General features: G+C 47.5%; 2 protein-coding genes and 2 long non-coding RNA genes across 4 annotated transcripts; 2 read left to right on the top strand and 2 right to left on the bottom strand.

Annotated features, from left to right (window-relative positions):
* Positions 1 to 532: 532 nt before the first annotated feature.
* LOC122367896 lies at positions 533 to 6,325 on the bottom strand. Its single transcript, XR_006254136.1, has 2 exons — positions 6,106 to 6,325; positions 533 to 1,317 (listed from the first exon to the last, which is right to left on the bottom strand). It is a non-coding gene; the product is annotated as an uncharacterized LOC122367896 (long non-coding RNA).
* A 21,535-nt stretch (positions 6,326 to 27,860) lies between these two features.
* Positions 27,861 to 32,853, top strand: LOC122367900 (glycine-rich RNA-binding protein 3, mitochondrial-like). Its single transcript, XM_043341425.1, has 3 exons — positions 27,861 to 27,935; positions 31,220 to 31,439; positions 32,577 to 32,853. The coding sequence occupies exons 2-3, from the start codon at positions 31,230 to 31,232 to the stop codon at positions 32,703 to 32,705; spliced, it is 339 nt and encodes a 112-aa protein (XP_043197360.1). The 5' UTR covers positions 27,861 to 27,935; positions 31,220 to 31,229; the 3' UTR covers positions 32,706 to 32,853.
* Positions 32,854 to 50,174: 17,321 nt separating this feature from the next.
* Positions 50,175 to 51,953, bottom strand: LOC122367884. The gene has a single exon (XM_043341411.1). The coding sequence runs from the start codon at positions 51,951 to 51,953 to the stop codon at positions 50,175 to 50,177; it is 1,779 nt and encodes a 592-aa protein (XP_043197346.1).
* Positions 51,954 to 55,979: 4,026 nt separating this feature from the next.
* LOC122367894 lies at positions 55,980 to 59,781 on the top strand. The gene is made up of 3 exons (XR_006254134.1): positions 55,980 to 56,082; positions 58,940 to 59,119; positions 59,391 to 59,781. It is a non-coding gene; the product is annotated as an uncharacterized LOC122367894 (long non-coding RNA).
* Positions 59,782 to 72,089: the final 12,308 nt, after the last annotated feature.

Here is a 72,089-nt window from a genome sequence, read left to right as displayed (position 1 = left end):
CCTCGTCTCAGGTAGAGTTCTAATACTCGTTCTAATACTACCAACACATCTAGTCAAGGAGCTGAGTTGAAATCGAGGGGATGGGGGGCTGTTCAGCCCCTTCACTGGGAGGTTCACGGTTCAGCCCCTCCCCCACCAGGCGCGAAAATCTAGGATCCCCAGCGTGGAGTGAGATATAACCTTTTCGACGGCACGTGATCGGGCATTGCATCGTATGACACTGGGCGATTGAAAGATGTTTCAGCTCGCTTGTCAAGGCAAACATTTATTCACAACGAAAACAGACATAGGCACATGTGGATTGCTAATGGATAATGGATAATGGCAACGGGTAACACCCAGGTCGTGCACCGTTTGCTGGAGAGCCAGCGGCTGGTGCGTCCCGCGCGGGGTCGCCACGGACGCCGTTCGTCACCCAGACAGCCGGCGGACCGGCGGACCGGCCGGGACGCCTAACGACAGACACAACCACCCCTCATGGCTATGTAGCGGGGCCGGGCTACCAGTGAGAGGTCACGGAAAGGTCAGCTCATAATGTGCACGGCGTGACATACAGTGTTAATGTCATCCCGCGGTCGCCGGACAGTGAAAAATTGGACAATGACATTTCGCCGTCAAGACGAGCTCTACTGTCTACAAGACACAAGTAGTCTACATACGCTCAGCGACGAGCGCAGGCCGCCGGAGGATCTCGACACGGTGCTGGCGCTGTGCGCGCGCCGCTTCCGCTCGTATATATTGTATTATCAGCTTTAGTATGTAGTATGCATTATCAGCATTTTTTTATATAGTATGTATTATTATTATATAGTATGTATTATCAGCTTTTTTCCAAAGCTTCAGAGTTGTGTCGCCCTCGCCACCACCTCCACAGGCTCCGCCCGCGCCGCTGCCGCCCCATCTACTCGAGGAGCAGCGAGCGTAGGTACGCCGCGCGACTGCTGGAGGTGATCGAGAGCGAGAAGTGCGGCATTAGCGCCTACGCGGCATTATATACCACCAGCAGACAGGATTTGATCTCTAGCAGACAAGCTTCTATCGGTGCCCCGCGCCGTCTCTCAACAATCGTTCACAGCCGCGGCTCCTGTGCACTGAGACGCTGTCACGACCGCGTTGTATCGCGACTGGAAGCCAGCCCACTGCCCGGTCTCTGCCGCGTCTCCGGCGGTTGGGACCTGTGCCGGGGGCGCCTCCTCCAACAGATTAGTGGCCATCGCCACCTGTAGCAAACCGCGGCAGCGGCGGTCGCCCACGGGTCGCCGTGTCCACCTCCATAGAGATGTGCGCCGGCGCACTGTCGTCGCCGCCGCCGGCATCCTAAGGGAAGGGAAAATACATGTCCGGTCAGAGACTGGGGATCAACACTGGTATGTACAAAATTTGCCTATAGGATCCGCGACACCGGCACGTGAAGAGAAAGAGAGAGAAAGAGAGAGAGACATGGGGGTCATCTGGGACACGTCAGGTCACAGAGGTCAACTTGGAGTCATCAGAGAGGTCACATAGAGGTCACAGAGGTCATATGGGACACGCCAAGTCACAGAGGTCAACTTGGGGTCATCACAGAACTCAATTGGAGACCACGGAGGCAATCTGAGACAAGTCGGTCACAAAGGGCAACTTGGGGGCACGTCAGGTCACAGAGGTCAACTTAGGGTCATCACAGAGCTCAATTGAGGGTCATCTGGGACACGGCAGGTCACAGAGGTCAACTTGGGGTCATCAGTGAGCTCAATTAGAGGTCATCTGGGACATATCAGGTCACAGAGGTCTGCTTGGAGTCATCAGAGCTCAATTGGAGGTCACGGAGGTCATCTGGGACACGTCAGGTCACACAGGTCAGCTTGGGGTCATCAGAGAGGTCACTTAGAGGTCGTGGAGGTCATATGGGACATTTCAGGTCACAGAGGTCAACTTGGGGTTATCAGAGAGCTCAATTGGAGGTCATCTGGGACACCTAAGGTCACAGAGGTCAGATTGGAGTCATCAGAGAGCTCAATTGGAGGTCACTGAGGTCATCTGGGACACATTAGGTAACAGAGGTCAACTTGGGGTTATCACAGAGCTCTGTTGGAGATCATGGGGGTCATCTGGGACATGTCAAGTCACAGAGGTCAACTTCGTTCATCACAGAGCTCGATTGAAGGTCATGGGGGTCATTTTGGACACGTCAGGTCACAGAGGTCAGCTTGGGGTCATCAGAGAGTTCACTTAGAGGTCGCATAGGTCATATGGGACACGTCAGGTCATAGAGGTCAACTTGGGGACATCAGTGAGCTCAATTGGAGGTCATCTGGGACATATCAGGTCACAGAGGTCAGCTTGGAGTCATCAGAGCTCAATTGGAGGTCACGGATGACATCTGGGACACGTCAGGTCACACAGGTCAGCTTGGGGTCATGAGAGAGGTCACTTAGGTCATCTGGGACACGTCAGGTCACACAGGTCAACTTGGGGTCATGAGGGAGGTCACTTAGATGTCACAGAGGTCATATGGGTCATGTCAGGTCACAGAGGTCAGCTTGGGGTCATCAGAGAGGTCACTTAGAGGTCGCAGAGGTCATATGGGACACGTCAGGTCACAGAGGTCAACTTGGGGTCATCAGTGAGCTCAATTGGAGGTCTTCTGGGACATATCAGGTCACAGAGGTCAGCTTGGAGTCGTCAGAGCTCAATTGGAGGTCACAGAGGTCATCTGGGACACGTCAGGTCACACAGGTCAGCTTAGGGTCATGAGGGAGGTCACTTAGAGGTCACAGAGGTCATATGGGAAATATCAGGTCACAGAGGTCAACTTGGGGTTATCAGAGAGCTCAATTGGAGGTCATCTGGGACATGTGAGGTCACATAGATCAGCTTGGAGTCATCAGAGAGGTCACTTGAGGTCACAGAGGTCATATGGGACACGTCAAGTCACAGAGGTCAACTTGGGGTCATCACAGAGCTCAATTGAGGGTCATCTGGGACACGTCAGGTCACAGAGGTCAGCTTAGGATCATCAAAGAGCTCAATTGGAGGTTACGGAGGTCATCTCGGACAAGTCAAGTCACAGAGGTCAACTTGGGTCATCATAGAGCTCGATTGAAGGTCATGGGGGTTATCTCGGACACGTCAGGTCACAGAGGTCAGCTTGGGGTAGTCAGAGAGGTCACTTAGAGGTCGCAGAGGTCATATGGGACACGTCAGGTCACAGAGGTCATCAGTGAGCTCAATTGAAGGTCATCTGGGACATATCAGGTCACAGAGGCCAGCTGGGAGTCATCAAAGCTCATTTGGAGGTCACGGAGGTCATCTGGGACACGTCAGGTCACACAGGTCAGCTTGGAGTCATCAGAGAGGTCGCTTGAGGTCACAGAGGTCATATGGGACACGTTAAGTCACAGAGGTCAACTTGGGGTCATCACAGAGCTCAATTGAGGGTCATCTGGGACACGTCAGGCCACAGAGGTCAGCTTAGGATCATTAAAGAGCTCAATTGGAGGTTACGGAGGTCATCTCGGACAAATCAAGTCACAGAGGTCAACTTGGGTCATCATAGAGCTCGATTGAAGGTCATGGGGGTCATTTTGGACACGTCAGGTCACAGAGGTCAGCTTGGGGTCATCAGAGAGGTCACTTAGAGGTCGCAGAGGTCATATGGGACACGTCAGGACACAGAGGTCAACTTGGGGTCATCAGTGAGCTCAATTGGAGGTCATCTGGGACATATCAGGTCAAAGAGGTCAGCTTGGAGTCATCAGAGCTCAATTGGAGGTCACAGAGGTCATCTGGGACACGTCAGGTCACACAGGTCAGCTTGGGGTCATGAGAGAGGTCACTTAGAGATCACAGAGGTCATATGGGACATGTCAGGTCACAGAGGTCAACTTGGGGTTATCAGAGAGCTCAATTGGAGGTCATCTGGGACATGTCATGTCACAGAGATCAGCTTGGAATATCCAGAGAGGTCACTTGAGGTCACAGAGGTCATATGGGACACGTCAACTCACAGAGGTCAACCTGGGCCTTGGGGTCATCACAGAGCTCAATTGAGGGTCATCTGGGACACGTCCGGTCACAGAGGTCAGCTTAGGATCATCACAGAGCTCAATTGGAGGTTAAGGAGGTTATCTCGGACACATCAAGTCACAGAGGTCAACTTGGGTCATCACAGAGCTCGATTGAAGGTCATGGGGGTCATCTGGGACACGTCAGGTCACAGAGGTCAGCTTCGGGTCATCAGAGAAGTCACTTAGAGGTCACAGAGGTCATATGGGACACGTCACGTCACAGAGGTCAGCTTGGAGTTATCAGAGTTAAACTGGAGGTCACGGAGGTCATCTGGGACACGTCAGGTCAAAAAGGTCAGCTTGGGGTCATCATAGAGCTCGATTGAAGGTCATGGGGGTCATCTTGGACACGTCAGGTCACAGAGGTCAACTTGGAGTCATCAGAGAGGTCACTTAGAGGTCACAGAGGTCATATGGGACATGTCAGGTCACAGAGGTCAACTTGGGGTTATCAGAGAGCTCAATTGGTGGTCATCTGGGACACCTAAGGTCACAGAGGTCAGATTGGAGTCATCAGAGAGCTCAAGGGGAGGTTAAGGAGGTCATCTCAGACACATCAGGTAACAGAGGTCAACTTGGGGTCATCACAGAGCTCTGTTGGAGATCAAGGGGGTCATCTGGGACACATCAGCTCACATAGGTCAACTTATGGTCATCATAGAGGTCACATAGAGGTTACAGAGGTCATATGAGACACATCAGGTCACAGATGTCAACTTGGGGTCATCACAGAGCTCAATTGGAGACCACTGACTACTGAGGCAGCTGAGACACGTCGGTCACAAAGGGCAACTTGGGGGCACGTCAGGTCACAGTGGTCAACTTATGGTCATCACAGAGCTCAACTGGGGATCTTCTCGGACATGTCAGGTCATAGAGTTCAGCTTGGGGTCATCAGAGAGATCACTTAGAGGTTACAGAGGTCATATGGGACACATGAGGTCCCAGAGGTCAAGTTGGGGTCATCACAGAGCTCAAATGGAGGTCATCTGGGACATGCCAGGTCACAGAGGTCAGCTTCGAGTTATCAGAGCTAAATTGGAGGTCACGGAGGTCATCTGGGACACGTCAGGTCAAAAAGGTCAACTTGGGGGTCATCACAGAGCTCATTGGAGGTCATGGGGGTCATCTGGGACACGTTTTTGGAATCAGGAGAATTTGGGGGGAGGGATAATTTTGGGGGATGACCCTTGCAACATCCAAGACCTTAGACCACCTTTCTGGATTCGCCAGTAGTTGCTGGAATGGTGCTAGGCTACTTCCAATCCCTGAATACCCCAATAAATGTGAAATAGCATATTATGGACCATTTTTAACACTCTCACTGCCTCGCTGGCATGGATGGACAGGATGGAGGCCGCATAGACGACCTGTCAGTTCAAGCTCTATAACTTGCATTAGCATCAACGGATTGCAACAAAATTTTCAGGATCTCAAGTTCAAACAATTTTACACGTAGGTACCACGTAAATTTCGAGGCAATGACCGGAATGACCTGTGACCTATTCGGTATACCACAAGGCAAGGTCAACTTGCGACACTGACACTACTTACGACTGCTATTTCAATTTTGTAAGTTGTGTCGCAAATCAGGCAATGTGCAATGCATTAAAATTACAATAACCCACACCAAAACACATTATACCTACCAAATCAAGTCCTTCAGCACCCCTAAGGCCAGTGCACCGGCACGGGGCACGTCCAAGGTCAAATGGATTTTCGGTTTGTTATTTTCATCAAGGTTTTGATAGGTGCTCGCACGGTAGGCATGTTGGGATAGGTGAATTAAAGGTTAAATTATTTAAATATTCTAAAATAATTTAAGACCTGCCAAGCCTAACAATACGCAGAATAATAACCAGAAATAAAAATTGTATTGGGATAAAAATTTATATGTGAATCGAAAGGGTCCGCTAAAAATGACCTTGACCTTTGACCCGTCATTTCTCCGTAGTTTGACCTTGCCAAAACAAGAAAAACCAGCAGTAGCATCTACAACATTGGTTGCATCATTGAGCAAAAAATTATTGAAATCTAAGGGGTCCTCCTTTCTCACCTGACCACGTGGTCACTTCCACTTCCTGTATTACACATACGTGACCTTGATTCTGACCTTTGACCTACTATATATCAGTTCGTGCTGCTTGCCAAAGTAAGAAACTGATATTTTTGAAATCAGCTCTTCATGGACTATAGTTGTACCAATTTTTACGAGAATCCAAAGGGTCCGCCGAGAATGACCTTGAACTTTGACCTAAGATTCCTCAGTTGTTAGGGGGTGCCAAGCCTAGGTGATTTATTTTCATAATAAGCATGTCCTGCTCTATCTATCCTGTTAGTTTAAATCGATTCTGAGGGGTCCGTTTTTGTCATTTTTTCCACGAATGTGGTGCTGGAATCCGAATCCGAATTTGAAGCCAACTTTATGAACGTTATACAGGGAGGGTACACCGCGCAACAAATGTCTCATAAGCGCATGGAACGTATGCAGTTTCCAAAGCTCTTGATAATATCAAGAACATGTTTTTTTTTCTTCTAATCCCCATCTGGCCAAATGTCCGCCTTTACACGGGGCCTGCACCTTAACGAACTATCCTAGTTATATAAGCTTTGTTTGTCAGAAAATAGCGTTGTCTGTTGGCTTGACAAGTCGTACGCTAAAAATGCAATGCAACAAATCAACGATACCTAAGTTTGAAACACAACAAAATAATGATCACAATCGAAGTCAGCAAAGCATGCCACCACTCAGCGTCATCCGGCCGGCCGGCCGTGCGGACGCTTTTGCGAGACTTATATCTCAGTAACCACTTGACCGATTTACATGCGGTAATTTGTGTAGGATAGCTTCATTCCTTCTACCAAGTATTGGACTATCCTTGATGCATGCAGGGGGATGTCGTCCCGGTTTTTCCCATGTATTATTCGCCAATCAGTTTAACACTACCGGTGACGTCACTGGTGGACCGCCGATCAAGGCCGGCCGGGCCCGTAGAAGGCCAAGCGCAGGCGTTTTCAGAAAAGCGTAAGCCGTATACATACAGTCGTGTATAGAGTTTTGCTGTGATTCGGCTCTCCAAGAGTGCGTCAGGGTACCAGGACCCGGACAAAGGTCATAGTGAACCAGCATCTGATAAAATCCGCTCACCACTTAGTAGCCGACCTCGACTCTTCACCCTCGTAAAACACAAAAGCTTGCCGGTCATCAATCCACCTGCATCTCTGCATCTGCTTACTAACTACATCGACCAGTTACTGCAGCCGTTTTGGAGCGGCTCACGGCCGATAACACACCGGGTGTGCGCTAGCCGTACGGTCTGGGCGGGGCATCTCACTTTTGTTTTGTTTTGTTTTGTTTTACTTTACTTTTATTGTGTTTATTTTTTATGTGTTTTCTTAATTTCTCATCAGTACGCTGATATTTGTTATTACCCCCTCGTGCCTCATTTGCACTTGTATATGCATGATTCATTTTGGCCGTTTTCACGACGGAATAGCAGGCATCTATTTAATCCCCATTTGATCCTTTGGTTCCTCAGGAATTTTAGTAGTTCTTTTTAGTAGGTTCCCCAGCTTTCGAATGAATGGTGCGTTAGTTTGCTATTTTTCTATTAAATATCACATCGATTTACTTTATCTAAGGATTTATCACTAATATCAACATAAAGCGTAAGCACAATTATAAAATTATGAAATTATTAAATACTAGTACAATAGTTAAAAAAAGATACTGAGTTGCCAGGCTACAAAGAATATATTCATTTATGGCGCACGACAGACATTTAGAAAGCAACGCCCTGTTTTATTGCACGCTGCTAGCCGCTTCCATTGGGTTTTGCAGGCCGACGTCATTGGTCGTTACACGTATGATGTCACGCGACTTGTGGCCTGTCACGGCTCTTTAACCCGCGCCCTGCTGGGGGGGGTGTTTGAACACCCCCCCTTGTGGTTTTTCGCGAATATCTCAAAAACGGCGGCGCGGAGCGCCACCGTTTTTGGTACACCTTATCATGCATCAATTCTACACATGTTGTGAAAATTTCAGACCAAGGTCATTCAAGGTCAGGTCACCAGGTCACTTGAAGTGACCTCACCTCATAAAAAGTTTCAATGTCTGTCATAGCTACACCGAGTGACCGATCGCTTTGAAACTTTCAGCGATTGCTAAGAGCAATAGCATGTACAAAATGTATATCTCAGAATTTTGATATCGATGACCTAAGGTCAGGTCAATTTTGCGACCTCCCCATTATAAGTCAATGGGAGAAAATTGAAATGCGTCTCTTTTGGACGAAAGACATTATAAACACTCCCAAACACTGAATTACAAGTGGTTTAGACACACTGAACATGAAAATGGTGCCCGTGACCCCTGTTTATGCCCTGAGGTCATCTTAGGTCACGAATGGTATCTAACAGTTTTTCGCAAATAACTTTTGATAGAGGCATGCTAGAGCGATGAAAACACCTTAGATGTGTTCAGCTCGACGATACGGATCGACTGATATGCAACATGACCCTTTCTGGTCAGGTCATGACCTTGACCTGAGGTCAAATTTTCAAGTTGACCTTTCAAGGTCAAGTTATAGTTCATTTGATGCGTCTTGACGAGAGGAACACGATGCCGGTAAAAGTAAGCTCGTACAAGGCTTGGGTCAAAAGTTATTGCAGAAAAACTGTTTCCGAAAAAATCGGCTATTTTTGCAGTTTTTGCCCCCTGCAGGCAAAACCGTTGACGTTAGGTCAAATCTGAGAGAATTACTCAGAAAGGGCGTTAATGGGGCTATCGAATGCGCTTTTCCGCGGCGCTCTAGCTCTATTGGTTCCCGAGTTATGCGTTGGCTTCTTGGAAATTTTCGACATTCGACCTGGAAATCGGCGAAATTTTGCCTTCAATGGCCTCTGGTGACCTGACCTTTGACCTGACCAAAAAATTGACCGAAGTGATTTCGTCATTATTTTTGACGCTCTTTCGAACGCCGCCTTCCGCGTATCGCTACGTGGCCCAGGAGCCGAGTTAGAAGGGGGGGTGTTCAAACACCCCCCCCCCCCCCAGCAGGGCGTGGAAATCCAGGACCCCCAGCCGGGCGGCGTATTCGCCAAGTGTATTACACGAATCGGCCGACTAATAGCGTGCCTCTTGAGTGACGTCAGTGTGGCGTCATACGTTCGGTCCTCGCCCTTGGTGGCGTCTATTGAAGCTAGGTTTTATATTAAGGACATTTAAGCTGCTGCGGATTTGTTGTTGCCGTGGCGAAGTGGTTTGCGTATCGGACTGGTGATACGGAGGTAGGTGGTTCGAATCCACTCGGCGACTTCAATTTTCGTGTCATCTGTCATTGTGCGTTTCTTTTTTATACATTTGCAACGGCGTGCACCTAAGAATTCAGAGGTAGGCATTCTTCTAATGAATATGTTGCATAAGAGAAATATTTGCAGTCCATCCTATTGGTTCGGTTTCGGTATTTTCCAATGGTCTTTGTTTGTATTTGGTTTGGTATCGGTTTTCTGACTTTCTGTTCTGTGATTGACATCACTAATGCATAGTGCATACGAGTACTATGCGAACGTAGCCAATGGAAAGACAAATGGTGCTGGGCGATGGCCATTGATCAATATTTCTCACTGCCAATGGGTGATAGCACGCAGCTCCTGCTGGATATGACAGGGGCGGCGCTGACCTTTTGAAAGTAGATGGGCACTTGGCAAGGTAAAGTACCTAAAAGTAGCGAAAACTAAGATGAAAGGTAAAAATCGCACGCTGGTGAGCAGGCTATTAGATAGTTTTTCGTGTAAGAATCACCATGCACAAAAAAAGTTCGGCATAGCTGTTAGCGTAATCACGGGACGAGATTATCAATTTCCAGCCGTCAAAAGAGCGTCATCTATAGGAGCTATGCCCTAACTATAACTTTTACATTTCAGCCGCCAGGGGATACCTAAATCCCCTTGCTTGGAATCTAGTTAAAGTCAAAAAGATTTATATTAGACGTTTATGAAGATAACTTGGGACTGATTGTTAAGTTGCATGCTCACGGCGAGCTGTCATCAAGTTATCTCTATACATGTCTTATCTGATCGATGAAATAATACAGGAATCCGTCGTCATTCGAGTGTGTTTCATAATAGCTCTTCCGACTTTGACGAATATCGACAGTACCGTAACAAAATTGGTAGTTCAGGTATAGACTGCAACTGCAGTTCTTTTGCAACATATTCCTTAATCAGATGAATACTTGTCATAGATTTATTGAGCGTAAGATATTGGCGTGCGAATGTAGGGGCCAAAAATGCGTGTCTACGACCGACTTCTTTATAAGAGAAAAGAACCGCTAAAGCAGGAGTCGATCCACCGACCTTTCGATCACTACACCGAGACTCTAACCACTCGGCTACGACGACACATGAAGTCATGGTTAGCCATATACAATTGCAAAAAAGTATCAACTCAAATCTATAGCCTCAATGCATGCATTGTCGCGTCGGATGGCTATGACGTCGCACTAGAGATGTCGCTAGTTGGTGGGCCGATTCGTGTAATACACTTCGCGAATACGCAGCCGGGCGCGGGTTAATGATCTCCACTAAATGAATGCAACAATGGCCTTTTAAGTTGATCTCTGTGGCCATCTGTCTATGGAGCGACCAATATGAAAGTTGGGTGAATTTACCGGGGTTACATGACTATGAGCAAGCAAATGTGTATCAGGAATGGATTTAGGTGGAGAATTGCGCTGGACCATGAGTGCTCGAACGCTCCCAATTCCACGCCGGTTTGGCTTTGGAGCCGAGACAGACGATGCGGGTCAAGGTCACCGCTGGGGTAACGGTGGATTGGCTGCGCCCGAGCACCCGTAACGCGGCACAATTCTCCATCTATGGATTTTCCTATTCGTTCAGCATTGTGATAGGCGTTCGTAATAGCATTTACTCTGCTCATGTACCTATCCCCGGTTATTTAAAAGAATTTTTTTGTGGGGGAATATCACGGCTTTAGGTACTCGGTGGCCCTATTCACGACTTTCAAAGAATGCTCCGATAACTAAACACCGCACAGACCTACTGCATTAGTGAATCTGACAGAAGGTCTGTGGAATTACATTCCCCCTCACCACACCCCTAAAAACTCATCCAGTGTCCAAAACCACTTTTATCGACTCGCCAAAAAAAAAAAACACGCACACACACACACACATACACACACAAAGCATGGGGCATGTCAGCTCTCAGTTCATTTATCATTGTCTTTACCATGGTTCAATTGCATTGCGCGATTTAACCCGCGCGGGGCTGGGGTCTCCAGCCGAACGCGCGGGGCTGGGGGGGGGGGGTAAATTTTACCCCCCCTGTTATCTCCCGAACTAACGGTCCGATTTGGAAAATTCAAACGCCAATCGAAAGCTCTCATCACGAACTACTAAAAACATGTACTTAATTTAAAGTTTGAGGTCAAGGTCAAGGTCAGGTCAAGGGTACAAATTGCAAGTTTCTACAGTATCGGCCTTGCACCGTAGTTGCCGAAGAATGGAGTCATGGACTGAGACTGATCGCCCAAAACGTGTTCTTAGGCTACCAAGACAATATTCGTTGCATACAATATCATTCAGAGGTCAAGGTCAAGGTCAGGTCAGGTCAGGTCAGGTCACCAAAAAACAAAATATAGAAAAGGGCATGTGCGACACATGTTTTATGGGTCATTTTACTCATAGAATTCAATAGGCACACTCAATAAGTGATATGGACCACCTCTGGATGAATTTCAGGTCGAGGTCAGGTCAAGGTCAGGTCAAGTGAGGTCAAATTTTGAAGTTGGTTGTTAAGGCCTAAAAAGGTGTCTATCTGATGCAGTTTATCACGGCGAATCGAATGGTGCTATTTTTGTTTCCGTACGAGGTCTAGAACTTCCAAAAAAGTCATTTTTCAAAAATTTTGTGTGTCGTGACGTCATAAAATTTTGAATAACTCCCACATTTTTGAACCGATTCTTCTAAAATTTGGTATGTAGGTGCACATAGACCACTTCTCTGACATATATTCCGGTTTTTTCGATAGACTCAAAATTTTGGATTTTATAATGATTTTCCCAAAAAAGTCAGTTTTTTGAAAAAATTTAGGCCAAAATCCAAAATATTCAAAAAACCGAGATAGCCATTTGATAGACAAAGTAAAATTACGTATAACCTTTTTTGTTACGTCTTGATTCCTTTAAAAATGAAGATGTTAGCGGCGTTTGAACTTTTGCCGTTTTTGAGGCGAAAATGACGAACATGACGTCACTAAAACGTCAATTTTTTAAAAAATTTCCGACGGATTTCGCTCAAATTTTCAGGGGACGTGTCAAATTGATGTAAGAAAAGGTACCGAAAGTTTGGCGGCGCTGCGCGCCGCCGTTTTTGAGATATCGCAAAAATTCGCGAGGGGGGGTAAAATTTACCCCCCCCAGCCCCGCGCGGGTTAAAGCACGTGAGTGCCTATATAGTATATATGTAGAAAATAATATCTACAGCAAAACATCCAAAATTACAAAGGCTACAATGCTTAAAAAGTAGGTTCATCAAGGAAGCCCATTTTTACTTGCGTTGTGTTCCCAACCATGCGATTCCAACGCGGGCTATTCGCAACGTCTGTTAAGACTTAAGGCACGTTAACAACTGACAAGCCGCCACCGCTGCCACTTATTCATAGATGGTTGATATCGCAGCTTGGGCGTCAGCAGCGCGGCCCACAACGCGTCGGCGCCAGCGCACGCAGCTGTTGGCACTCGGCAGCCGGTGTTGCGACTTAACGGCCGGCCGGCCCCATGAAGGAGAAGCTCTTGGTGAAGCTTTGTGATCGCCTCATAGCCGCCTTGGATGTCATCTTTCTTGGCAGATCCATCCGTTCAGATGGTACGGTGCAGTCTGGATAAAGGACGAAGTCCAACGCCGCTAACCCCGCGACTGCCACCCCACAACGTGGCCGCAGACCGAACGGGCGTGAGGGCCGTAAGGGCCACCCCGCCATCCGGTAGGTGGCTGAGCAGCCGGGCGCAGCGGCGCCTGGGCGGCGGCCGCGCTGAGATGAAGTCCCAAACCGCCATGTCGCCATCACCGCCATCACCATTGCTGCAGCTGTTCCCAACCGCCTCAATCGCCGCCGTTTTGCCAGCAGTCGCGCCGCGGAATGGCAGAAGCTCCAGAGTAGCCTCCAGCGCCCCTCTCCGCACGTGTGCAGGTGCACTGCGGCCGCCGGGTCCGACGTCCAGGCAGAACATGATATTTCCATGCTGCTCCGACGGTGGGCTGGTCTTGTTTGGGCGTTCCTCCACTGTGACGTCGGTCACGCCTGCCCCGGCCAGGGCGCAGAGGCCGACGTGTCACCATCCGGTTGCAGTCCTCAGTCGGGTCGCAACGTGTACCTCTTCCGCAGCGTGGAGCGCGCTCCCGCTGGGCAGCGATACAGCCAAAAGTAGCATAGCATGCGGGCGGCCAGCGCTGCGCCGGACAGCGGACCCATGCCGGGGGTATGCCGGTCTCGGCCATTAGCGGGGTCGTCGGGGCCGAGGCTGTACATACAGCTGGTGACCGCGTGAGCCGCCAATCGAAGCTCACGGCTTATAAGCTCGACGCGGGCATCACACGCCGTCCCGATGGGAGCTCCACGACGCCGCCGCGAACTCCAGCGCGGCTCGCAGCGCGAAGACCAGTACGGACGGCCGGGGCAAACGGCGTGCGGGAGTCGCAGGCGACGTTCTGCGGACAGAAAGGGTTGGGCATAAGCTGGTCGGCAGGACACTCTTGAGTCGAGCCTTTGATGTAATTACAGATGATCCAGAAGCATGCACAAAAATTCATGACACACTATTCTCATTTATGTATTTGCTACATATGATATGATATACCAGCTCATGATCAGTGACGCATTCTGGGCAATATGTTCTAAAGTGAAGTAACAGAAGTTACAGCTTAAAAGCTTAAAAAACAGCTTAAAAAAACACACACACATTCGATAGCTTATGAGAATAACATGCCTTGTGTGCTTAATGCAGGAAAATATTTTTTTTCACTTTTTAGAAACAGCAAAAGAGTTGTCAACAAGCCATGTCAACTATCTAAACAATTTTTATGGAAACTGCTCTAGCTAGCTTAAAGTTCCACAACGTTTCCGGAGCACCATGTTACAAGAAAAACAGTAATAATGCCTCCTAATTTTGAATGAAATATAGGTATGAGTAATTTGATTTGGAAAGCAACAAATTTCCGCACATCATTTTAGCAAAATTACTATTTTCTTCAGCCATCAGGTTACACAAAACTATAGTAAACTTTATGATCTAGTTTACACAAAACCAAAGCCCTGATTTTAACAAATGTAGATAAAATTTAAACAATTTTAAAAAATGTATCGTGGAGAAAATGAAAAGTGTAGATTTGTAAAGCCGGGATATTTCAATTTCACGGATTAGGCACTTAAAGAAATATCTTCACCTTTCTTTGAGCCACCAGCCTTCACCCAAGTTTTACACGAATGTAGTGAAGCAGACAATGTGGCAACTCAAAATTGTGATGGTTTGAGATAATTATGACGGTAAAAGAAAAAGCAACACAAGGTTCCTTACCCTCGTTTTTTTCACATGGGTTCAGATGAGGCTTCAACTGTTGCCGACCTGAGGAGCTATAGGGACTTGAGCTTTCCAAAACTCAATTTCTAAAGGCACTGAGCAGTGTTTGGCTTTCACACGAATGCGATAGTAAGTTATATGAAGTTGACAAAGCAAGCAAAGCAAAGCATGATGCCCCGCGCGTCCGCCCGCGACCACGCCCCGGGTCCGACTCCCGACCGCCGCGTGACCCGAGGTGCCCGGCGGTCACGTGACCTACCGGCCGGGACTGCAAACGGCCTTCACCACCATTCTTGTATGACGTCATATCCTACTGAGGTGCTGATTGGTCGGAATTAGATACCTGAAGGTAATTATCTGCCGTAGTTATTTTTGTTTCATTGTTTTGCATGTTTTCTTATATGAAATGTAATTAAAAAATTTGTCATATTTCAATCACCATTAAAACATAACTGAATAGGTATAAAAGAGAACTCGATATATACTTTCCTTGTTTTTAAGAATTCCGGAATTAGATACCCGAGGGAGCAAAGAGGGAGCAAGTTGCCACGCTGATTTAATACCTCATAGTCGAAAGGTGGGCTACTAGAACCAAAAATTGCTGTGTTTGTAAATAAATAAGTGATTTGAGGGCAAAAAATGCCCGGATTTAAACTTCTAAAATTATTTTGAACATAAAATATTTCAGTTTGAGGGATGTTAAGGCCTCTAAGGGTAGGTACTTTTTAGGTATCAAATAAGTTCCTCTGCGAAAGTTCCGTCGTGAAAACGGCCTTTATGAATCATGCATATAACCCCCAGCCCGCATCCGGCTGGGGGTCCTGGATTTCCACGCCCTGCTGGGGGGGGGGAGGAGGGGTGTTTGAACACCCCCCCTTCTAACTCGGCTCCTGGGCCACGTAGCGATACGCGGAAGGTGGCGTTCGAAAGAGCGCCGAAAATAATGACGAAATCACTTCGGTCACTTTTTTGGTCAGGTCAAAGGTCATGTCACCAGAGGTCATTGAAGGCAAAATTTCGCCGATTTTCAGGTCGAATGTCGACAATTTCCAGGAAGCCAACGCATAACTCGGGAACCAATAGAGCTAAAGCGCCGCGGAAAAGCGCATTCGATAGCCCTATTAACGCCCTTTCTGAATAATTCTCCCAGATTTGACCTAACGTCAACGGTTTTGCCTCCAGGGGGCAAAAACTGCAAAAATAGCCGATTTTTTTCGGAAACAGTTTTTCTGCAATAATTTTTTACCCAAGCCTTGTAAGTGCTTACTTTTACCGGCATCGTGTTCCTCTCGTCAAGACGCATCGAATGAACTTGACCTTGAAAGGTCAACTTGAAAATTTGAGCTCAGGTCAAGGTCATGACCTGACCGGAAAAGGTCATGTTGCATATCAGTCGATCCGTATCGTCGAGCTGAACATATCTAAGGCGTTTTCACCGCTCTAGCATGCCTCTATCAAAAGTTATTTGCGAAAAATTGTTAGACACCATTCGTGACCTGAGATGACCTCAGGGGCATAAAATGGGGTCACGGACACCATTTTCATGTTCAGTGTGTTTAAACCACTTGTAATTCAGTGTTTGGGAGTGTTTATAATGTCATTCGTCCAAAAGAGGCGCATTTCAATTTTCTCCCATTGACTTATAATGGGGAGGTCGCAAAATTGACCTGACCTTAGGTCACCGATATCAAATTTCTGAGACATAATTTCTATAGATACTGGTACCCTTATCAATCGCTGAAAGTTTCAAAGCGATCGGTCACTCGGTGTAGCAATGGCAGACATTGAAACTTTTTATGAGGTGAGGTCACTTCAAGTGACCTGGTGACCTGACCTTGAATGACCTTGTTCTGAAATTTACACAACATGTGTAGAATTGATGTATGATAAGGTGTACCAAAAAACGGCGGCAGGGCGCGGGCTAGCTTCCAAAATGTTGAAATGTTTTAAAGCCTTTCTAGCCCCTATTTGTGGTTCATTTTACGATACAAGGTTGCTCAAAGGTCAAGGTCACAGAGGAGTATCCTTGCTAGAGGCTATTTCACTGATTCAATTAGTAATAATAAATAAGACAATTTTGTCATCCGGAGGCTCTAAATGAAGGCTTAGAGGAAAATAGATGCCAGATTCGTGATCAGCGGGTACGAATCCATCATAAACGATGGATTCGTTTATGATGGATTCGTTACGAATCCATCATAAACGTTTATGACCTTGTTGTGGTAAGGTCAACCAAAGGTCGCTCGAGGTCACAAGAGGTCAACATAAAACTTGACCTTTTCCAAGCAAAATATATATCATTCGACGCGGCCTAACAACGCGAATGCGATGGTACCACTGCCGCAGCTCTAGAACCATTTTTGTCGAAGTTATTTGCGAAAAATTGTAATCACAGCTCGGGGTCGTTGACCTGACCTCTGACCTCAGGTCACCAAAACTTGTCTATTTTAATCTAGGTCAAAGGCTACACAACCGTGCTCGTAATTTGTATTTCTCTCTAAAACTCTATTTTGAGCAGATATTTGAAGTTCGCGTCTGTCACGCCGACCGAAGTTTGCCTTGCAGGGGTCTAGAAAAATTGACCCTGTGACGTCATCAACAGGGCAAGGTCCGCATTTTGTTACTTCAGAAGATGTCAAATTGGTGGGAGAAAAGGTACTGAAAGTTTCGCTTTCCTATCCCTAAGCGTTCGGGAGCTATCGCAAATATTCGCCAAGGGGGGGGGGCGAAAAACGCCCCCCGGGCCCACGAGGGTTAAAGGTAGTGTGCCAGCTTTCTTGGACCGTATGGAGTTAATGGCCCAGATAAAGAGAACCGGATTTTTAGAACTTATCCATACCTTCAAAACTCATGGAAACGTCTTAAATTCTTCAAATTTTGAGTACCCCAGTGCGAAATTCGCCCCGACGGGTTGTCGGTCGTACCCCAACCACATTTCACACCACTATGAACAATAAATGCACACACTGAAATCGCTATTACCGATAGGCTCATCCAATCAAGTTTCGATAAACCCGTTCATCATCATCTCCTGCGGTTTCGAACACGCCTGTTAGGTGGCTTCTGATGCTCGTCGAGGTCGGAATTTCCAAATACGCGTGGTGCGTCGGGCCGCGCGCTCTGACTTCGGCCAAGAAAAATGCGTCAGCTGATCATTGTCATTTCTGCCACTTGCGTGTGGTGAAATGGGGTCATAACTTATAAGACGGCTTTTTCATATCAATTATTTTACATAAAATCATATTTCAAACCATAAATAATGTTCGACAGCCAAATAAAAGAAACAATACAATACGGGCTTACAGTTTAAGGCTCGACATTGTGTTGTCTACGATTAGACAGCTGATAACTCATTCCCGTACGTCGTATGGTCGTAACACTATAATGACCTTTGCTTATTGTCACAAGTGCGCCGCATTCGCGATTGTTGCCCGACGCCTGTTTGCAGGTGAGCCCACTACAGTTGTTATACATATCTAAAAACCGAAAAACTTTTAGGCGAAAAAGGCACTATTCCAGGCCCATTTTTGATTTTTTTTGCGATATTAGGTAAAAACAGAAGCTTCTTATCCTAGGAAAAATAAAATGGGAAATCTTTCAAAGGTGGCACACTACCTTTAAGGAGATCGTGGGTGCCCTTGTGGTGGTGAACTGATAGATGAAAGGTACGACTTCTTAACACGAAGGTACGGACTGTTGCAGACTTTAAAAAAAAAAAATCATTTAGAAAAAACATTAACCCGCGCCCTGATGGGGGCATTTTGCCCCCTGTGGTTTTTCTTGAATAGCGAAAAACGGCAGCGCGCAGCGCCGCCAAATTTTGGGTACCTTCCCGGGCATCAATTTGACACCTTCACACAAACTTTCAAGTCACAGGTCACCTCGGGTCAGGAGTTATTAAGGTCAAACTGAGGTCATGTTCGAGTAAAAATGAGCAAAAAACATGACATCTTGAAACGCTCACCAAGTCTAACAGTTAACAAGCCATTTTAAAGTTCTTTTCCGCTTCCCCTTCGAGCTGCCAGCAAACATAGAGACAATTAGCTATGCTATGCGTTACCAATCTCAGCGCAAACCTCACAACCAAGTCCCTCCAGGAAAACACTGTAGCTGTACAAAAAGGGGCTATTGGTATATTCAGCCCAAATGAACACGACACAAACATACTAGCAAGTATACATGTCTCAACCGAGACTGCCCTGCCAACGGGCCGCCACCCCTCCCCCCGCGCGGCGCAATGGTGTCCCCACCCAAACTAGAAACCCTGTCGTGTGTGTCCTCCCCCGGAAAAAGTCCTAACTAGAAAAAAACCGGGGGACCTAGTTGGGGAAAAAACCACATTTTGTGGAAAAACCCATCTTTATTTAAGAGTGTGGTGCGTGTAAAAAAAAGCCCCAAAAATAGTGGTGGGTGGGTGGGAAACGCAACATTACAGAGCGAGAACACTGCTGACTTGCGTCAGACCGGGCGGCTTAGAACAGAGTGACCGCGCAAATGCACTCAAACCCCGCGCCGTCACCGTCACGTGACACGAGTCGCTCCGCCAATCAGAGGAGGCCGCCGCCTTAGCGGCCTTGCCGCCCGGGGGCGCAGGCGGCCGCCCGCCTGCCGCCGAACGCTGCTCGCAGATGCCGGCCCGGCTCCGGGGCCGACCCAGAGAAGACGCTCGTAGTGTCGCGGAAAAACCGGTTATATCTTGTCATATATAACCGGGCGTATTTTCCGCTTCCCCTTCGAGCTGCCAGCAAACATAGAGACAATTAGCTATGCTATGCGTTACCAATCTCAGCGCAAACCTCACAACCAAGTCCCTCCAGGAAAACACTGTAGCTGTACAAAAAGGGGCTATTGGTATATTCAGCCCAAATGAACACGACACAAACATACTAGCAAGTATACATGTCTCAACCGAGACTGCCCTGCCAACGGGCCGCCACCCCTCCCCCCGCGCGGCGCAATGGTGTCCCCACCCATTCAATACATCCACCCAGACACCAATGCGCCAAAATAAAACACCCCCTTCCCGAGACCAGCAGACCGAATGGGGGATACAAATTAACACAAAAGACCTGTAGTCGCCGCCAGTGTCGAGACCAGCGGCGGAACCCACTCAAATGCGTACTTGGTTGAAGGTAGGTAATTATTTCCTCAACCTGGCCCGAAGCTTACCAGAAACGCCACGATCCCTAAAACCTGCCAACATGAATGTGAGCGACACAGCGGTAACCACTGAAGAACAATATTACGGCATTTATACCGAAGCCCTTTCAGCAGGACTAACAACCAGTAGCATTAGCCACTACCGCGATGATAGCCTCCATCAACTAAAGGCCCTCGATATAACCGCCGAAAAAACAACCATCCATGAGTTCTGAGGCATCTGACAACAGAAGCCGTATTTTCCTTTACCTTGAACCCTATGCACCACATGCCTATCAGCGCGACCATTAATTTTCCCAGAACTTTGGAAGGGGTTAGAACAGTATCAACGAAGGTCGTTGACAGCCGCCCAGCAAAAAAGGGGAGGGCTCTCGGCCCGCTCCAGGAATCAGCACTCTAAGCCGCCGTAAGGTTACCCGCGCTACCGGGCGTCCTAGCGGCAGCCACCTCCAAGCAGACAAGCAAGCCGCCCCGAAGCCGTTGTAGAAAAGTACATCCTCGGCAGACTAGACAGCTGCCCCGAGGCCGTTGTAGAATGGGACATCCCCGGGTAGACTAGCGAGCTGCCCCGAGGCCGCTGTAGAAGGAGACACCCCGGGCAGACTAGCGGGCTGTCCCGAGGCCGTTGCAGGAGAGGATACCCCCGGGCAGACTAGCGAGCTGCCCCGCGGGGTCGTTGTGGAAGGGGACACTCTGGGGCAGACTAGCGAGCTGCCCCGAGGCCGTTGTAGAAGGGGGCACCCCAGGCAGACTAGCGAGCTGCCCCGAGGCCGTTGTAGGCGAGGACCCCCCCCCCCGGGCAGACTAGCGAGCTGCCTCGGGGTCGTTGTAGAAGGGGATACCCCCGGGGCAGACTAGCGAGCTGCCCCGAGGTCGTTGTAGAAGGGGACACCCCGGGGCAGACTAGCGAGCTGCCCCGGGGTCGTTGTAGAAGGGGACACCCCCCCCCCCCGGGCAGACTAGCGAGCTGCCCCGGGGTCGTTGTAGAAGGGGACATCCCCGGGCAGACTAGCGAGCTTCACCCGGGACTTGCAGAATTGGGCATCCCAAGATTCTCCGAATGTTCAAGGCAATTACCCGACCTGAATACCAAAAATACCCGTTTTTGAAATCTGATAGTATCCGCATCACCCGCCACGGGCAACAAGCTTGCCTTTCCGCGAAGCTCCGGATTTATCAGGGACCAAATGACCGGCATACAGACAACCCCTACGCTGTAAACAGGCCAATATGGGTTTAAAGGTTGCCGTTGCTTCCTAGCTAGACACGTTTTGGAGGTGTTTACTGCCTCCAAACGCAGAGCTGGCTCAATGTCACCCATAGAAGGTACAGTAACTCACCCACCAACCAACCAGGCAGGTCCTGAGTGACGTGAACCCTGATGCTGGCGAGGGGTACCCCGTACCAGTGCTCCAAAGTTTGTTGATTCAGGTGGGAAACGACATCCAAATGAAAATCATTTTTCACTCGCCTCCATTATTTAAGCCCATTTTCCACTCCCAATTTTGCCAAGAAAAAGCATTTGCATGGACCGATAGCCATTTTACTTCCCACATACCAGCCTTGTATTAAATTTTGCTGTACATTCTTTTTCCACTCTTTAGGCCTTATCTGACCATCAATTTTCCACCCTTTTCCCTTATTTGGTGAGTAATTTTCATAGACCCGGGAAACAGGGGGGGGGCAGCGGGGGCGCTTGCCCCCCCCCCAACCTGAGAGCCGAGGGGGCGGCGCCCCCTCAACATTGAGGCAGCGAGAAAGGATCTTCCCTCCCTTTTCCTGACTTCGTTTCCTTTATGTATCTAAACATAAGCACACGGCCATTTCCTTGCCATCTGAATGGTTTCTGCTGTTACAGTGTCGATTTGACATCTGCTGTTGTCATCCCGCTCTTGTTTGGGCCTGGCCTTGGCCATAAGTTTGGCAGGCCAGCTTTTACATTGGACCATTTTGAGTCAACCTTGAGAAATACCTAACGTACAACTGTGGTTAAATCGTTGCTATAGGTATGACAGTTTACCCGCTCCGGGTGTAAGGGAGGGGTGTGGGGCAATGAGTGCACTGACGTGGTGCCCTTGGAAGGCCGGTATGGGATTAAAAGCTCAGCGACACTAAGCGCTTGTATGGTGCCTTCGGATATCGTTAGCATCCTCAGAATCACCGGCGTAGGGCCCTCAGAGCCGCCGGTAAGGGGCCTTTAGAGGCACTGGTGTGGGAATGTCATGCAGGTGCCGGTGTGGGCGCTCAGAGGTGCTAGTGTGATTCTCTCAGAGGCGCCGGTGAGGGTCCTTACAGGCGTTGCTGTGGGCCCTCATAGACGCTGGTGTGGAGCCGTTACAGACGGGTGTGGGGCCTGAGCTGCGGACGCGAACCCTCTACAAGCCGGCAGGGGGTTCTCAGTGACCGGCAAGAGGCCCTTAGGCCAGCAGAAGAAGTTCTGCGGGGTCCTTAGAGACCGGCATGGTACTATCAGACGCCGGTGGGGCCCTGAGAGTCACCGGACCGGCGTGGGGCCCTCAGAAGTCACCAGTGGGTGGCCTTTAGATGCGCCGGTGTTGGGTAGGGATTCGGGTCCCCACTCAGAGTCGCCGATATAGGGCATTAACCCGCGAGTTGCTGGGGGGGGGGCGTTAAACGCCCCCACTTTTTTCGCCGGGCCATAGCATAAAAACGGCGCGCCGCAGGCGCGCCAAATTTTGGGTACCTGTAGGGAATTGATTGAAGTTTATTGTGACAAAGTTTCAAAAAAATCGGTAGGAAAATTTTTGAGATATCGAGGTTTTAGTGACGTCATGATTTCTGAGTTTTCGACCAAAAACGGCATATGTTCAAAAAATCATATAAAATCACAGAATAGACATACAGACATGCTGTAAACGCCATTAGACTGCCAATACCATGATCAATCAAATGGCTATCTTCGATTATTGATTATCGTTCCGCATTTTCCATAATCTTGAACTGAATCTTGGCAATTTTTCGTGACTACTTTACGACCATGATACATGAATTTCTTAAATTGAACTTTTTGAGTCAAACACGTACACATATGATAAAATAAATGTCACCATCGTGTTCTACGCCCCAAATTACCTATAAAACATGTGTCACAGTCTGCGAATATCAGTTTTGATTTTCGGGGATATGTGCCTACCCGGTTGACCTGACCTTGACCCTGACCTATGCTTGACTGACCCCTACATAGAGCTGACACTCTTGTAGGCCTTATAAGATGGATTGTGCACCGTTTTGACAGAGTTTATGGCGAGAGGCGCCCATTGCGAAGTCCTGAAGTCCATGCTACTGAAAGCCCGATTTCAGGTGTTTGACCTGACCTTGACCCGACCTGTGACCTCAAAATTCAACTTTAAAGTACTCATCTGAAGCGTCTCGTCGCGCTCTTTCGTTTGCCGCCTCGTGCGTTTCGCTGCGCCTATTGGTTCTCGAGTTATCGGCTGGGGGCGTTTAACGCCCCCCCCCCAGCAAACGGTGGGTGGCGAAATACCCCAGCAACTGCCGGGTTAATAGGCACTAGTGTAGGCACTCAGAATTGGGGGTGTGAAACCTTCAGAGACACCGGTGTGGGCCCCCATAGGCGCCGACGAGGGCCCCCACAGTTGCCGTTATAGGGCTCTCAGAAAAATAATTGTGGGACCATCACAGGCGGGAAATGCCCCTAGAACTGGGCCCTCATAGGCCGGTAAGAACTTTCAGAGGCCAGTAAGGGGCCTGTGGAGACCACTGAAGGGCCCTTAAAAGGCACAAGAGGCCCTCAGAATCCGGCGTGGGGCCCTTAAAGAGATCTTAGTGTGGCAATTTAGGGTCCATGAGGTGCTCTAATGAGCCCCATGGGGCCCTTCGATATGGCCATTGTTAACCACCAGTGGTCAAATGGCGCCGCAGGGCCCCTCGGACCCGAGGCTCCCTTTGAACCCGATGGGGAGGTGGGGTACGTGTCCCCTTAGACCCCTAGCTACGCCACCGTTTCATATGCATCATGTCAGGTATTTTATATGCTCGCCCCCCTTGAAAATCGTTCCCGGGCCCCTAGGAATTTTCCTTTGACACCCAAGCCAAAATACAATTTTGGGACACTGAGGGGAACTCCCAGTCCTAACAACGCATACTGACTTACTTCATTTTAGCTATTAATGATAGTAACTGACCTGTATGTTCGATGTTCATTCGCTGTTTTTGCAGGAGAAAGGTCATATTATATTCTATAGCGACAAGTAGAAATAATTTGCTAAGAAATAGACCGCTTTGAAGATAGTTACAGACGATTTAAAAACCCTCAGCAGCAGCAGCAGCAGCAGCAGCAAACCAATGTTGAAAACACGTCTAACGTTAGAGTTGACAAGATTTCATTTTTTCTCTTCGGGCTTCGCCTAACGATTCTATCACAATGTTATTACTATCTTAGCATCTTACTTTCCACCAGCATTGCCCTTATGTCCCTATTGGTGGAACCAGATATCCCCTCAAAAATGCCGATATCGCCATGCCCAAGCGTTCACTATCCACCCTATCGGGTCCCCTAGAACCTCCATTAACAGATATGTTCCGGGCCCCGTACATGGAATAACGTACCTTTCAAAACCCCGGCCACCTTGGCCTATACCTGACGATGTCCCGTAAGACCTGCTAGGCAGCACCACTGGAGCAAGATGAGCTGGGAGGGGTCGGACTCCCTCAGCTGACGTGGGAGCTGTGAAGGAATCCTCCAGCGGCCGAAGAAGACTCTGGCAAAGCGGGCCGGCCCCGCCGAGTGTGCCGATCCGTCGCCGTTCAGAGTCTGATGCCAACCATCAAGCCATGGAAGAAAAAAAAATAGATTGTGTCACATAACCATTTTTAGCCGAAATCTCGTATCAAAAAGGGGCTATATACGAGTATACTGGCGCCATTTATCTGACAATGCGTGTGATGACATATCGGCAGGATATGCATATTGCAGATGTCGCTTATGCATGCCTTGGCAATGCCCTATTGACCAACGACAAGGAAGGCACCTCACTCTGGCAAAAAAAAAAACTATTTACAAACGCCACTACCATAAAAAACGAAACACAGTTAACTCGTACCTCAATGCAGATTGAGAGCCACACAATCACGGGCTATCCTAAACCTGCATCCTAGAAAATGGCATACCTACTGCAGCCTTTAAACATGGGTGTGAAAACTTCCTCTGGGTAATAGCCTGTAACTTACTAGGCTATCGCTAATGCATCCCAAAACCACCTTACATAATTCCCCATCTAATCCATAATATCTTAGTCCGCCGAGACTTATCACACCCAAACTGGGTTCCACTGTATCATCACCTCTGTACCTCTGTATCAACCACTAAACCTTTCATCCCAACCTAACACCAGATAACAATGCCATCTTAGACCAATACCATTGCATTGGTTATCCTTACAATGAACTCCATTTACCCTCTCAAGTCTCACCCGGCAGTTGGTACCCTTGTTATCAACAATCCCTAACCCACTAATGAAAACCCCGCTTGGACACGCTCGGACAGAGCCAACATCACCAGCAGCTCATTCTCCACGGGGTACGCCCACCTGGCACACCTTACGCCAGTAACCGTTCACCTGTATGGGAACCACAGTTCAACCAACACCAGGCACCACAAAACGGCAATTCTACCAACTCTCTGCACAACCACCGGCCAACACCACGTGGCCACCAAACCCTACGCCGGCCAGGCCGTGCACTCTGAGCTGCTACACCGAGAAAGCATGAGCTGATTTCACTCACACGGAGTGTAGAATGGCAAAGTCCGGGCGTTCCGTTCCAGGGAAGAAAAAAAAACCAGTTACAGCTATGTTTCACCTAGCAAATACCTACACTCAATCTCCCAAAATCTGAAAAAAAACACACCAAGACTATTCCTACCAGCAGTCCAAGTTTCGTTGTTTTATCTAACCTTCAAAGAACCTATAATACCGGGCATTTGCCGACCCATTGCTCATCGACCCTTTTCTTACCGTGATAGCATAACATTAGCACAAAATAACCAAACCTCATGCCGAAAATGAAAAAAATCAGATAGAAACAACAAACCAGTAAAAAATAAACAAAAACCCCGAAAGAAAAAAAAAACATCCTCGTCAATCCATATAGCATTTATATAAAAACTGAACCTATACTCTCCTTGATGTCTTCCAGTTTCCACTGAACACGACCGCAGTAAACGCAAAAACATTACAGAGCGAGAACACTGCTGACTTGCGTCAGACCGGGCGGCTTAGAACAGAGTGACCGCGCAAATGCACTCAAACCCCGCGCCGTCACCGTCACGTGACACGAGTCGCTCCGCCAATCAGAGGAGGCCGCCGCCTTAGCGGCCTTGCCGCCCGGGGGCGCAGGCGGCCGCCCGCCTGCCGCCGAACGCTGCTCGCAGATGCCGGCCCGGCTCCGGGGCCGACCCAGAGAAGACGCTCGTAGTGTCGCGGAAAAACCGGTTATATCTTGTCATATATAACCGGGCGTATTTATGTGGTTGTGTAGAGAAGAAACGGCGCTACAAAATTGCTATCTCGGATTTTCGAAACTTTGGATTTTCACCCCCAAAAATAAAAAAATGATTTTTTTAGAAATACTCAAAAAAGTTCCAAAATTTTTCGAATTTCGAAAAAAGGAATATATGTGATAGTCCCTGCACTCTTCGATATACATACCCAAAATTTAGATCAATACCTCATTGTTTGTCCAAGTTATAGCGAAAAAACTGTTCAAAATTAGTGACGTCAAATTTTTTAACTCAATTTTTAGCAATTCTAGACCACGTAGCGCAAAACGGAGACCACCATTGAACTCCGCGTGACGAGCTGCATCGAATCGATAACCATTTTATGCAAGATATCAATTTTGAAATTTGACCTAATTTGACCTGACCTTGACCTGACCTTCACCAAAACATAATCTCAACTGACCCCAAGGGCTGCCTGTCCCACATAATCGTATTTGGCATATAAAATGGATCATAAATCCTGCATCACATGATATTTTTAATTTGTGACCCTCAGTGACCTGACCTCTGTGACCTGATCTGGTATCAGTGACCTCAAATAGCAAAATATGTGTTTGAAGAACATTTCCCCATCGATGATTTTCAATGAAATGCATTTTACTTGATTTTACAACGCATTTCTTGAAATGCCTGTAAACGGTGAAAATTCGACCTTTGACCTGACCTGTAACGTCATCGGTTTAACCGAGGTCAATGAAATTGAGTCACAAGGTAGTGCCCCGTTGGGGCTATCCAACGCCGTTTGCCGCTTGTCGCTATGTTGCGTGGTTCTCGAGATCTTAGGGGGGGGGGGCAAAATGCCCCCCCCCCATCAGACCGTGTTGCTCGGCAGACCCCATCAGGGCGCGGGTTAATACCTGGAGATGACTGCACAATGTTTGAGCGGGGACCCGAACAGATGTGTGAACACATCGGTATCTTTCATTTGCAAAAAAATGTGCGAAGTGTCACAAAATATGTTAATATTAATGCATGTATCCTCTAGGTATATACATGCATGACAGATTATTCATCGAAAAGTAATAGTACAGCCCACCGCTAAAGTAATGTAGGGTTTTACCAATCTCAATGGTTGGCTTTGACTGGTGATTGTTTAATGCGGAGTGATTGAAAAGATGATGTCAATAGCTAAAGTTGCAGCTGCAAGGGTGACGATACATATAAGCTACATTCAAAGTTTCATTGTAGTCTGGCTAATCGTTCCTAAGCTTCAGGAGCAGAACATACCCATGACTGAAACCGCACATTACTTCTGCTGTGGACTGAGTCATTGCTTTGGAATCTTCTTTGTCTACCTTTTCCAATTAGCGTTGGGTAACTGTAATCGTAAATACTTACTCAGCAGTGCTTATTACTGCAGTCTAAACGCTGTTTGGCCATACCACAACACCGAACGCGTGTATGTAAGCGACCAACAGGAAAACAACCGTTTGTCATCACGACCATGTAACACGGAAATATTGGGCCGGGCCGGTTTTTAACAGGTCTGTCACGGGCTAGAGCGACTATATAGGGGCAGCTTTCCGTTTGTTTTCTACCAGTCTGCACTAGTTTGAGCCATTGCTTAGAAGTGTCTATTTACCAGGTAAGTCTATTATTGAAATAAGTGCCACTAATATATCATTGGTATCACGTGTGACTTGTATGATTTATGTGTTTTAAAGACAAAATCTAAAATAAACTAATTTAACTTTCCAATCGGTGGGGGGGCATTTTTTGCCCCCCCCCCTTTAGTTTTTTCGATATATCTCCAGAAACGCTGCGCCGATCGTCACCAAACTTTCAGTACCCTCCCGTGAGTAGCTATTGCACATTGTGACCAAATTTTTTTTCCAAAGGCTATGATAGGTTGGCCGCTAATGACGTCAGAGTGACGTCATTTTGCCATTTTCGACCCAAAAAAGGTTTTGTGGGAATAGCTGTCAGGCCTACAGCTTTAGAGATACAGAAAAATGTTTCAACATAAAAGGTATAGAATTAAGAGGGCTACAAAACTGTCATCTCGGATTTTTTATATTGACCCCCAAAAATAAAAAAGAATTGAATAAAATAGTCGAAAAATCTAAAGAGTTTTTGAATTTCGAAAAAAGGAATATATGTGATAGTTCCTACCGCCTTCTATCAATATACCAAATTTGAGATCGATACCTCTTTTTCTTTTGGCCAAGTTATAGCGAAAAAACTTCAAAATTGATGACGTCAAATTTTCAAACTCAATTTTTAGCAATTCTAGACCTCGTATCGCAAAACAAAGACCACCATTAGACTCCCCGTACGAGCTGCATCGAATCAATACGCATTTTATGCAAAACTATTAACTTTGAAATTTGACCTTTTTTGACCTGACCTTGACCTGACCTCCATAAGAAAGTGACCTAAACCATACCTGATGGTCTTATAACCAACACCATTGAGTTGAAAAATTGGCCATAAAACATGCATCGCACAACCTTAGTAATGTTGGGTTCACGTGGTGACCATTGGTGATCTGACCTGTGACCTGACCTGGTATGACCAGTGACCTCTAATAGCAACATATGTACTAGACAACTCAGACGCCCTATCGCTGATTTTCGACAAAATGCATTTAACTCGGTGTTATAGCACCTCCCTTATCCCGCGCCCCGTAGGGCTATCGGCGGACCCTACCACCCGCAGGGGGGTGGGGTGCGTTTCGGTCCCCCCTAAGATCTCGGAAATTTACCGTCCGATTTTCAAAATTCAAACGAAGTTCGATAGTCCCTCCCGGGAACTACCTTGTGACCAAATTTCATTGACCTAGGTCAAACCGATGACGTCACAGGTCAGGTCAAAGGTCGGATTTTCACCGTTCACAGGCATTTCAAGAAGTGTGTTGTGAAATCGAGTAAATTGGTAAGTTATTGAAAACCATCGATGGTACATTGTTCGTAAAGCACATACTTCACTATCTGAGGTCACTGACACCAGGTCACGTCACAGAGGTCAGGTCACTGGGGGGTCACATTATGAAAGTGTCGTGTGATACATGTTTTATGGTCCATTTTACATGACAAATGCGATTATGTGGGTCAGGCAGCCTTTGGGGCCAGCTTAGGTCACGTTTTGGTGAAGGTCAGGTCAAGGTCAGGTCATATTAGGTCAAATTTCAAAATTGATATTTTTGCATAAAATGGGAACCTATCGATTCGATGCAGCTCGTCACGGGGAGTCAAATGGTGATATTTGTGTTGCCCTACGTGGTCTAGAATTGCCAAAAATTGCGTTTGAAAATTTGATGTCATCATTTTTGAACAGTTTTTTTTCTATAACTTGGCCAAAAACCGAGATATCGATCTGAAATTTGGTATGAAGATAGAAGATGGTAGGTACTATCACATATATTCTGTTTTTTTTTTCGAAACTAAAAAAACTTTTGGATTCTTTGGCTAACATATCCAAAAAATCGAATTTTTGATATTTGGGGGTCAAAACTCAAAAATTTCAAAAATCCGAGATAGCAGTTTTGTAGCCCCGTCAATTCTACACCTTTTATGTCTGATCATTTTTCTGTAGCTTCAAAGCTGTAGGCCTGACAGCTCTTCTCGCGAAGGTCTTTCTTCGGTCGAAAATGGCAGAACATGACGTCATTCTGACGTCATTTGTGGCCAACCTATCATAGCCTCTGGAAAAATGTATGGGCGCAATGTGTAAAAGTGATGCCCGGAGGGGTCCTGAAAGTTTGATGGCGATATCTCTAGCCGTTTAGGAGATATTGACGGAAAAGGACAGCCCCCCCCCTACGGGGCGCGGGCTAGAATACATGTGGACGGTGAAACATTTTATCTTTGACCTGACCTGTGACGTCATTGGTGACCCCAAAGGTCAATGAAATTTGGTTCTTCTGGACAAATTTGACAGGGCTATCGAACGCCGTTTAAATTTTCCGGATCCGTCCAGTAGGCAAAAAATTTCTTTTTTTTCGGAGATACGCGGGGGGGGGGGGGGCAAAAAATGCCCCCCCCCACCGCGCGGAAGGTGGCCGGGAGGCCCACCGCCTTCCGGGTTAAGCATGGGTGCGGAGCCAGAGCCGGAGCCGCCGGAGCCGGCATATCTTGCCCGGAGTCGGAGCCGGAGCCGGAGCTGTAAAAAAGGGGGCGACTCCGGCTCCTGTTTGTTTTTGAAGAGGAAAAAAATTATTGACCTAGTTCGGTTTGACAGTACAAGGCAGTGACAGTACATGAGGTATTCAAAATAGCCTTGTTATGCAAATACAGAAGCAACGTGAGCCAATCCCATCGTCTTTTTTATTCCACCCGTATATAATTGCATGGGGGATGTACTGAGTACTGGAGCCGGATCCGGAGCCGGAGCTGCCGGAGCCGGACCATTTTACTCGGAGCCGGAGCCGGAGCCGGATCCGTCATGACATTTCACCTGGAGCCGGAGCCGGGGCCGGAACCGATTTTTTTCTCCGTAGCCGGAGCCGGAGCCGGAGCCGGAGCCGGAGCCGTCTGAAATTTCCACGGCTCCGCATCCCTGATTTTAAGTTTAACCAGCTGCATCACTGTAGACATGATTTGATAAATAGGATAATTAAGTGTGTCCTTTCCTAGCCACCTATGTAGAACAAAAGCACACACCCTCCCAAGATTATTTGTCAAACGATTGACCTCGACTTAGTATCAACGTGCGATGGACCAGCGCGAATTTACTCTAACAGAACGAAAGACATGCAATACGGGAGGCACAAAAGCTGTCATACACTGGCAATATTAACAGTTTTCAAACAATACGCAGAGACCGTCGTAAATGGGCAAAGAATAAACCAAGTTTTGCATTAGAACTAAAAAAAAATCACCCCTTCTGCACTCCAAATTCCACCAATTTTACGTTTTCTCATATTTCCAGAATAGCAGTCATGAAGGTCGCCGTCGTTCTCGCCTGCCTGCTGGTGGCAGTCGCTGCCAAGCCCCAGTTCCGTGGATCTCATCTCGGAGGACTGGGCGGATTTGGTGGTGGATTTGGCGGAAATGCTGGCGGAAACGCCCAGTCTGGCTCCATCCAAGCCCAGTCGACCGGTCCTTTTGGCGGCACCAGCCAGATCCAAAAGAGCAGCTCGAGCGCTGGAGTAAGTTTTTCTTCGATTTCTACTTCAGATGTTTTTTTTTACCATCAAACAAGCCAAGCCAGTGCGTAATGCCCTACAATACTGAGTATGCTCATACATGGCAAATATCGTTAATTATCTGTTACTTACCAGTAAAACGCCTTTTGGGCGAAGAACGAGCGAGCGAGATAGTGAGCCCTGCACGTGCAGAAGTGCGAGAGGGTACTTCCAACGGGCTTGCGCAAAGCACCCTTCTAACCGGTAGCTAGCGGTGTACCAAATTTGAACGCAATCGGCCCAGCCGTTCCTGAGATCTGGAAGCGGCATTCTGCACGTGCGCACGTGCAAACGGGGTCCAAACTGACTTTTGCACGGCACCCTACTAACTGGTCCCCAACCTTGTACCAAACTTGAGCGCAATCAGCCCAGCCGTTCTCGAGATCTGGAAGCGCCCCCTGCACGTGCGCACGTGCAGTAGCACCTTAACCCCAACACATGGGAATGCATTGCCTGGTGGGTGCCTACCTGTATGCCAAGTTTCAGCGAAATTGCCCCAGTAATTACCGAGTTATTAAAATGGGAACAAATTTGACACCTCCTATTGTTGTATTTTGCACGTGCAATGGGGGTGACCGACATGCATCGAGAGTATCCTATTTTTGGTAGAAGGGATGCTGCTACCCTATAAAAATTGCCGCAAGTCAATCGCCCAAGCGGTTGCTGAGATATGAGCCTCTCAAAATCACTACTTTTGCAAAACAGCTTAAACCTCCTTGACTTTTCACGTGGCACGTGCCACGATGGTCACTGAGATGTATCAAAGGTAGTCAATTACGGGGTAGAAGGGATGGGGCTACCCAGCAAAAAAGACCGCAGGTCAATCGGTCCAGCGGTTGCTGAGATATAAGCCTCTCAAAAGCGTTACAGGCCGGGCCGGGCCGGGCCGGGCCGCTCATACTGAGATTTTTCCGTTATATTGAAAAGACTCGCTTCGCTCGCTGCGCTCGCTCGCTCGTAATCATTCAGTCTCATCCTAACTCATCATTAAACTAGCTTGACCAAACCAACTATTCAGCATTGAATTATTGGTTAATGTCACTGAGCTGCTCAAAGTTATATGATCCGTACAATATTTATAAAATCACAACTTCTCTGCAGGGATTTGCGTCTGGCCCGGGATCGGCCTCCTTCAACAGCGCCGGTAGCACTGTCGGACAGAGCACTGGTCTGTTCGGAAGCGACCAGTTCGCCAACAACCGGGCGACCAGCAACCAGTTCGGACGCTAGCCTCCAAGAACTGGAGTTTCGTGAAAGGCATCGGCGAAAACGCACGGATAGAGCAAACTTATGCAAGCATTTCGAATTAGCAAAATGTGTGGGTCATGTAGTGCGGCCAAAAATATTATCGACAATAAACGTTTCATCTTGGGGCGAATTTGGTAGTCATTAGTCAATGTATGCATGGGCGGCGCCACCGGGGGGGGGGGGGGACCGATCCCCCGCTATCGTAAGTTAGGGGGTACAGTACCCCCTATCGGCGAGGACCGTTCAGTAGTTGATAATAGTGCGTTGCGGAGTTATCCGTTGTAGTTAATGCATCGTTGGTTAATCAAGGCAGGTTCTGAATAAAGACTGCTGCTGGAATGCATCGCAGGTGGTCTAAGCCATCTGCTAAACATATGTATAGCTGTATGGAGCTATGATGCAAGTAGTTAACCCACGCCCCGTTGAGCTATCGGCGGACCCTACCATCCGTAGGGGGGGGGGGGGTGTTTCGCCCCCCCCCCCCCAAGATCTCGGAAATTTACCGGCCGATTTTTAAAACTCAAACGGCGTTCGATAGCCCCACCCGGGAATTACCTTGTGACCAAATTTCATTGACCTAGGTCAATCCGATGACGTCACAGGTCAGGTCATAGGTTGGATTTTCACCGTTCACAGGCATTTCAAGAAATGTATTGTGAAATCGAGTAAAATGGTAAGTTATTGAAAACCATCGATGGTGCATTGCTCGTTAAACACATGCTTTGCTATCTGAGGTCACTGATACCAGTTCAGGTCACAGAGGTCAGGTCACTGGGGGTCACAATATGAAAGTGTCGTGTGATGCATGTTTTATGGTCCATTTTACATGAAAAATGCGATTATGTGGGTCAGGCAGCCTTTGGGGCCAGATTAGATCATATTTTGGTGAAGTTCAGGTCAAGGTGAGGTCAAATAAGGTCAAATTTCAAAGTTGATATTTTTGCATAAAATGGGTAACGATTACATGCAGCTCGTCACGGGGAGTTCAATAGTGGTCTTTGTTTTGCCCTACGTGGTCTAGAATCGCTAAAAATTGAGTTCAAAAATTTGACGTCATCATTTTTGATGTTTTTTTTTCGCTATAACTTGGCCAAAAAACGAGATATCGACCTGATATTTGGTATGTATATAGAAGAGCGCAGGGACTATCACATAGTTATATTCCGTTTTTTTTTCGAAATTCGGATTTTTTTTACTTTTTCAGTTTTTTTTTTCAAAAGATATCAATTTTTTGAATTTTTAGGGGTCAAAAACCCAAAATTTTGAAAATCCGAGATTGCAGTTTTGTAGCGACGCTTTTTGTCTTCTAGGCCATATAAAGAACTTTGAAATTGCTTAGTAACTGTACGTTTGGTGAGCGTTTCAAGATTGCATTTTTTGCTCATTTTTGCTCGAACATGACCTCAGTTTGACCTCAATAACTTCTGACCTTAGGTGACCTAAGACTTGAACGTTGGTGTGAAGGTGTCAAATTGATGCCCGGGAAGGTAATGAAAATTTGGCGGCGCTGTGCGCCACCGTTTTATTGCTATTTAGGAAAAACAACAGGGGGGCCAAATTGCCCCCCCCCCCCCAACGGGGCGAGGGTTAACCATCGCCCGTCTGTTGCTGTTTCCACAGCCGCTTACGTAAGGGTGAGGACTCTGAGGAGTCGATCGGGCCCCCACGGCCTCTCTGACTCTGAGATGGAGCTGTGCATTATAAAACGAGCGTGTTACCCGTGACTATAGCAAGCCACTGCTGCCCATTTTTAAGGTCTTTGGTCATTTCGTCTCATTCAATAGGTCAAAGACAAGTGTCGAGAAAATCGGGAACCGCTATAACTTCTTAAAGTGAGAATTTGTGGCTAAAGATGAGCACCAGAAAAAGCTCATAAGCCAATGGTCATTATTGGTCCAGAGGCCAGTTTTATTAAATGTTTTGTGGAGGAAGTGTTTTAAATTTGATGCGCCGTAAATGCAGAAATACCCACAGAGTTCCAGAAAGGTATGGAATTTCAGTAAACTTGGTTGTGTCACCAATGGAGTCTGGTAGGTGGTGGTAATGGCCCTGCCTGGTGCCCAAAAAGGGGGCACGACCCCGAATGACCTATCGACCACTGATCTAAGGAAAGACTACGCTCGCTTCGCTCGCTCTGTTACGATTCCAAGTTAAAGAAGGTATAAATACACCAGGCGGATGTACTTTTTACACTGAACAAAATGACACCGTATAAGGGATCAATTGACTCTGACGAAAAGTCCGCCCCACAGGGGGGTCACCATGAGTCCCTAGAGGGGAATCCTAACACCAAAATATGGTGTTCGACACCGTATACTGGTGTCCAGATGCAATAAAGGAGGGCGTCACGACTCCTTGACCCGCAAGTTGCTGGGGGGGGGCGTTAAACGCCCCCACTTTTTTCGCCGGGCCATAGCATAAAAACGGCGCGCCGCAGGCGCGCCAAATTTTGGGTACCTGTAAGGAATTGATTTAAGTTTATTGTGACAAAGTTTCAAAAAAATCGCTCGGAAAATTTCTGAGATATCGAGGTTTTAGTGACGTCATGATTTGAGTTTTCGACCAAAAACGGCATATGTTCAAAAAATCATATAAAATCACAGAATAGACATACAGACATGCCGTAAACGCCATTAGACTGCCAATACCATGATAAATCAAATGGCTATCTTCGATTATTGATTATCGCTCCGCATTTTCCATAATCTTCAATTGAATCTTGGCAATTTTTCGTGACTAGTTCACGACCATGATACATGCATTTCTTAAAGGGACCCTCCCACCTCAACATTAGTTTTGAGTTGAGATAGTCAAGTTTGCGGCCAGGCTCAGAAACCACCATTTATCCTGGTCGCAACCCCCGCAGCTTAATGGTGTTCAAGAAATTTCTTCCCTTTACTTGCAGGGTGGGACCAGCGTGGTCCCTATCTCTTAACCATTACGGGAATCTGATGACGTCATCAGGCTTTCGAACGTCCGTTAAATGTTTGACTAAAACGTTTTGTAGCACGCGGTGGTATATGCTGCTTTGCGCGCAACAAATGCCGCACTTTCAAATAAAGTCGCTAGGAACAGCGGAGATCCCAACAAGTAAACAAAAGTAAAAGTCTAATATCTTGAAAACCGGTGAATATTTTTCGATGAAATTTGGTAGATATTCGTTTTCGCTCTTTCTGAACCGAGCGACATCGCTTTCATGCCAATTCATTAACTTTTTTGAAGGTGGGAGGGTCCCTTTAAATTGAACTTTTTGAGCCAAACACGTACACATATGATATAATGAATGTCACCATCGTGTTCTACGCCCCAAATTACCTATAAAACACGTGTCACAGGCTGCGAATATCAGTTTTGATTTTCGGGGATATGTGCCTACCCGGTTGACCTGACCTTGACCCTGACCTATGCTTGACTGACCCCTACATGGAGCTGACACTCTTGTAGGCCTTATATGATGGATTGTGCACCGTTTGGACAGAGTTTATGACGAGAGGCGCCCATTGCGAAGTCCTGAAGTCCATGCTACTGAAAGCCCGATTTCAGGTGTTTGACCTGACCTTGACCCGACCTGTGACCTCAAAATTCAACTTTAAAGTACTCATCTGAAGCGTCTCGTCGCGCTCTTTCGTTTGCCGCCTCGTGCGTTTCGCTGCGCCTATTGGTTCTCGAGTTATCGGCTGGGAGCGTTTAACGCCCCCCCCCCCCAGCAAACGGTGGGTGGCGAAATACCCCAGCAACTGCCGGGTTAAAAAGGTCGCGACTCCTTTCGAGTGACACCCTCCCGGAGAATCACTGACCCCTAGTTTTAGTGTCTGACGCCCCGTATATGGTGTCAGACTCCCTGCGTGACACCTTTCAGAAGAATCACTGACCCCTTTTCTTAGTGTCCGACACCCCCTCATATGGTTTCGCGACTCCCGTTGCGTGACACCCTTCAGGAGAATCACTGACCACTTTTCCTAGTGTCCGACAACCCCCATATGGTGTCAGACTCCCCTGTTTCGGTGACACTACGTTCAGGTGTCTGATTTCTTCCTTAATGGCTCTCAAAATGGGCTCACTGACACGCATAATGTGGTAACATAATGAAATGAAAAATCCAAATATGCTAATAACGTTTTTATATTTTGATACCTAACATCTTTGGATTTTTCATTTCATGGAGATACCACATCATGGGTGTCGGTGAACCCATTTAGGGAGTCATTGAGGGAGACATCAAACACCGGAACGTGTGTCATCGAAACAGGGGAGCAAAACACGTGACGGCAAGTGATCGGGTCCCACCGCCCGGTCACTTGCCTCCCATCACATCTCCCACCATCACACGTGTCGTTCGGCCGATGCGCCGTTCGTTCGGCCCCACCCCCACCTCCCCCCCCCCAAACCCGCCAACAACCGCCAAACCCGACAACAGACACAGGAGTGGAAAACGGTCGTGTATTACAGCTGTACTCAGGCGCGGATACAAGGGGGGGGCCATGGGGGCCATGGCCCCCCCCCCTTGGCCGATTTTTTTTCAAAAATAAAATAAAAAGTTTAAAAGTTAAAAAGCTGAAAAGGGGGCCTGCTGAAAATAAAGTGGCCGAAATCCGATGAGTTTTTTTTTTAACCTAACCACTTAGTTATTTCTTAGAAGACTAGCTGAGAAGACTTCTTTGTTAGAAGATTGGTAAAGCTTTTCATAACTTGGAGGTCTCTTATACTCACAGAGATGACCACTTTTACAGGGCCTCCTAACCTGCACAGAGGGCCTCCAAGCCTGCACAGATGTTGAGATGTTGCCTGAACAGCTAGATAAGCTCAATAGACGCAGTTTTTTTTTGGGGGGGGGCCCAACAAGTGGGAAGATGGGGCCTCCAACAGGTGGGATTATGGGGGGGGGGCCTCCTGGTTTCTAATGGCCCCTCCCTTGGAGATTTTCTGGATCCGCCCCTGGCTGTACTCCTGTCAGCGGACCACACAATCTGCCATGGCGATGAACCTGCCTCTCACCTGTCCTGGGTCACTCGCAGCGGGCAAAAAAAAAAATCAACCGACCCCCCTCCCCGCCTCCTTCATTGCCGGTCAGCGGCCGTCGCTAACGTCTCACTACTTGTAGATCTTATGAAGCACACACTCCGTGACCTTTGTGACCTGCATGCGGAAGCCGCAAACTTTGTTGTACAGGACGGAACCCAGCCGCCCATACCCTGAAGGGAATTTGGCGGTGTGGTATCAAACAACCTTCTCAAACAAACCTTCCGTTATTATTTACAACGACATCTTCAACCGATCCAAACCGACATAACTGACCGACCGACCGACCAACAGTTTCTCTCAATTCCACATAACCGACCGACCGACCGACCGACATCACACACACAATTCACCAACCGAACCAACCGAACCGACCGTCCGACATCTCTCGATCCCCATCTCACCGTTTTCCCTCCAAAAAGTATAAACACTCAGCTGACGACGAACTCTACCGGTTTCTACTGGCCGCGTCGCCATGACAACGGTTTTCTACCATTCCGCCGCTCCGTAGTATGAAGGAGCCGCCGCTCCGTAGTAAGTGCAAGACAGGCCGGTAGATGGCAGCACGTACCGCGCGGCGCGGCGATAGCGGCAGAGTCCGCGACATCCTCCCCCCTCTCATATGTGCGCAGGACATATGAGACAGCTCACGTACCCTTATACTAACAGACGCCAAGTCACATCACCAAGTCGGGCATCTGAGAGCCAGAGAGGGCACATCAGGCTCAAGCATCCTCGGAAGCAGGGAGCACCTCCAAATCATGCAGACGTTGCACGGCCCTAGTCTTTTTTCCCTTAGCTGTCCTGACTTCAGCGGACCTGGAGACACCGTCCCTACCCGGGAAGAGCCTTGTCACTACCCCCAGGTCCCACTTCAGACGAGGCTGCTTCTCGTCCTGCAGAAGGACCACTGCCCCTTCTGCCAGCTTACCTTGTGACCGAAACTTGCGCACCGATAGCGGCAAAGATCGGACATACTCCTGGCTCCAGACGTTCCAGAACTTCTGCAAGCGCTTCTCCCTCACCTGCGATCTCGCCCGAAGTTCTCCCACTGACACCTCGGCCGGGTCATCTGCCTGTCTGGCTTGAAAGCCGACACTGTGACCGGTGAGGAAGTGATTCGGGGTCAGAGGGGTGGGTGTGTCCACTGAGTCACCCACGAACGTCAGAGGGCGCGAATTCACGCACGCCTCAACCTCTGTGAGCACAGTCACCAACTCCGCCTTCGTCAAGTGCCGCTGCCCCACGGACCTCTTCAGACCGGATTTCACACAGCCCACCAAACGCTCAAACTGCCCGCCCCACCACGGAGCGAGAGGAACTGAGAACTTAAACCTAGGAGAGAGACGGCCTAGATACTTCTGTAGGAGCGTCTCAGCCGCGTGCACGCGAAGACTTTTCATGAAAAGTCTTCGCATTGTCACAGTACACTACCGACGGCACTCCTCTCCTGGCAGCGAACTTGCGGAATGCAAGCATGAAATCATCCAACGACAACGAGTCAACCAACTCCAAATGAACTGCCCGCACCTGTGAACAACAGAACAAACAAATCCAGAACTTCTTGTTCGGGAAGTCGACACTGTAGACTGGACCCGCGAAGTCACATCCGCAGACCTGGAACGGTCGACTCCGCGTGACCCTGTCAGCCGGCAAGGGAGCGGCAGGCTCACAGCACGCCTGTGACGCCAGCCGTCGACACGCCACACACGCCCTCACGACACGCCGCGCTATCGTCCGGAGGCCCACGACCCACAACTCGGCTCTCAAAGCCGTAATCAGAGTAGAAACACCAGCGTGTTTCATGGTACGGTGCTGCTCACGTACGATCAGCTCAGACAGGTAACCCTTGGGGAGAATGACGGGATGTTTCTCCTCGTACGACAAGTCTGAAAACTGCAACCGACCGCGGACACGCAGAAGCCCGTCCTCGCCCAGAAAGGGCGTCAAGTTCAGGATCTTAGAGGACTTGGGCAGCTGCTTACCCTCTCTCAGCAGCGTCACTTCTTCCTGAAAGTCGCCCGCCTGCGCCTCCCGATACAGCTGTAGACGCGCCGCTGAAAGCTCCTCAGCCGTCAGCTCGCCAACCTGACGCTGTGAAGCAGACTTCGTGTTAGTCACAAAGCGTAGAATCCATGCCATCACACGAGTAGCCCTGGTCAGCGTCCCATACCGGTCCACCTGCAGGAGTCTGCGGTCATGGTCACTGGTTCCCGTCACGACCGTGGTCAAGACTCCGACATCACCTGCGCCGGCCTCCTCTGGAAGTGAGTCAGCGGCCGACATCTCGTCCTCTTCCGAGCAGGACGAGCTATCAGAATCAGCCAGCCAGGCCGGACCTCTGAACCACAGAGAAGATGTGATCAGCGTCTCGGCGGACACCCCACGGGTCAGGAGATCGGCAGGATTCTCGCCAGATCTGCAATGATGCCAGTTCTCCACTGCGGTCAGTCGCTGAATCACCTTCACCCGGTTAGCCACGTACGTCTTCCACCTCTCGGGTCGACCACGCAGCCAACCCAACGCGATCATCGAGTCACTCCAGCATGAGAAGCGAGTGGATTCAGGCAAACGCAGAGCGCTCAGCACATACTGCACCATCTCAGCGGCCATCACACAGGCCAACAACTCCAAACGAGGCAGCGTCAGCTGTTGTCGAAGTGGCGCGACCCGACCCTTGGAGGCCACAAACGACACGCTGAAGGATCCATCAGGCTGTCTGATGCGCAGATAGGCACTGCACCCGTAGGCCTTCGGCGAGGCATCTGCGAAGACCTGCAAGTCGAGATCAGGTGAGGAAGACCAATCGACCTCAGACAGAGCCGCGTAGCAGCGCGGCACACGGATCCTCTTCAGCTCCTGACAGCCCTCGAGCCACCTGTGGACGAGCTCAGCATGCTCGTCAGACAGAACATCATCCCAGTCCAGTCTCTGGTTCCATAGTTCCTGAAACAAGCATTTCAGCACAACTACGAAAGGGGTCAGGAGTCCGAGAGGGTCAAACACCTGAGCGATGAGACTCAAGAGGATCCGCTTAGTCGGTACGATGTCAGCAGGAAGCCCCTCGCCGGTGAACGAGAAGGAGTCATCTTCCCTACACCACGTCACACCCAACACCTTGACCCTGTCGGCTGTCACCTGACTCTGCTTGTCACACAGAACAGTCGAGTTGCTCGAACACTTTGCGAGCTCCATCCCCGCTGCTCCCATGACATCCTGCGCTTCATCAAGCATAGCTACCACACCTGCCTCGGTATCGGCGCCGCTGAGCCAGTCATCTGCATACAGCGAGTCTCTCAGCTCCGTGACCACCAGGCTGTCCTCGCACCGCGCCAGATGATGGCGGATGGTGGCGTTGAGAAGAAACGGGCTGCATGCGACGCCCATCACGACTCGCTGGAACCGCATGTGACGCATCCGATCCCCCACGCGCCATAGGAACCGAACGGCGTCCTGGTCCTGTGAACGAAGAGCGATCTGGTAAAACGCCCTTTTGATGTCTGCCGTCAGACCGAACCGCCACCGTCTGAAGCGCAGCAACACATCGAGCAAGTTCTTCATCAGCGCTGGACCTGTTTCCACCACATCATTCAGCGACACACCATTGACACCTCGGGCACTAGCGTCAAACATGGGCCTTACCTTTGTGGTGGTACTGCTCATTTTCACAACCGGTCTGTGTGGCATGTAGTACACTACCCTATCAGGTTCCCGCTCCTCAGCGGGTGGCACCTCACACACCACACCCTCTGCCTCCATCTGCTGCAGAGCAGCGGCATACTCCTTTTGCAGCTGAGGTTTCTGCTGCAGCTTGCGCTCCAAACTCACCAGTCTCTTAGTCGCCGCTTCCAAGTTGTCCTTCAACTGACCCTTATCCTCTTTCCATGGCATCTGAACCACATACCTCTCTCCATCATGCTGAATCGTGCTGTTGAACTTATCTAAGACAGCACACTCAGTCACATCATCGTCTGCCCTGCACTCATCCCAGGACCACATCTTGTCCACACGGGGAGTCGGCTGAGTCAGTAGCAGCAACTGACATCCCACACCACACTGTACAGGGGCAGGGGACCCCTCGCTCCCTTGGGACCCTCCTTCACACTCCACCGCCCCTGATAGGACCCATCCAAACCGTGTCTCCATGGCCACGACTCCATCAGGACTGCGCAGGAGTCCAGACCTTACGAACGACCAGTACTGATCCTGGCCTATGACTATGTCTATGTGCAAAAGGGCCTCTGTTGTGCACTCGGCTGCCAGTTGGAGGTGTTGGAAGGGTTGGAGCAGATGTGCAGGGACCTTGGGTCGTTTGAGTTGAGCACAGATCTCAGGGACTGCCACGACTTGGATCCTGGCTGGCTCTGCGGACGCACATACATGTGTCGAATGGACATTCAGCTCAAACACATCACACACATTGGACGTTTTACCACCACCAAACGTCGCACAGGTAAGGTCCACCGACCCCTTGAAACTCCCCTTGGCCCGCTTTGCCAGGTTCTCAGTCACAAAACTCTTATCAGCACCTGAGTCAAATATCAGATTAGCCTTGATAGGACCCCTGGGCGACTCGACCAGCACTGACGCCACAGGCAGCAGAGTCACCCCACCCGTACTACAGGACAGTGACACCCCGGCACTGGCAGGGTCACCTCTCTTCTCTCCCCCCTGTGCGGTCCCCATAGCTGGCCCATCACCCGAGGAAGCAGGACCCACATCAGAGCCTCCATAATTCACGGCTCTTGTACACAGCACAACGTGATGCCTCCCCTTGCAGTTGTCGCACCTTTTACTGCATTTACTCTCGACATGGTCACTCTCGAGGCAGCAAAAACACAACCACTTTGCTTTCACCAGTGAAAACCGCTCCTCAACACTATGTTTGAGCAGTTTAAAGCACTTAGCTGGTTGATGATGGCCACTGCATATGCCACAGCCAGGTGAGGCAGCAGCTGCATGCAGAGCCGCAGCAGTCGGTTGACCACCAGTCCAAGTCCTCCCAGTCCTGCTCTGCCCGCCTCGTGCACCAGGCGGAGAGGTGTGCAGTCTGCCAGTCTGCGCTGGCTGTCGTCCACCAGGTTGAGATGATTGTCCAGGATGAGGCAATCGTCCACCAGGATGAGGCGATCGTCCGCCAGGATGAGGCGGCTGGTGACCACCAGGCTGGTGGCTCTGTCCCTGGCCCAGTCCGGTGTACTGGCCAGATCTCTCCTGCCTGCTGATCTCAGTCTCCAGGAAGTTCAGGAGGTGAGTGACGTCACCTTCCTTCTCCTCACCCGAACGCGCCCACTCCATTCTGACCTCTGGTGGAAGCTTCTGCAGGACCAGCGGGGTCAAGAAAATGCCATACCGCTCTCTGTCCACACCCAGCGCCTCCAGACTGCGGATGTGCGCCAGCAGTACATCCTGCAGACCCACAAGGTTCTGCGTCTCCAAGTTCAAGAGAGCCTGGATGTGGAGAAACACCTGTCTCTCCTTCCTGCCATACCGCTTCATCAAAATCTCAATGGCCGTCTTGTAATTGGCAGCAGTGAGAGAGAGACCTGCCACAGACCTAGCCGCTTCACCCTTCAGCTGGGCTCTTAGGTACGAGAACTTCGCAACTTCTGTCATGTCAGACTGGTGAATCACAGCATCGAATGATTCCCAAAACGTAAACCATTCATCAATGCCACCAGTGAACTTAGGCAGATCCAACTTGGGCAAGTGAACATCTGGTGTACGACTACAGGTTGTCCCATTTCCCTGAGCCTCTTCAGTCTGAACCATCAGCATGGCTAGTTTTGAGCGAACCTTCACAGCATTGTCACGAAACGTACCTGCTCTCTCTATGTCATCTTGCAGCATCTCCTCGGCTATCATCATCTCCACAGCACCTTGAGCTTCATCCAAGGCGTCTAGCCTTTTGTCAAAATCAGATAGCGCCACTTGAGTGTCCATTCTCCACTGGTTATCGTGAGAAACATTATCTGCCGACAACTCTTCCAATTTCTTGCAAATTCTGGTAACCCAGCCCTTGGCTGCAGTCCGACTCCTTTCTTCCATTTTCAATCACAATCCACGGATTTCGGCACCATGTGGTATCAAACAACCTTCTCAAACAAACCTTCCGTTATTATTTACAACGACATCTTCAACCGATCCAAACCGACATAACTGACCGACCGACCGACCAACAGTTTCTCTCAATTCCACATAACCGACCGACCGACCGACCGACATCACACACACAATTCACCAACCGAACCAACCGAACCGACCGTCCGACATCTCTCGATCCCCATCTCACCGTTTTCCCTCCAAAAAGTATAAACACTCAGCTGACGACGAACTCTACCGGTTTCTACTGGCCGCGTCGCCATGACAACGGTTTTCTACCATTCCGCCGCTCCGTAGTATGAAGGAGCCGCCGCTCCGTAGTAAGTGCAAGACAGGCCGGTAGATGGCAGCACGTACCGCGCGGCGCGGCGATAGCGGCAGAGTCCGCGACAGGCGGCAAAGACCATGTGGGCCAGAACCCACAGGACCAGTTTCACGTCACCGTTGGCTTCAGGGATCAGCTGGGCTTCGTCCAATACGATGACGCCGGCGTCCACCATTTCTCACGTTGACCAATGTCAACCTGATATTCATTAAAAATAACTGAGTTTTGATGGATGGTTTGTGATTAACTTCGTTTTTTTATAGACACAATTCTCATTATAATAAATTTAATTATATTATTCCTCTTTTGGATTCTTAAAAACTAGGATAGCTGAAACAAAGTTATAGTTGCAACTAAGTTTGCAAGACAACGTGTTCTATAACAATATTGCAATCATGGTTGCCATGGAGACCTGTTCAGATTCATTGGTTTGTTACGGGGTTGCTATAGAAATCTGAGTTCATAGAACAGTGCAAGCAAATACCGTTACCTACACTGAGAAAAAAAATTATTCCCCAGGGGTGTTTTACGGGTGTCAGACACCATTGGAGGTGTCATCGAACACCCAGATTGGTGTTGAAAAATGCTGTTTAGGGAATCATTAAGGTGTACAACACCACGATGACACCCTTTCAAGTGTTCGTTCGCATGCGAGCGTTTAGATATACCTTAATGGGATTCAGCATGACACCTTAATAGGTGTCCGACACCCACACCCATCCGGGTATCAAACACTCTAAGGTATCAAACACCCTAAAAGGTGTCAAAAATGTTCTTTTAAAAGCATCTGACACCCTTATGATGCCTTCACAGGTGTTGCCATTTATTGAAGCGGAATGTTAAGAGTGTCCGACACTGCTAGAGGTGTCACATTGACACTTGCAAAAGGATCTGACACCAAAAACAGCGTGAAAAAAATGAGGAAAAATATTCCCATGGGGTGTCTCACGGGTGTCGGACATCATTGCAGTGTCATATATAACGCCCAGATTGGTGTCAAAAATGTTGTTTTGGGAATCATGGAGGTGTACAACACCACGATGACAACCTTCAAGTGCAACGCGCTTTTAAACACACCAGCATGATGGGATTCAGAAAGACACATTAATGGGTGTCCTACACCAACATCCATTCGGGTGTCAAACACCCTAAACCATCAACACTTCAAAAGGTGTAAACAAAAATGTTCCTTAAAAGGGATCTGATACCCTTGTGATACCTTCACGTGTGTTGTCATTTGTTGAGGAACATTCCAGCATGAGTCATGAAATGTTTGAAAGCTGTCGTGTATTCGAACCTAAATCATCACATAAATTGTTCTGACGTCACTTGTGTTAGGAACCAGGGATGCGGTGTCTAACGGATTTTCAGTGACTCGCACTCCCGCTCTGTCTTCCAAAATGGACTCCTATTCCGGCCAGAACTGCCAACTCCATCAGACTCCGACTCTGACTCCGTAGCACTGCTAGAAACCACAGCAGGTCCAGTGGTTTGAATCATTACCCAATCAGCAAGCTTCATTGTGTGACGTCATTTGTGTGCTAGTCACGGCGTCAACCATGCGAAGATCAAAAAGCGCCACCTTGCAGGAAAGCCGTTAGATTTCAGTTGGCGGCGGCGTGCCACGTGGTGCGTGTGCGGTGTGAGTGATGGCAGGGCTTTTTTTTGAATTTATGTGGATATAGTGGCGCCGAACGTTGTTCGCAGTGTACTTCTTCAAGTGATTATGCGTTAATGATAATGTTTAGCTTTTATTTGTAGCTTGCTCCGTGTTTATTCAAATGACGAGGCGGGCGGTACTCGGTGAAATTTGAAGTCTGGAGTGAGGATGACAACACAGCATTGCACCATGGAAACGAAAGCAAGTGAACTGCGGAATAACATCTGGTTGGAGATAATCGACGGTTAATTATCATTGCTGAAATGCGAGCAACTTCTCACTGTGAATGGACCCGATGTGTTTCGGTGAGTTTTCATTGGATTTCTCCGTAAATATAGGGCCCATATTTTTTGTACTTTATAGTTTGTTGCTGTATACAAGATAGGAATGCCATTGTATGCGATATGCCTGTTTGAACCAATAAATGTAAGAATGTGTCGACACCTTTTTTGGCATCCAATGGACACTCTCGTAACACCTTTAAGGGTGTGTACCAAACTGCACCTCGCTGGGGTGTCAGACGGGTGTCACTTTTGACACCAATACAGGTGTCATTGGGAATCAAACACCGGGTGTCTGACACCCTTTTGGGTGTGCACCCAAAAGGGTATCAGACACCTAAAAGGGTGTCAGACACCCGGTGTTTCATTCCCAATGACACCTGTATTGGTGTCAAAAGTGACACCCGTCTGACACCCCAGCGAGGTGCAGTTTGGTACACACCCTTAAAGGTGTTCCAGGGGAATAATTTTTTTTCTCAGTGTAGCAACCTCTTCGTCGGTGGCACCTCCGTCGCGCTGGGAGGGAACGCAGGGTGCCGGCATGCGCCGGGAGAAGATACCAGAATACCAGAGTCAATAGCGCCGAAGCATCTCCACGTGCACGTGGACCAATCGGGAAGGGGTTGGCACCATTCGACGTAGCGATCCGCCGGAAAGACGGTGGTGTCCGTCACGTGAGACGATGCAGCCACGTGTTACGCGTCACTATCACGTGGCGCCACGTGGGATTTGCCGAAATTTATTTTTAATTAAAAATAAAAAAATATATTCAAATTGAGCCTCATGCCGTTTTGGCCCCCCCCCCCAAAAAAAAAAATCAACGGAAATATGACCGAAGTTGACATTTGTATGTACCTGGAAGGAAAATTTAACTTTTTAATTAATTGAAGTTGGTTTTAAAACGATGTCCGATGCGTAAGCATCCAATTTCGATCAGTGGCGAACGGCGCGCTCTGATTGGCTAACACTCGAGGTTAACCACCTTGTAAGGGGGTCTGACTCCCTGTGAACGGGAAACGGTGTCCCGACACCTTTTCCACATCGCCTATCTGTGGAGTCGGACACCTTTACAAATCAGTCCAAAACACCTTGTAATGGGGTCCGACTCCCTGCGAACGGAAAAAGGTGTCCCGACACCTTTTCCACGAAGCCTTTCTGTGGAGTCGGACACCTTTACCAATCAGTCGTAATTTACAGGAAGGAGTCGTAACTCCCCCGTCTGGAGTCGTGACACCGTCTCTTGGAGTCTTGGAATCAAGGGAGTCAGCCCGTTTGCCCCATGGGGAGTCGCGACACCTTCAGGACAACACCAGTTCTTGGTGTCGGACACCATATATTGAGATAGACCTCTCCAAATTTTGGAGTTTGAGCCCAAATTTAGAGATCACTGACACCTGTAAGAGGAGTCAGATGTAATGTGGGGTGTCAAAATTTTTATCAGTGTAATGTCAACAGAACCCAGACAAACAAGATAATCACTTGCCAAAAACCTCGGCTATGAGGGACTCGAGATGATCAGCGACCTATCGCAACTGGCGGAGAAATATGCTAGTTAATGTCGAGAGACGCTCGAGGAAACCCAAGAAAATACCGCCCTTGAATAGGCTGACAGCCGTGTGAAATAGCGACCTTGCATGGCATGATGGTACGCTCAAATGATACGAACAGCCCCGTGAATATGCTCACCGAACAGCCGCTCAGACTGGTGAGGCGGACATATTCACGGCGCTGTGCTATCGGTGGTTGGGTCCAAAAAGCGTATGTGGAACCTAGCCAGACAGACGTAGCCCCAGATTTAGACCCTCCAAGGCATATGCGTCGCCGAGTAAGCCGACAGAATGCCTCTTAGACGAGACTGCCGACGGCCGCAGCAAACTCATATAACATTCGAGGTCCCAACGCACCAGCCGCGACAACAGACATTGCCCGACTGCCCTCCGCCGGCGCGCCCTCACCCGACCTCGCCTCACAATCACGTGGTCAGCAGCCGACCAATCACTGCACGAGTCCGCGCCGCACAGCCCCGCTCCAGCGAGAGATGCTGTGCCGCAATACGGCGGCCGCGCGTCGGCCGAGGAGAAACACGGTCGGCCGAGCCGACACAAGCGAGCGAAAAGACGAAAACTAAATTAACTGAGTTCTAACACGCTCCTTAATCAAATTTCGCCGGCCGAGGGGGGGGGGGCGGGTGCCGCCCCCCATAGGTTTTTTTTCGCGATAGCTCCGAACACGCTGGCTATACAGAGCTGAAACTTGGCATACCTGACCTTTGATTCAAGCTGGATCTTTTGACCGCAAACACATATTTAGGTCAGGTCAGGTCACTGACCTATGACGTCATAACGGAACCTCTGCACGGTCTTCAGATGTCGCAACTTCGAAACGCCCTCCAGAGGAGCCAGAGGTCGATAAAATCTCTGACCATCTGACCCTAGTCAGAGAAAAATAAGCGAGCGAAAATCATATAAAGAAGAAAATATCATGGAAGAAATTCTAAGATTAGCAAAGCCATGAGCATTGTTACATCCATACACCTATGTCATCGACTAACAACAGCACGAGTAACAATTTAGTGATGACAGTTTTCTACAATTTCTCCACTTTCTCCCTAGTCAGACCTGGTCTGATCCGGTCAGAAGCAGCTCTGTGCCTATAAGGTCGGTTTCCCTACCAATTCATAACCAAATATCGCTCTTATTGGCAGTCGGAGAAAGTGGTGTTTTTGTCGACCGCTTTGTTTTCTTCAGCTGCCAAACGCTTGAGACAAGAGAAAAATAGTTGAGATTTATCAATAATAGTCGCTAATTCTTGCGATGTTTATTGCGAATCTGAAGGAATTTCTTCAAATACAAGGAAAAGTCTCAATAACGGGAAATAGCCACCTTAGCGGCAAAGACGCTAAGGCAGGGGTCGGCAACCTCTTTTTGGATGGGGGCCTTATATGTGATTTGGAAGCAACCGGCGGGCCGGAGCATGGTCACAATTTGTTACAATCACGCGCAGGAGCAACGGACCGGAACACAATGTTAGTTACTGATGCCAGCCGCGGGCCGGATCCGGCCCGCGGGCCGTAGGTTGCCGACCCCTGCTAAGGGCCCGACAGCGACGCGCGGTGAGGGAGGGAGGGAGTGGGTAGGGGGACTAGGAAAAAGGGGAGATGAGACGCGGGGCAGGAGGGCAGGAGGCCGGCGCTGGCTGCGGGGAGGGTAGGGGTTGGGGGGGGGGGACTCGCAGGAGCAAAAGACACCCGGGTTTCAGTCGGCAGAGGACTGCGTGCGCGTATTGTATTGTATTGTATTTTACATAATTGGCACTTATCTGTGGCGAACAGTCGGCGATACCTTGGCAACAAGTCGGCGCACGCAGCGATATGTAGCCGCCGACTCGGCGACTGTTTGGTGATTAATGATTATATTCGTTTATCACAAGTTCGGAGAACGGCCACGAAATTTTCATTTTTCATGAAAAATTTGTGGCGGTCGTGACGAGCCGTAAAAGTCGCGCGGTGGACACCGAATGGTCTGCGAAATGCCAAGACCGGGGAAGAAAGATCCCGAATCGGTCCGCGACATAGGATGACCTGCATAGTCGTGCACATTCGTGTACCAAAATTTGGCAGTGTAACAAGAGCTTATGACTGCCGTATACCAGTGTTTTGGGTTGCGTGGATAGGTATCCAAATTCATCATTTCTCACAATCGCGAAGAAAAGCCTGGAGAAAATTGGCAGGTAGTCGGAGAAACTCCATGAATTTTGTCGACCTCTGAGAGGAGCTTTCACAGGGAAATGAAACTTGCGGGATCTAATATCCATGTAGCGAGTTGATATATTTGCGCTCAACACATCACCCAATAATCCACATTACTTTCATTCACTTCACTCTTCACGAAAACTCATCACAACCTCCAAATCGCCATCAATGCCCCAATAGGTCAGACCATCCTAACGCAATATAATATCACACTCGCGTGCGGCGTATTACTGGGCACCGCCCAGCACATGCCCCCTTGATGTCCACATCACAGCATCAATAACTACCCAATACACCACTTATACACGTCAGCTTAGCTGCCCCCCTCTGGTGTTACCCTTCTAACGTCCAGCACATGCCGGGGTATACCATCCACCAGCACAGTGTTGCCCGACACCACACCGGTCACCTGGCCAGTAGACCAGCGGGTAGTGCACCTGGCACCGGGCGGCTTCACCCAGACCTGGTCACCGACACGGTACTCGTGAGTCATCCTCTCCTCGCTCAGAGCCGGGTCCTTCGGTTGGGCCTCCGGATGGCGCCACCGATATGTGAATATCCCCCTGCTTGGTGCCGTGCTCTGGTCACTTCCGTCCTTTGCTGCCAGGTTGTACCAGAAAACTGCCTTGAGTGGGGTGATACCACCTCGCGAGGCCATGCGCTTGATTGTCCTGTGATTCCGCTCTACAATGCCATTGCCAGATGGACGATATGCTGCTCGGAATCTCTGTCGGATGTTCCACTGGCGGCACAGTTCCGCTAGCTTGTAAGAGCGGAACGTGGTGCTGTTGTCACACAGAAGTTCATCCACTAGACCTCGTTCCCTGAACAATTCCTCTAATACAGCGGCCACATCTTCTGCGTTTTCTGATCGAATTTTCCTCCAAATCGCATGTCTACTTGGACCGCAGTCTACTACTGTAATGTAGCAGCGGTTTCCGAAGTGGGCCGTGTCCACTGCCAGACGTGACCAGTTGTCTGTGACAGCTAGACTTCCACACTCATGAGTGACTGGTGATGGGTCGATGGACTGACATGGGGCGCATCGCTGCACATATTGCTCAACTTCTGCCCTCGTCAGCTCAGGATCTACCAGCTGTCCCAGATAGAGCGTCTTGTCCACTCCGAAATGGTGTTCCGCGTGTAGCAGTTCGACATTTGCCGCGCACACGTCTTTGTCCTTTTCTCTGCCCAGCCATCGCTTGCTCACTCTTGTGAGGATGTCAGCTCTGTTTTTCTTGGATTCTACCAGCTGAATTGTCACCAGCAGCGAATACGAATCCACCAACTCCTTGAAGAGACCCAGGCGACGTCTGACCAGCAGTTCCGACATCCCTGCGACTTTTATCCTGCAGTTTCCTTCCAACGCTGAAGACAGCCACCGCTTAACCGTCACGGAGTCAGTGATGACTTCTACTGACTGCAGTCCCCACTTTAGACTTAGATTCACACCACGCACTGCTGCATCTAGTTCGGCGATGTTTATGTGATTGTAGTCTGTTGTTTTCCTCAGCCAGGCTGCGTCTTCTACAATGGCTCCATTGATTTCCAGCGCGACCCCCATCGCCAGGCTACTCGCATCACACCAAACGCGACCGTGCTTTGCTTCATTTTTCACCAGCCATGGGCCTCGCACAGGGTCATGCTCCTGAATCTTCTCAAGAAGCTCTTCTGTCATCAGACGCACATCCATTCCGACATCGTCCTCCCATCGCACACCCTCGCTTCTCCTCTTGATGTAGCTGCACGCCACTCGGAGCCACCCGCAGACCGGATAGTGACCGGTGAGGCGACCACAGATCGAGAACAGTTTTCTGCGCGTTAGCTTCACAGACGCGTCCATGACAGGGATCTCATTGCCTCTGCTGAACTGAAGATCCTCCTGGCTGTCACGGTTCAGCTGGAGACCCAGCACACGTCCGCCGTCCAGCGCCTCTGGTGGTTTTGTCTCGAGACCGTATTTTTGCAGATGAGCCGCCACTTGGTCTGCGGTGACTATATTCTCTTGCACGATGATGTCATCCATGAAGTGATCTGTCCCGCTCTGCACTGAACTGTCCTGTGCCAGCACCTCACTCAAGATCTTCGACATGATTCGAGGAGAACAGTTCAGGCCAAAACCTAGGCGCGTGAGAACATATGTCTTCCCTTTGAACCTGACCTGCTGGTATTTCCACAGAGAAGAGTCTACATGAATCTGGAGGTATGCTGATTTCAAATCCATTGTGCGTACTGGTTCAGGAATCTGTCTCCATTTTCGGATGCTTTCGTCACACACTGCAATGTCCCCGCTTGTATGATTTTCAACAAATTTCATTCAACTCCCTGAAGTCGAACATTGGACGCACCCTCTCTTTGTTCTCTTGTATGACCGCCATCAGCGGTATCACGCCACCAGTAGGCTCGCCTTCTTGAAGCTGTAGCCAGCCCGCCTCAATCCACTTCTGGATTTCCTCTTCAAACTTTTCTTCTGTTTCCTCATTCAAGGTGCTCTGGTATATTTCTACTGTGTTGGCCAATTCTGGTGCGCGATCTTTCCACTTCCAGCTCACGGTCCATTTACAACCGTCGAAAGAGGCGCTAAAATCCTGATCTTCAACAATCATCGACGGTGTAGCCCCAGATATCTCGTCTCTTCCGGGTGATTGTCTCCTTCCCTCACAAGCGCTACTGTTGTCGGCATCATCTTTGCCTTCAGCAGTCACTGACGACGCAGCCGCAGCTTCCACGCCTCTCCCGACTGCTGCGATCTCCTCAGTGTACGCGTCTCTTTTGCTGTCAGCTCCACATGCCAGCTTTACTCCGTCACCATCGATTTTGACTCCGCCCAACCGAGTCAACACATCCATGCCCAGCACCACGTCTACACCTCTGAGCAGCTGATTCACCACCACACAATCTGCTGTTATTACATTCCCACAGACCTTCAAAGTGACTGACGCTGTTCCAGCACAGGTAATTCGACTGCCATCAACGGTCACTATCTCTTGTTCTCCACGCCGAAGAGCCCCACTTGTCCACACGGCGATTACAGTTTGAGAGCAACCTGTGTCTAGTAGTGCCTGGAACTCTTTTCCATTGACAGCCACTGGAACAATTGGCAACGCCTTTAACCCTGCTGCGGGGGAGCTGCCGGCGCACCAGCTCTCCCCGCGTCGTTTCCCACACGGCAGTCTCTGGCCAAGTGGCCCTCGCACCCGCAGTTCCAACAACACAGTGGTGTCTTCACAGCAGCATTGCAAAACCGTAGAAGATGGGGGCCCCCACAACCGTAGCATCGAACGGCTCCTTTACGCGGGGCGCCTCTGCGTGCCACTGCTGCCGCAGAGGTCACCACAGGCCGCTCGACGAGCTCTCCCACCAGACAGCGAGCGCGCTCCACAACATCGGAGAGCGGCATCCTCTCCACGCCTGGCAGTGCACGCAGCTCTCTTGATACAGCTGGTGGGAGACCCACGACAAACGCACGCAGCAAAAGAATATCGGAAGTTACTCCAGCCAGACGCGCCAGCCGCCGGAGGTCCGTCAGGTACACATCTACCGTTTCATCCCGCCACACTCGCCTGCACATCTCCTCATAGGCACGGAAGGGGTTGGTCGCAAACGCGACAGTCAGTGCTTGTCGGACGCACTCCGCGTTTACTTTTCTTCCTCTGCCATCTCGTTATACACAGCGAAGGCGGCACCCTCAAGGAAAAGAGGAATAACTTCTGCGACATTCTTGATTTTACGTAGCTTCGCAACAACATCTACTTTCGTTAGCCACTGCACTACATCGCCGGATCCGTCAAACGGCTGCAAGAAATCCTTAACCCTATTAGTGGCAGGGGGGGGGGGTTGTTTTTATCCACCCCTCAGGTTTTTCGGGAATATCTCCGAAACCGCTGAAGCTACGATGCTGAAATTTTCTGGCTTTTCCTAAAACTAAATTGGGCACATTCCCTGAAAATTTCAAGTTCATAACTTTACCAGGGGCGGCTCCAGAGCACTGGGAATTGGGGGGTCCTATTCGTGAAGCGAGTCATTTGGGCGAAGATCACGATGCTGCACCAGTTTTACGAACAGTGAATAAAAGGTATCATGTGATAGCATATACAGTTATTGTGCATCCTCTTTTGACACGTTTTTGCTATAATAGGCGGATCCAGGCGTCCAAAAAGGGGGGTTATGTTTTACCTCCCAACATAGGTGCCCTGACACCGCCTATGCAATACCGATACAATTTTAGTCGTTCTCTCATAAGAAAATTGTAACACAACAAGACAATTGCCACCCTTTTTTAGAAACAGTACCAACAAAAACCTTATTCACTATACTTTTTGTGTACCCCCAATCTCAATGATCTGTATCCGCCTATGATTTTTGAAAATGCATATTTTTAGGATCCATGTGAATTCCTGGTTCATTCTCTATCGATCGGCAAAAGTTGCGTTAAGATTGGTTCAGAAACCTGGCCGTGATAAACAGTCTAAAATGTATCTGCAATTTGCCCGTTTTTACCCCCCTCAACCCCCCCCCCCCCTATTGACATTTTTTAATTTTTATTTCTTAGAAATGTAGATCACGTTGAGCGAAGTCGAATGCCGTTTGAATTTTGAAAATCGGCCCGTTAGATCTCGAGATATCAAGGGGGGGTCGTAAACAGCCCCCCCCCCTGCCACTAATAGGGGGTAGCCAGGAGCCTGCCACTAATAGGGTTAATTTGTAAACCTGCCATTTTACGTTAATAGCCGAAATAGCTTGTAGCGAGTTGATATATTTTCTAAGCAAACGCGCTTAACACATCACCCAATAATCCACATTACTTTCATTCACTTCACTCTTCACGAAAACTCATCACAACCTCCAAATCGCCATCAATGCCCCAATAGGTCAGACCATCCTAACGCAAGATAATATCACACTCGCGTGCGGCGTATTACTAGGCACCGCCCAGCACAATCCATAACGAGTCTCACAGCTTGTATATCTCGGATTTTTCCGAAAGGTCATATGAGGTCAGGTCATTTTCATTACCATTATAGGTCAATGGGGAAAAATGAAAATGCCTCTACAGATGTAGATCCGTGTGTACGCATAGGAACAGTCCAAATATTGCAGCATCACAGTGATTTGGACCACCCGTGATGACCTAGGTGTCATTTTTGCTAATAGCCTCTAGAAAGGTCATCCGAGGTCATTTGAGGCTACAAACAGATTTTTGCCAATAACTCGCGATTGGAAAGGGCTAAAACGCTGGGGATGGCCTCATTGTGTTTGTCTTGTTGAGACGCATCGACTGATATGCAACATGACCTTTTCCGGTCAGGTCATGACCTTGACCGTAGGTCAAATTTTCAAGTTAACCTTTCAAGGTCAAGTTATGGTTCATTCGACGCGTCTCGGCGAGAACACGATTCTGGCAATAGAAATGTCGTTGCTTTTTGTAGTCGAAAGTTATTGTCGAAAACACTTTTCGTAAAAACAGCTATTTTTTGGAGTTTTTGCCCTCTGGAGGCTAAACCGTTGACCTGAGGTCAACTTTGATGAAAACTTTATCAAAAGAAGACCTCAAAAGCTATCGATTGTTTTTTATGCGTTTTTCTAGCTACCATAGTTCCTGAGATAACAGCATGTTTTCTGAAAAATGTAATGACAATTGGCAAATTTTTACCTCTGATGACCTTTGGTGACCCAAATATTGCTCTAAGATGAAAAATGACCGACATACTTTCAAACGTACGCATTGAGAGCTATCGACTGCTTTTTACCGCGTCTTTCTAGCCCTCTTAGTTTTTGAGTTAGAGGTGGGTGGTATCATATGCCCCCCCCCCCCGGCCCCCCACTCCCCCACTAGGGCGAAGTTGGCTGAGACCGCCACTTGGGCGCGGGTTAAGCCATGGCTGGAGTGAACACTGCGTTTAGGCGATGCACATCAGTCCTTTGTCTATACGTAAAAGAACTTGTTTTCCGCCCCCCCCCCCCGATTATTGACGTTGCGGGTTGTATGTGGACGACACGCACAAAAAAAAACTGTGGTCTAACATTGCATGTGCGTGCCTTTATGGTGTTCGAGACTCGAGCTTAAGAGCTTAAAAGTCACGCTAGCGTCCTACCCGGAATTATAAGACAGGTTTTGGAAATCCCGGCGGTTTCTGCTATATAAAGCGAGGCAGCAAGTGACTGGTATCACTCGCCTTCCTCCGGCTCTGCAGCGTTCACCTGGGCAGCTCGTCACGCAGGTTGGTGGAATAGTGGAGTGAACCTGCTATAGTCTGTTCCATATCAAGCTTGCAGTCGGAGTTTCTTCGGCAGATCGCTCCTCCGCTCAAGAATTTGCGTCTTAACCCTCGCCCGTATAGGGGGGGGGGGGGTCGAACGGACCCCCCCATGGTTTTTCGCGAATAACTCGCGTAAAAAGCGGCCGATTGCGACGAAACTTTCAGTACCCTCGCGTTAATCAATTTTACACCTACCCTGAAAATTTCATGACCCTGACCCCAATGACCTTTGACCTGTGACCTACTTTTCGAGACCATGTTTGGCCGGAATCGCGATTCGGCGTATGTCGGCTCGCATTAGCCGCGCGTTTGCAGTCTTTTCGTGGTTTCAAGCGTTCAAACATGTGATATGATGTTGCCCCCATGCATTAGGGGGGGGGGGTGTCAAGGTCACCTGAAGGTCAGGTCAGGTCATTGACCTTTGGTGACCTCGGTTCACTTTTTCGAGTTTTACATGTTTTTAGGCCAGTTTTTGGAGCTGAATTCGAATTTAGCAACCATATGAACATTTACGAAGTAGTTTTGGTGCCTTCGTAACATGTTACGAAGCTGTCAGAGGCGGTTGACACCTACTAGGAATACCCGGCAGGACCCCTACTGGTTGACCTGACCTGACCTGACCCGACCTGGACTAAATGCATAAAGACGTCATCTGTGATCAAAACTAACATGATATTCGTGATCAGCGCCCCGAAAAACCCCATGGCAGCCACACTTTACGACGTTCTAACAGGTCCCGATTTTCCCGACTTTTGGGTCATTGACCTGACCTGCAAGGTCAACCAATGACCTAGGACCTTAAAATTAGGTATCATCGGCTTCCTCTCGTCACGGGCAACACGCTCGTTTTTTTCCGCGAAGCTCTAGCTCGATCAGGGGCGAAACGGCAAGGGGGGGGGGGTCCAACGGACCCCCCCCCCCTTATACGTTCGCGGCTGGAAAAACACCAATACGGGCGAGGGTTAAAATGTAAGAGCTGTATATAAAGAAATCACGCACTGCTTTCAGCAGGGCGCTTCGGCTGCAAGCTTGAAACGGAACAGAGATATAGGTAGGAGCACAACTAACAATTCATTTCTTATTATGCATATAGGTTGTCGCATTTATATAAATTACCTGTCAATTTTCGGGCTGAGACCGAAACGCCTCTTAAGACTTCACTAGTCACTACTTTTCTTCTTATACTGTTTAACCCGCACCCAGATGGGGTCTGCCGAGCAACGCGGTCTGATGGGGGGGGGGGGTGGCATTTTAGCTCCCCCTAAGATCTCGAGAACCACGCAACATAGCGACAGGCGGCAAAAGGCGTTGGATAGCCCCAACGGGGAATTACCATGTGTCCCAATTTCATTGACTTCGGTCTAACCGATGACATCCCAGGTCAGGTCAAATGTCGAATTTTCACCGTTTACAGGCATTTCAAGAAATGCGTTGAAAAATCGAGTAAAATGCATGTCATTGAAAATCATCGATGGGGAAAATCATCATGTGTCCATAAAACACATATTTTGCTATCTGAGGTCACTGGTACCAGGTCAGGTCACAGAGGTCAGGTCACTGAGGGTCAAAATATGAAAATATCGATGCAAATTTTATGATCCATTTTAAATGACAAATGCGATTATGTTGGTCAGGCAGCCTTTGGGGCCAGTTTAGGTTATGTTTTGGTCAAGGTCAGGTCAAGGTCACGTCAAATTAGGTCACATTTCAAAGTTGATATTTTTGCATAAAATGGGTATCGATTCAATGCAGCTCGTCACGGGGAGTCTAATGGTGGTCTTTGTTTAGCGCTATGTGGTCTAGAATGGCTAAAAATTGAGTTAAAATATTGCCGTCATCAACTTTGAACATTTTTTTTTCGCTATAACTTGACCAAAAAGGGAAGTATTGGAATAAATTTGGTTTAAGGATAGAAGAGCGCAGGGATTATCACATATCCCGTTTTTCGTAATTTAAAAAATGAAAATATTTGAGTTTTTTCTTTTAAAAAAATATTTTTGGGGGTCAAAATCCCAAAATTTTGAAAATCCGAGATTGCAGTTTTGTAGCGCCGTTTGTTCTTTACACGGCCACATAAAGAACGTTGAAATTGCTTGTTAGCTGTAGGTTTTGTGAGCGTTTCAAGATGTCATGTTTTTTTGATCATTTTTGTTCGAACATGACCTCAGTTTGACCTCAATAGCTTCTGACTTAAGGTGACCTGTGACTTGAAATTTTGTGTGAATGTGTCAATTTGATGCTCGGGAAGGTACTGCAACTTTGGCGGCACTGCGCGCCACCGTTTTCTTCGCCATTCAAGAAAAACCACAGGAGCTAAAATGCCCCCCCCCCCCCCATTAGGGCGCGGGATAAGATAGATGTATTTTCAATGTCATAAAATATATATAGTACCAGATATCGATCAGAGAAAATTACCCGATGCAACATCCAAATGCCCGTATGTGAACGCTGACAAAACTGAGTGCTGTGACCGTTACTATGCTTGGAGAGTAGCGGCTGTTGTGCAATTACCCTAAGACGTGCAGTTGGGATTTTTCTGCTGTTAGATGTGAATTTGAGGCAGAGGTTTAAAACCATGTGTCTGTCGCAAAGCATTAAAGGAGAAGCAATTTCTATGCTTGTAGGTGCCGTCGTTTTTATGGGACTTAAAATTTCAGTTCTTGAATAATACAACGCCGATAAAAAGCATTCAAGTGAAACTTCAAAACCGGACTTTTTCAAGAGAAATAAAAATATTGTAAAAGATATGTAGCTTGTTCAATGTCATGACACATTATAAAATAATAGGAACGTCACTAAAACATCTTTTCATTTTCAGACTCCAAATATGAAGACCGCCGTCGTTCTCGCCTGCCTGCTGGTGGCCGTCTCTGCCAAGCCGCAACTTGGTTTTGGATTTGGCGGTGCCTCTGGTGGAGCTAACTCATTCGGCACCCAGGGACAGACTTCCGGATTCCTGGGCCAATCCGGCATTCAGAGTGGCGGTGCTAGCGCTGGGGTGAGTAAAAAAAGCGTCGCTGATCCTTGCGCTGATCATCCTTATTGTGACCATTATCAATATATTATAGTTTTTTCCTGCTCCTATCGCAGATGTATAATCACAATGTGATTCCTAACCAGGCGTAAATCATGCGCAAATAACCATACAGGCTTTTCAAGTGCTTTAGCGACAAAAACAGCAGTGGTACAGTGCAGGGTAATTGTTTGTATACGACTCATAGAGCGACATGCGTAGATAGCACATGCCAATGAACTACTTATTGTTTCAGGGTCAGGCATTTGGTCTGGGATCTTCTATCAGCGGTGCCAACAGCCAACTGGGACAGGGTTCCGGGTTCCTCGGAAGCAACCAGTTCAGCAGCCAGAACGCCTTCAGTAACCAGTTTGGACGCTAATGAAAAGCAAAATCGCCTCGCTTATTTGATGTGTGGCGGGAACGGACCATTGCGGACGATGGCGTATTTGTTATGACATGAAATAGAATTCCATTTTGACATAGCTCAGCGCATTTTTACGGTGAAGTGGCACATCGCTCTCATCGGTTGGTAAGCTTTTCGGCGAAAATTGAGTCCCGAACATCATATAGGCATGTGTTTTGAACGTATCACCGGAGGACCATCGTTTTAGTGTATGAAGTCGAAATAATATAATGAAATGAAACTGATATATTTGATGATGAAGCAAATTAAAGAGATCGATACGATACGAGTTAGCGTTAATTGGGCCGATTATCACAACGGGACATCTTTGAAATTCCCTTCATTTTTGACGAAAAATAAACAAAGCGCGTGACGGCTAGAGCATTCACGTAATAAGGTATACCACTTCCAAACTCGCAGAATAAATACACATGAAATGCACCATTCACAATTCACATACAATTACAGGCGTCTCATTGAAGTCAGTACGACTTGTTCTCAACACGTGCACGTTGCACGACAAATCGACAAATAAAAAATCAAATTTGCACCCTCATATTTTATTCTTCGTTGAAAAGTGGTGTAAGGGGTTGTGATGGGCGGGGAAGCCAGCTGTGGCAAGGATTTTTTTCTTCGAACAACGGTTTCCGAGATATAGCCCCGGGTAATTCCTGGAGGTCACGCTGCAACCCTATGTTTGGCGGCTTATGACTCAGAAACTATTGGTTTTCTATGATAGAAACTTCATGTGGTTCAACTCAAAATCAATCAACAAACATTTTGGCTATCTCGGATTTTAAATTTTTGAAAATTTTGATCACGTGACCTTTTGACCTATTTCTCGAAGTGACCTTTATATTTTCCCCACTGAAAGTTAAAATTTTGTCTGATGACGATTAAAGCCTTATCAATTGTCATTCATATGCGATAATAAAAAGTGGTTATCGCCCTGCGTTGACCTCTGGTCAGGTCATTTTTATGACCTGTCCATTATTACGAGCGGTCCTGTCCATTATTTCTATAAACTGTCTATTTGTATAAATTATTTCTTATACTGTCCATTATTTCTCCAATTGACTTTTAATTGGATGGTCAAGAAATTGACCTGACCTTAAGTCATCGATATCTTAATTCAAAGCGAACTGGCGCTAGGCCAAAGCAAACACAATGGTGCCTGTTCCACGTCTCTTTCTTTATTAGATCAAAAGGTACAGCCAAAACTATTTTGACTTCCTTTTTACCCCTGTGACGTCATCTTTGACTTGAAAATAACCTCACTAAAAATTGTAGACCTTATCGGCGTGAATCCTGTACCGTTTACCGCATGTCGCTCTCTTGCTTTATTCTCGAGATCTCGCTGTCGCTCCCGCTCGTAATAATGGACAGGTCATAAAAATGACCTGACCTGAGGTCAGCGCAGGGCGATAGCCACTTTTTTATTATCGCATATGAATGACAGTTGATAAGGCTTTAATCGTCATCAGACAAAATTGCAATTTTCATTGGGGAAAATATCAAGGTCACTCTTCGAAAAATAGGTCAAAAGGTCACGTGATCAAAATTTTCAAAAATTGAAAATCTGAGATATCCGAAATGTTTGTTGGTTGATTGTGAGTTGAACTATATAAAGTTTTTATCGTAGAAAACCAATAGTTTCTGAGTTATAGGCCGCCAAACATAGGGCTGCAGCGCGACCTCCAGGAATTACCCGAGGCTATATCTCGGAAACCGTTGTTCGAAGAAAAAAATCCTTGCCACAGCTGGTTTCCCCGCCCATCACAACCCATTAGACCAATTTTAAGCAAAAAATAAAATATGAGGGTGCAGGGCACTTGTCGATTTGTCGTGGAACGCCCCTGAGGTCAAATTTTCAAGCTGACCTTTCAAGGTCAAGTTATAGTTGATTCGATGCGTCTTGACAAGAGGAACACGATGCCGGTAAAAGTAAGCTCGTACAAGGCTTGGGTCAAAAGTTATTGCGGAAAAAACTGTTTCCGAAAAAAATCGTTTTTTTGCAGTTTTTCCCCGTGCAGGCAAAACCGTTGACGTTAGGTCAAATCTGAGAGAATTGCTCTGAAAGGGCGTGAATAGGTCTATCGAATGCGCTTTTCCGCGGCGCTGTAGCTCTATTGGTTACCGAGATATCTCGCCTATTCGCCTATTGGAAGGCGAGAAATGTTCCAAATTTTTCCTTTCACTTGAAAAAGGTAACTCGAAGAGCAAATCTATCCAGACATTAAGGCACGGAGATGACATTTATGTGAGAAAAAAGATATTACCTATCTCTAAATTTAGTCAACACCTCAGCAAGCGATATACACCTACAGTGGCTCAAAATGATGAACAATCGGAATATTTGGCAGCTAATATTAGGAATACACTTAACCCGCGCCCTGATGGGGGGGGGTGTTTGAACACCCCCCCCCTTGTGGTTTTTCGCAAATATCTCAAAAACGGCGGAGCGGAGCGCCGCCGTTTTTGGTACACCTTATCATACATCAATTCTACACATGTTGTGAAAATTTCAGACCAAGGTCATTCAAGGTCAGGTCACCAGGTCACTTGAAGTGACCTCACCTCATAAAAAGTTTCAATGTCTGCCATAGCTACACCGAGTGACCGATCGCTTTGAAACTTTCAGGGATTGCTAAGAGCAATAGCATGTACAAAATGTATATCTCAGAATTTTGATACCGATGACCTAAGGTCAGGTCAATTTTGCGACCTCCCAATTATATACGGATCGACTGATATGCAACATGACCCTTTCCGGTCAGGTCATGACCTTGACCTGAGGTCAAATTTTCAAGTTGACCTTTCAAGGTCAACTTATAGTTCATTCGATGCGTCCTGACGAGAGGAACACGATGCCGGTAAAAGTAAGCTCGTACAAGGCTTGGGTCAAAAGTTATTGCAGAAAAACTATTTCCGAAAAAATCGGCTATTTTTGCAGTTTTTGCCCCCTGCAGGCAAAACCGTTGACGTTAGGTCAAATCTGAGACAATTACCCAGTAAGGGCGTTAATAGGGCTATCGAATGCGCTTTTCCGCGGCGCTGTAGCTCTATTGGTTCCCGAGTTATGCGTTGACTTCTTGGAAATTTTCGACATTCGACCTCGGAATCGGCGAAATTTTGCCTTCAATGACCTCTGGTGACCAGACCTTTGAACTGACCAAAAAATTGACCGAAGTGATTTCGTCATTATTTTTGACGCTCTTTCGAACGCCGCCTTCCGCGTATCGCTACGTGGCCCAGGAGCCGAGTTACAAGGGGGGTGTTCAAACACCCCCCCAGCAGGGCGTGGAAATCCAGGACCCCCAGCCGGGCGCGGGTTAATGACGAACAAATTAGAAACTTAGAGAAGCCGATAACTTTATCGGAACTAACTTCCACTCTATACGCAATGAAAGCTGGCAAATCTCCCGGCTCAAATTGTTTCACTTCGTCCTTTTTTAAAAAGTTCTGGGACCATATCGGAATATTCCTATTTAGAGCATACCAGCAAAGCGTCGAAGATGGTTCTTTCTCGCAATCCTTTAGGGAAGCAATAATAACTTTGATACCAAAAGCCGGAAAACGGTTAGATACCGTCAAGGGCTGGAGACCAATTTCCCTACTTAATGTAGATTTTAAGATAATTTCGGCAGCAATATCGTTCAGACTCAAGCACGTAATAAGTAGCCTAATATCTGCATCACAATCAGCTTATATTAAAGGTAGATCAATAACAGAAAACAGTAGATTAGTATACGATGTAATACACCATGTAAATGAAAGGGATCAATCAGGATACATTATTGCTGCAGATTTCGAACGAGCGTTCGAAAGCGTCTCGTGGAATTTCTTATTAAAAACTTTGCAATGCTGTATTTTGGGCCTCTATTTGTAAACTTCAAACAACTAATCTATATGAATAAAAGTAACTTCTCCCGAATATTAATGGATGGACATCTCGGTGAGCACATTTACATGAAAAGTGGAATTAGACAAGGCGACCCTGTTTCCGGTTATCTTTTTAATCTAGCCGTAGAATCTCTAGCAAATCAAATAATCTTTTCAAATACATTTAAAGGAATTTCTTTGAGTAGGAATATCGAGGTCCGTATCTCCCAATATGCAGACGATTTGCTGCTCTTCACAGATAAAACAGAATCAATCACGAGCGCGATTTCTGAAATAAAGGAGTTTTCATCGGTATCTGAACAAAGAAAAACGAAATGTTTGCCAATTGGAACAAGTCCAGATATTCACGCCAATTATAACGGAATACAATGCATGAGCGAGCTTAAGATTTTAGGGATAACTTTCAATAAAAACAACAAATAGTTATTTTTCAGAAACTTGATAACTAAACTTCCTGCCATCAAAAAGGAAATTTCGCAATGGAGAAGAAGACACATTAGTCTAATAGGTAGAATAACTGTAATAAAATCACTTCTCATGTCCCAACTGGTTCACCTGTTTTTAGCCTTACCAATTGAAGATGGTAATGACTTAGTAGAAATTGAAAAGAAAAGATGTTTTTTTTAAGTTTCTGTGGAACGGCAACAACAATCGCGTAAAACTAGACAAAATAATTCAACCCTTACAAGTCGATGGTCTAAAAATGATTAATATAGAAGCCTTTAATAAAAGCCTTAAAGTTACATGGTTGCGACTTGCGAAGGATGTTCAACTCCAGTCAACCGTGGGATTCAATGTTGCCGAAATGCATGTCCCCGATAGAGGAACTAGTAATATGTGGGTCTAAAGCTCTAAAGAAGATAAAGGATAAGCTTACCAATAAGTTTTGGCGTGAAGTTTTGAAGGCATGGGAAGAGTTTTGCACAGCTTTCACACCAGACACAACTCAAATGCTAACAGAAAAAAATATGGTTCTCTGATATCTCAAAATTTACATGCAGCATCATCAAATCGTGGGACAAAAAAGGTGGCCGGTGGACGCTGGCCGGCGGTGCTTGGTGTAATGCATCCAGTGTTCTGTGTCAGCTTTTGGTAAAGCGTTCACGGCTTGTAGCTGACCTAATAAATAACGAAACCGGAACCATTCTATCAAAGAGTGAATTAGAGCAAAGATATGGAATAAGGATGACTTTCTTATGTTATACATCCCTTATAAGAAGTTTACCAAACGCAATCAAAGAGAATAATTTCAAATCGATGATAATATATCCAACTCTACCGTATAAAATTGGGATAGTGAATGGTAAAGAGAAATTATCTCGATTGACATACAAAGCATTGATAAACGCCCGCAAAAACAAATACACAAAATCACAAGCACTACTAGAAAAGAAGTGGATAAGAGACATAGGAGAGTTCCAAGTAGGTAGTATGTTATATATCCACCTGGCAACGAAGAACACTTATATCATGTCCTTCCATTTCCGTATAATCTCGCGTATCATTGCTACAAACAGATTTTTACATATTATAAAGTAAGCCGAAAGCAGTTCATGCCATTTTTGTACAGCAACCGAAGAAACTCTTTACCACCTTTTCTGGCAATGTAGCGAAACACAGTTATATATTGCACAAATTTCAAATATACTTCAGAGAAAATTCAAATATACACTTCGCTATGAAAGGAAAACGTGGTTTTTCCCAAACAGTAACGACTGTGACAATTTACAAATAGGCTCATAATATCCATCGCTAAGATAGTGTTGTATAAGGCCAAGCACAGTAATTGCAAGCCTAGTCTAAAAAGCTTTATAAGTAGTCTAAAGATGGAGGCCGAGAATGAATATTATTCTGCCAAATTTTCTAACAATTTGACGATATTCAACAATAAATGGAAAGAACTAAAAGGTCTCCCTACTGCACGTGTGCAAAAAGTGACACAGGCAGCGGGGGTCACAAGCCATACAACAGCCTTTTTGGATTAGCATTTCGTCATTTTTCATGTTTTTATTTTTTCAATTGGCTGCCAGCTGCGGCCCCCGGCGCGGCTGCGGCGGCTGCTGCTGTGGCCGTGGCTGTCGCCGCGGGCCGCATTCTGTGGTGGCTGCTGCTGCCGCCTCGCCCTGCGGTGGCTTCTGCTGCGCGGCTGCTGCTGGTGCGGTTGCTGCAGCTGTCGCGTCTGCTGCTGCCGCCTCGCTGGCCGGCGGTGCTTGGTGTAATGCATCCAGTGTTCTGTGTCAGCTTTTGGTAAAGCGTTAACGGATTCGAGTCTTCGAAGGGGCTCGAAATGGTGACTTTGTGTGTTATAGTGCTGATGTTATGCATAATAGTGCATAAATGAGTGTTACTGTACTGATTGTGTAATATGCATAAGAGGAAATAAATGCTTAAAAAAACGACCAACCCTTAGAAAAAACCGCGCCCCACTGGGGGGGGGGACTATTCATAGCCCCCCTCCCGTTTTTCTGCAATAACTTCCAAACCACTTGACGCATCGACGCCAAACTTTCAGTACCTTCGGCTGCATTAATTAATTTGACACCTTGTGTCAAAATTTGAACTTCGTAGCTACCATAGGTCGGCCGGAAATGACGTCAGAATGACGTCATGTTCGGCCGTTTTCGACGCAAAACATTGAACCACGGCAATCGCTCCCAAGAGCTCAGTTTTTGAGCTAGATCCAATTTCTTTGCATGACAGCACTTAGAATTGACTTCGCTATCAAACTGCTATCTCGGATTTTCAAAATTTTGAAAACTTCGAAAATTTTATAAAATAATATTCAAAATTTATATTTTTATATTTTTTCAAAAAGTTTTTGACTTTTCAAAAAACCGGAATATATATGACACAAAGCATGCTTATGACTATCTCTAGCAAGTTTTAGCTAAATATCTTCAAAAATGGCCAAGTTATACGCATTCTTGCAAAAAATTCACAATTGTTATTTTTTCAAATCAATTTTGCAGTACATATTTGACATCGTACACCAATATAAATAGCGCCATCGTGTTCCTGAGCTCAAACTGCATCCAATAGCCACCTTTTTTGTTGAAAATTTTAACTTCAAAATTTGACCTTTTTTGACCTGAAAGTGACCTAACCTAAACTAAATTCGACTCAAAATGACCTCGAATGACACAGACGACATCAAATTCGAAATCTATAGCCTAAATTGACCATAAAACATGTGTCACGTGACCGACGCATGATATAATATTTCCGTGACCTGTGATGACCTGACCCTGACCTGAAAATCAAAGTACAAGTTTAGTACCCTCAAGATATCTAGAGCATCTGTTCACGAGTGTGTAAACCAAAAATGAGCCTGATCTGATTTGTAAGACGGCGGCCAGAGCCCAAAACGTGAACAAGCCGAAATGCTAATAATTTTTATTTTGACCTGACCTGTGACGTCATCGGTGACCTCGAGGTCAATGAAATTAGGCTTCGCTCGACAGTTTTTCCGGAGCTATCAGACGCCGTTTGAATTTTGACGATCGGCCCAGTAGTTTCGGAGTTAGGAGGAGGGCTATGGAGAGCCCCCCCCCCAGTAGGGCGTGTTATACGCAGACCCCAGTGGGGTGCGGGTTAACATTACGACGTAATGACCTCTGGCTCTAACTGACCTCAGGTCAGTGACATTAAAAAACCCAAATTATATGTTATTAAATTCGGTGAACTTAGCACATCCTGAAGGTTTGAAGGAAATCAGTCCAAAACTGTGAGTTGGACAGGTGCAAAAAGAAAATTGAAATTTGATCATGACCTTGTACCGGTTTTTCCTAACTGGTGACATGACCCAAGGTCACCCGGACCTGAAATTTTAAGGTCATATGTAAAAGGTTGCCTCATAGGATGTGCGAAATTTGGCGGCGCTGTGCGCCGCCGTTTTACGCTATCTTCGAAAAACCTTAGGGGGGCGCATCGACCCCCCGTGCCAGGGCGAGAGTTAAGGTGAGATATTAACGGGAAGGTACTGATTTGAAATCCATGGTTTTAACCCGCGTCCCAGTGGCGGTCTCAGCCAACTTCGCCCTAGTTGGGGGGGGGGGGGGCATATGTTACCACCCACCTCTAACTCAAAAACTAAGAGGGATAGAAAGACGCGGTAAAAAGCAGTCGATAGCTCTCAATGCGTACGTTTGAAAGTATTTCAGTCATTTTTCATCTTAGAGCAATATTGGGGTCACCAGAGGTCATCAAAGGTCAAAATTTGCCAATGGTCATTATATTTTTCAGAAAACATGCCGTTATCTCAGGAACTATGGTAGCTAGAAAAACGCATGGAAAAGCAATCGATAGCTTTTGAACTCTTCTTTTGATAAAGTTATAATCAAAATTGACCTCAGGTCAACAGTTTAGCCTCCAGAGGGCAAAAACTCAAAAAATAGCTGTTTTTACGAAAAGCATTTTTCGACAATAACTTTCGACTACAAAAAGCCAAGACATTTCTATTGCCAGAATCGTGCTCCTCTCGCCGAGACGCGTCGAATGAACTATAACTTGACCTTGAAAGGTCAACTTGAAAATTTGACCTCAGGTCAAGGTCATGACCTGACCGGAAAAGGTCATGTTGCATATCAGTCGATGCGTCTCGGCAAGACAAACACAATGAGACCAACCCCAGCGTTCTATCTCTTTCCAATCGCGAGTATTGGCAAAAATCTGTTTGTAGCCTCAAATGACCTCGGATGACCTTTCTAGAGGCTATCAGCAAAAATGACACCCTGGTCATCACGAGTGGTCCAAATCATTGTGATTCTGAAATATTTGGACTGTTCCTATGCGTACACACGGATCTAGAGGCATTTTCATTTTTCTCAATTGACTTGTAATGGAAAGGTCACGTCACTGACCTGACCTTAGGTCACGGATATAAAAAATCCGAGATATATAAATTGTAGACGTCCATATCATCATGCAATCCAGCAAGTTTAAAACCTTTCTGACAAACACTGCAGGCTGGACATGATTGCAAACTTTTTTAATTAACCCTCGCCCGTATTGGTGTTTTTCCAGCCGCGAACGTATAAGGGGGGGGGGGGGTCCGTTGGACCCCCCCCCTTGCCGTTTCGCCCCTGATCGAGCTAGAGCTTCGCGGAAAAAACGAGCGTGTTGCCCGTGACGAGAGGAAGCCGATGATACCTAATTTTAAGGTCCTAGGTCATTGGTTGACCTTGCAGGTCAGGTCAATGACCCAAAAGTCGGGAAAATCGGGACCTGTTAGAACGTCGTAAAGTGTGGCTGCTATGGGGTTTTTCGGGGCGCTGATCACGAATATCATGTTAGTTTTGATCACAGATGATGTCTTTATGCATTTAGTCCAGGTCGGCTCAGGTCAGGTCAGGTCAACCAGTAGGGGTCCTGCCGGGCATTCCTAGTAGGTGTCAACCGCCTCTGACAACTTCGTAACATGTTACGAAGGCACCAAAACTACTTCGTAAATGTTCATATGGTTGCTAAATTCGAATTCAGCACCAGAAACTGGCCTAGAAACATGTAAAACTCGAAAAAGTGAACCGAGGTCACCAAAGGTCAATGACCTGACCTGACCTTCAGGTGACCTTGACACCCACCCTAATGCATGGGGGCAACATCATATCACATGTTTGAACGCTTGAAACCACGAAAAGACTGCAAACGCGCGGCTAATGCGAGCCGACATACGCCGAATCGCGATTCCGGCCAAACATGGTCTCGAAAAGTAGGTCACAGGTCAAAGGTCATTGGGGTCAGGGTCATGAAATTTTCAGGGTAGGTGTAAAATTGATTAACGAGAGGGTACTGAAAGTTTCGTCGCGATCGGCCGCTTTTTACGCGAGTTATTCGCGAAAAACCATGGGGGGGGTCCGTTCGACCCCCCCCCCCCCCTATACGGGCGAGGGTTAAGGCTTGGTCAGTTAACTTGACCTGGTGACCTGACCTGACATGACCTGGGGTCAAATACTTCACACATTGTCCAAAATTGATGTACCAAAAGCTACCCAAAGCGGCGCGCGCTACGCGCCGCGGTTTTTTATTCACACGCAAAAAACGCGACAGGTTGGTAACATATGCCCCCCCCCCCACCCCACTGGGGCGAAGGTTAATTTACATTATTGCTTGTTGTGTTTTATCGGAAAATGATCCTTCCTCAGATTTTGTGGAAGATGTCACTTTCGACCTTAGCAGTAATAGCATTTCAAAACAAAACATAGTTCTTGACAACATTTATTTTACAAAAAAGTGCAGTGCCCATCATCAAATTCTGAAATATAATTCAAATGTTTGTTCAGGCTCCTTGACTTTCGTGGCTCATGAACCAGATTACACCAATGATTAGATATCACAGACGCCGGCAGAGATGAAATGCGAGGCGATTTTGCTTTTCATTAGCGTCCAAACTGGTTACTGAAGGCGTTTTGGTTGCTGAACTGGCTGCTTCCGAGTAACCCGGAGCTCTGTCCCAGTTGGCTGTTGGCACCGCTGATAGAAGATCCCAGACCAAATGCCTGTCCCTGAAACAGAAATTACATCGCAATGTCAATAACAAGCCATTTTTTCCTCAGTTTCCTTTCCAACACATAACGCTAGCAAGCATTACACTCAGCAAAAGTACTAGAAAATCTCAGATTCTAAAAAAAAGTTTGGAACAAAATTCATATACACAATATTCCATCGAAGATGGTGCAATTGCTAAAAAACCTGCTATGAGTTTTATTTTCGAACTCACCCCAGCGCTAGCACCACCACTCTGAATAGCGGATTGGCCCAGGAATCCGGAACTCTGTCCCTGGGTGCCGAATGAGTTAGCTCCACCAGAGGCACCGCCAAATCCAAAACCAAGTTGCGGCTTGGCAGAGACGGCCACCAGCAGGCAGGCGAGAACGACGGCGGTCTTCATGTTGAGTCTGAATAAAACAGCAAAGACGAGTCAGTCGCCGAATAATATATAGCACTGCAAGTCTTGTGCACCCGTCCGTATTTTGGGGTCAGCGCACCTGAAACTGACGAAAAAAAAATTCCTGATCATCCTGTCATCGCTGCCGATGGTTAATTGGGGTTTAACCTTCCAGGCAGTGTGTGTGTGTGGGGGGGGGACATTTTTTGCCCCCCCCCCCTTAGTTTTTTCGATATATCTCCAGAACCGCTGCGCCGGTAGTCACCAAACTTTCAGTACCCTCACGTAAATAGCTATTGCACATTGTGACCAATTTTTCCAAAGGCTATGATAGATTGGCCGCTAATGACGTCGGAGTGACGTCATTTCTGCCATTTTCGACCCAAAAAAGTTTCACGGGAAGATGTTTCAGGCCTACAGCTTTAGAGATACAGAAAAATGTTTGGAAAATAAAAGGTGTAGAATTGACAATGCTACAAAACTGTTATCTCGGATTCTTGAAATTGTTGGATTTTCAGAAAAACCAAAAAATCAGAAAATTTATTTTTGAATATAATAGCCGAAAAATCATTTTTTAATTAAAAGAACGGAATATATATGATAGTTCATACCGCCTTCTATCTACATACCAAATTTGAAATCGATACCTCTTTTTTTTGGCCAAGTTATAGCAAAAAACTGTTTAAAATTGATGACGTCAAACTTTCAAACTCAATTTTTAGCAATTCTAGACCTCGTAGCGCAAACAAAAGACCATCATTAGACTCCCCGTGACGAGCTGCATCGAATCAATACCCATTTTGTGCAAAACTATCAACTTTGAAATTTGACCTTTTTTGACCTGACCTTGACCTGACCTCCACCAGAAAGTAACCTTAACCGTAACTGATGGTCTTATAACCAACACCATTGAGTTGGAAATGAAAAATTAGCCATAAAACATGCATCGCTTAACCTTAGTAATGTTGGGTTCATGTGGTGACCCTTGGTGACCTGACCTCTGAACTGACCTGGTATGACCAGTGACCTCTAATAGCAACACATGTACTAGGCAACTGACGTCCTATCGCTGATTTTCGACAAAATGTGTTTTACTCGGTGTCATAGCACATCTCTAGATGATCCGTGAACGGTGAAACATTTTATCTTTGACCTGACCTGTGACGTCATCGGTGACCCCTAGGTCAATGAAATTTGGTTTCTCGTGGCAAATTTGATAGGGCTATCGAACGCCTTTTGAATTTTCAGGATCTGTCTAGTAGTTTCGGAGATACGGGGGGGGGGGGGCAAAAAATGCCCCCAACCGCGCGGAAGGTGGCCGGGAGGCCCACCGCCTGCCGGGTTAAAATTTACATTGCTAGTGGTACTGGCTTTGGACCTGGGACATAACTCGCAACGAATTGTGCATGCAACGGTCTTGATTTCCAGCGCAGCAACTGTAGCATTTTTTAAGAGACAGAAAAAAGTCAAATTAGCCAAAAAAAGTCAAATTAACAAAAAAGTCAAAAAGTCACTGACGTTAAATCACTGACGGCATGCAAATAAGCTGCCCAATGTCCACTCACCTTTACAAGTTGTTTGTACACCCTGGCGACTGGAAGGCGAATGATACAAGTCACGTGCTGTTGCCTGTTTATATAGGATATGTCGTCTGGGATTGTCCAAAACCTGTTTTCCATTCCGAGTAGAGGCTCACGTGACCCTTACGCCACTCACGAATGACGGCATGAAGAGGTTTTACAGGAAATCCTAATGTTACTTAT

The sequence above is a fragment of the Amphibalanus amphitrite genome, unplaced genomic scaffold (assembly GCF_019059575.1).
Source record: "Amphibalanus amphitrite isolate SeventyFive unplaced genomic scaffold, NRLGWU_Aamphi_draft 000903F_arrow, whole genome shotgun sequence".
NCBI classification, from domain to species: domain Eukaryota; kingdom Metazoa; phylum Arthropoda; class Thecostraca; order Balanomorpha; family Balanidae; genus Amphibalanus; species Amphibalanus amphitrite.
The sequence above is the reverse complement of the archived record's forward strand: the minus strand, read 5'-3'. Positions and strand labels throughout refer to the sequence as shown.

Bases quoted from the DNA above. Each gene is read 5' to 3' on its own strand.
- LOC122367900 (XM_043341425.1), top strand. From the start codon at position 31,230: ATGAAGGTCGCCGTCGTTCTCGCCTGCCTGCTGGTGGCAGTCGCTGCC. The intron at 31,440-32,576 runs GTAAGTTTTTCT...ACTTCTCTGCAG, and splicing joins AGAGCAGCTCGAGCGCTGGA to GGATTTGCGTCTGGCCCGGG.
- LOC122367884 (XM_043341411.1), bottom strand. From the start codon at position 51,953: ATGTCGAAGATCTTGAGTGAGGTGCTGGCACAGGACAGTTCAGTGCAG.